General features: G+C 34.1%; 4 protein-coding genes across 7 annotated transcripts in view; 3 read left to right on the top strand and 1 right to left on the bottom strand.

Moving 5' to 3' along the window:
- Positions 1-19,271: 19,271 nt before the first annotated feature.
- LOC144557790 (pentatricopeptide repeat-containing protein At1g80550, mitochondrial-like) lies at positions 19,272-20,705 on the top strand. Its single transcript, XM_078306380.1, has one exon. The coding sequence runs from the start codon at positions 19,335-19,337 to the stop codon at positions 20,664-20,666; it is 1,332 nt and encodes a 443-aa protein (XP_078162506.1). The 5' UTR covers positions 19,272-19,334; the 3' UTR covers positions 20,667-20,705.
- A 1,081-nt stretch (positions 20,706-21,786) lies between these two features.
- On the top strand, positions 21,787-29,244 carry LOC144557788 (Haloacid dehalogenase-like hydrolase (HAD) superfamily protein). Of its 4 annotated transcripts, XR_013512794.1 has the most exons (13): positions 21,787-22,239; positions 22,329-22,422; positions 25,859-25,903; positions 25,978-26,028; positions 26,126-26,200; positions 26,295-26,328; positions 26,430-26,485; positions 26,592-26,651; positions 27,230-27,289; positions 27,785-27,831; positions 27,901-27,977; positions 28,077-28,135; positions 29,105-29,244. XR_013512794.1 is itself a non-coding variant. In XM_078306378.1 (12 exons), exons 1-11 carry the CDS (start codon positions 21,869-21,871, stop codon positions 27,947-27,949), a joined length of 942 nt encoding a protein of 313 aa, XP_078162504.1. In that variant the 5' UTR covers positions 21,787-21,868; the 3' UTR covers positions 27,950-27,965; positions 28,056-28,273. The 4 variants fall into 4 exon arrangements, 3 of the variants coding, with proteins under 3 accessions (XP_078162504.1, XP_078162502.1, XP_078162503.1); XM_078306378.1 differs by lacking the exon at positions 29,105-29,244 and having other exon boundaries at positions 27,901-27,965; positions 28,056-28,273; XM_078306376.1 differs by lacking the exon at positions 29,105-29,244 and having other exon boundaries at positions 28,077-28,273.
- On the bottom strand, positions 28,457-34,748 carry LOC144557789 (uncharacterized). The gene is made up of 6 exons (XM_078306379.1): positions 34,362-34,748; positions 33,727-33,850; positions 30,906-31,023; positions 30,137-30,173; positions 29,075-29,345; positions 28,457-28,788 (listed from the first exon to the last, which is right to left on the bottom strand). Exons 1-6 carry the CDS (start codon positions 34,575-34,577, stop codon positions 28,721-28,723), a joined length of 834 nt encoding a protein of 277 aa, XP_078162505.1. The 5' UTR covers positions 34,578-34,748; the 3' UTR covers positions 28,457-28,720.
- A 33,489-nt stretch (positions 34,749-68,237) lies between these two features.
- Positions 68,238-72,089, top strand: part of TSD2 (S-adenosyl-L-methionine-dependent methyltransferases superfamily protein) — a 7,070-nt gene continuing 3,218 nt past the window's right edge. The window contains exons 1-3 of the mRNA XM_078306874.1: positions 68,238-69,352; positions 70,070-70,199; positions 71,645-71,885. Coding sequence (XP_078163000.1) covers positions 68,724-69,352; positions 70,070-70,199; positions 71,645-71,885 — 1,000 coding nt within the window. The 5' untranslated portion in view covers positions 68,238-68,723. The remainder of the gene's footprint in view (positions 69,353-70,069; positions 70,200-71,644; positions 71,886-72,089) is intronic.

Below are 72,089 nucleotides of genomic sequence, written 5' to 3'. Positions count from 1 at the left end.
ATTTAGTTTTCTTCATAAATTCTGACGAGGTGTTAACATTTTGTAAGGGGATGTTGATGGAAGACAAGATTAGATTAGGCTCGATACCACCAAGCTGCCACAACCGTTGCAACGCTTGCAACCCGTGTACCGCTATACAGGTACCGACTCTACCTGGTCAGGGTGATCAGTTGTTACGCGCATCGTCTAAAGAGATGCCATTTAGTATGTATTCAAATTATAAACCCCTTGGATGGAAATGCCGGTGCCGCGATCAGCTCTTCAATCCCTAAATTAGAAGATGTCGCTTTGGTTTTGGGAGAACGGAAATTTCCCCTTCTTTTTGTTCCATTTTCGCTGTTGATGTCAAGTGTTTTGTTGCGTTTTTGACGAATAGAAATTTTTTGGGAGGAAGCAGTAAAATGCTAGTATGTTAAGCATCGTTCAGTACATTTTTTTGTTTTCCTTGTTTTTTTATTTTAAATTCCTTGCGGGCATTAGAATAGCGATGTAAATTATTTGTTTACTGGTGTTGGTGTATGCTTTTCTACAGAGATTGGGTAGTGTTGCACTTTGAATTTGTGCCTATTCCTTGTTACTGATTAAACCAGATTACCAGAACAATATCAGGGTTCCTTTTTATTTATTTTATCTAGACTAATGCTGATGCTAGCAACCGGTGGTTCATCGTGTAATTCTAGCGAATAGCACGACTTTTGTCGACAAAAGCGACTTGCATATTATACCATACGATACCTTTTTTTTTATGAAATGGAACTTAATTTGTATTTTGTTCTTCTGCTAAAAAGTTGTTAGTGTTTTTGAGCTGCCAAAAAGAGACCAGTATAAATACAACACAAATCTGGAAGAATGTGTTTTGTTAAAAGAGGTAATGGTGATACAAGTTTGGCAGAATTCTATATTTATAGAAATTAATATATAATAATATAGGTATTAGAATTAGTTCAGTGGGATTCAAACACTGTACTCAATTCCCTTATATATATTTTTTTATTTTCTGCAGCCTTAGACGTGTTGTAGTTTATTGAATGAATCTGAATAAAATTTTGGCTTAAAAAAGATGGACTACAATTTTGTTCTTCTACTAAAAAGGAGCTGTTAGTGTTTTTGAGCTGCCAAAAAGAGAACAGTATAAATACAACACAAATCTGGAAGAATATGTTTTGTCAAAAGAGGTATATATGGTAATACAAATTTGGCAGAATTTTATATTTATAGAAATTTATTTTAAATATTATAGACATTAGAATTAGTTCAGTGGGATACTGGGATTCAAACACTGTACTCTATTCCCTTATATTTTTTCGGATCCTCTGCAGCCTAGACGTTGTAACGTCTGTGTTGTGTCGTTTATTCAATGATTCTGAATAAAATTCTGGCTTAAAAAAAATGGACTATAATTTTTTTTGCGACTCCTATATCATCTAAATCTCACTGTACTCATTCTAATATTCTGTATCATTTTATATTTATTTTTTGAGAGAATATATTTATTTTTGATTGCTAGTTTAAGCAAAATATATTCCTCAATAAATCTCGGGCGAGGAGGAATCGGTTATGTTGGGTTTTTCAATTTTCATTTTTTTATATATGTCTTATCGCCTCGGTATTGTGTAAGATATATATGTACACTGAAATGTATGCTTACCATATGTTTACTAAACGAGTCAATGAGCGGTCGCTCTCTGGTACAGTGCATTCAAAGTGGCAGGTATCGTTTGTAATTGGTGGACCTGGTCTCTACAGTTTCGTCGGTTTCTGTCCTGTGCCATATTAATTTGCGCTGTCTATTGGTTTTACTGCTTGCTATAATGCTTTTGGGCCATGATCATGGTTTGCACTTAATTTGCAATGATTTGTCGTAACATCGATATGGTTGGTGGCTTTAAGCATATTTATTGGGAAGTTGTATTGTAACATCAACTTAATCTAGTTCTGGCGTTCTGGCTTTAAGCATATTTATTGGGAAGTTGTATTGTAACATCAACCTAATCTAGTTCGGTAGCTGTTCTCTTTTTAAGGCATAAATTTATTGTACTGCAGGAGCTAATATAGTACGTCTTGTCAATTTTTTTGTATTTGAAATTAAAATCAAACCACATATCCCTCTTTAAGATCAGTCTAGGGCTGGCCTACATTCTATTCTTGTCCTTATTTTGGTGCTGGCCAGGCCTTACTGTTTGAGTTGAATACTTGAATATACTTCTTTGGGAGTTAAAAAATATTTTTTCAGGAAAAAATTAAGAATTGTTATAGACTTACAATGTTCTTCGAGGAAAAAATTGACATTCTTATTGGAACTTGCAAATGAAATTTATTGGAAGGGACTATTCTATTTAATGACAAAGCGTCATCGTTGTGTACTACCTTGTAAATGTAAATGAAAGACGACGCAGGCCTTAAATGTCCAAAATAAATTTAGGGACACTTCGTCCTTGATAAAGTTGGGGAGATCGAATCTCCTGCACTTCGACGACTAAGTTGGGGGAGATCAAATTTGAGATGGACTCATGATCAAATATTTAAATATTGTAAGTGATTTTGGTCTTATCTGACAGTGATTTTAGAGGCAGAAATTTTCTGCACTCCTGAGAGTAGGTGATCTGATTCCAGGTTGGGAGATGAAACTTTTCACCCCCTTGCAGTTGCACGCAGTTGCAGTTTGAAATAACATTTCTTTCAAATTCTAATTTTGTATCACAAAAAGTTATGTCGAGAGATTCAATTGAAAATTAAATTAATTTACCATAAATAATGAGCGTGAAAATTATAACTTTCACTTGTATCACATTTTCAGGACTTAGATATATTTTGTAGCATTTTTTAGCAGAGGATTTTAAGAAATGAAGCATATTTTTATTTGAAAAAATGGTTCCAATGGCATCAATTTTTTAATGGCACGATAAATATTAATGTCACGCGTAGTTTTTTATGAATTTTATTTTATACTAGGTTAAATTAGCAAAAAGTAAATAAATAGTTAGTATGAGAGAATAGAAATTTTATTTTAATGTGTTCATATTTGAGCTGCTTGATATAATGAAAAATAAACTTCAGAAATAATGAAATACCATCTTTGTAAAGAGGTCTTTCATAAAATTTAACAAGATCAATGGTTGGAATTCAGCTTTGAGTTTTGAAATTTTAGATATAAATAAATAATTGAGTTTGTACAATTTTGTCACACTAAAAATTTATGGCATTTTAAATCTCTCATATTACAGTTGGGTCGTTTAAATATTAAATTGATTCTCTAAGATATTCATCCTCAAAAGTCACCCTTCCCCAAGTTATTTAGGTCACCCAAAATAGCTGTCAATAACTACAAGCTTAAAGCTTGAGAAAGAAATGAAATATCTTTGAACTATTCATTTGTATACGAGGAAGGATCAAGTTACAACAATTTTTGAGTTACAACAAGTTACAACAATAATTTTCTACATTTTTAAAGTCTAAATTGTCGATCTAACCCGTTAGATGTGATATCTACAATAAAATGTGCTTGGATACCAAATTTTACATATTTTGGAATTTTTTTACTATTTATTAAGATGGGTACAAAAACTAGTCAAATTCAGATCATTGAATTTTGTACCCATCTTAATAAATAGTAAAAAAATTTCACAAAATGTAAAATTTGGTCTCCAAGCACATTTTATTGTAGAGATCACATCTAACGGGTTGGATCGACGATTTGGACTTTAAAAATGTAGAAAATTGTTGTTGTAACTTGATCCCTCCTCTTTGTATATATAGCATTGTGCCGTAATTTTTATAAATACTCAAAAATAAAATGAAATTACGAAATCTACTCAGTTTCTGAATGGATTTCGAAAAATACCCCTTCCGGTTATTTGATAAATGGAAAGTTGTTCGATGGCTTAGAGCATCTACTGTTAGTTTGTAATAATCTAGAAGTCAATAATACGATAATTTATCATAAAGCTTTGTTCATGAATTGGATGATTAATATTATTTTGTTGCCTTGAGTATTATTGAATTTATGGATCATTTCGAGTTCATGACTGAAATTGTGAAACTCCATAATATAGATAATATATACTCTTAAAAGGTCACTGACCAAGGTAATTAGCAGGAACACTAATTACCGCGATAAGGTTAGTATGTGGATTAAAAGATGGTTAAGTTTTACAAACCACCTGACACGAGATGTCATTTTAATCACATAGATACATGTTCTAGAAACATGGTATTTGACTTGTGTTCGTGTCATTTATGTTTTCATTCAGTGTCACGTTCTACAGTATGAGGTATTTATCGTTCCCACTGAGAAATATGTATGTGTGATTGTTATCCACCGCTGTCCGTAAAAAGCAGTCATAACGGTAGCTTTTCCATATGTATAGCTTAGCTGAGGAAGTGATAGTTTACCAAGAATACTATTTGTCCCTCGTATCTCTATACGAGCTATGGCATCACTGGGCCCCTTGATAGAGTAAGATTATCTGCTAGCGGTATAATTACAAGAGTAATTATATTTGATAATCTGCTCAAGATCAAGAAAAGATTCAGTTAGCAAGGATGACACACATCTACCTTGAAACTAATCTGATAGCTATAAGACAAAAGAACAGACACAAGTAAATTGTTTACTGGATAGTGATATTGTACAGTACAGCATCATCTGTGTAATTGGATGGTCATGATGTGTTGCCAGACGCCACCCATGATTATAGAAGTTAAAACGGTTTTAACTCTATTTACCAACATAACACAGATCCTATTGGGTCACACCATATAGGAGTTAATCGGAGAATCTTATTTTGATTGATTATAAATTAGTTATGATCAATGATAAGATGGTTATAATTAATTATACATGTTATAATTAAATTATAAATGTTATGTAAAAATAACAAGCAAAAACATTGGTTAATTTATAAACGTGTATGACACGTTGTATAAAAGTTAACCGGTTAATTTATAAATGTGCAGGACACATTGTATAAATTACCGAAACAACAACCGCAAGAAAAATATATATAATTATTCAGAATAATTATACGAATATTATTTGTGTTCGGGCCGAGGGCATTCGGATCTTTTCAGATTCGTCTTATCCGCATGACATGTCATCGATCCTATCCAGATGACACGTCATCGATACCGAAACAAACAACCGCAGAAAAATATATATAATTGTTCAGAATAATTATACAAACATTATTTATGTTCGGGCCGAGGGCATTCGGGTCTTTTTAGATTCGTGCTTATCCGCATGACATGTCATCGATCCTATCCAGATGACACGTCATCGATCTTATCCACATGACATGTCATCCTTATCCATTCAATGGCATATCTTGTAAATAGGCATAAGTTGAGGGGTATTTCGGTCTTTTGCGAACCTCCTCAAAAGCCTATAAATAGAGGAGTGCATGTAGAGAGAAAAATCGCTAATTCACTTGTATCGTTTCGTGCAGAATCGAATCGGTATTTTCTCTCTTTCTCGGTTTCTCTCCCAAATAGTGTTTCGGTTGAGAAAATAAAGTTATACGTACTTGACGTATAATCTTGCGGGTTGTTGTGGAGTATATTTACGGGATCGATGAATAGTGTTTTACCGAATTTAGCGGTATGTCAGTTTTGCATATTGATGAAACTGAGCAACCGAAAATTCGTGTTTACGAGTTTTCGTCTTTTTCCCTGTGAATAGTGTTTTTGCAGAATTCCGCGGTTTACGGTATTTCTGGCAGAAGAAATAAACCGCTCTCCGGTTAGTCCTGGTGGATAACCGATAGAGGTATCACACGTGTGATACTCCGAGTCGATTCCTTCCCTGGTGAGGCTCTACTCGCTCGGTCTGCATTCCAACTGTGATTTGGAAACAAGGTATAAATATGTTATATTAATCTATTTAATTTGTAAGTAGATTAAAGTTTTAGAAATCAATCATGGAATAGATCTGTAAAAGGATTAAATTGGGTTTTGATGTCAAATGAATACTGAAGGTGGACCGCCTTGGAAAGTTTCCTGACATACCCCGTTTAATCCTGAGCTTAAGTTGGCTGTAGAAATTTTTGTTCTACGGTCATTCCGCACCTTAAGCCTAAAAACGGTTTCCGGTTAGCACCGCGTGAAACCCAACAGTGGTATCAGAGCGCAAGGCTCTCCCGCTGATTGATTTTCTAAAAGTTATAACTTATGCAAATTAGGTGCATATACCGCATATCAGTTTAATTCTTATATTTGCAGCTTAAGTCCAAAACCGATTAGAAATGAGATTTTCTTGGATCGGTTCTACCGACTAAGAAAGTTAAATTAGATTTAAGCTTTCTTTATGCTCTCTTATGAAATGTAAACTTTTACATTTCTTGGATCGGTTTTCCGACCGAGAAAGATAAAATAGGATTTTATGCTTTCTTTATGTTTTCGTTTTTCAAAACTTTTGATTGCGTTAAAGTTCATCTAAGAATGTGATGAAGCAATAAAGTACCTGAGTAAGAGCTGTTAATCTCCACCCGTAAAAGACAAGGTTAATGACAAGAAAAGTCTTGGCTTTTCGTCTAACCCTCGTTTACGTGTCCTGATAGCTGGCCCAAAGGGGACTTTGTCACGTTACCAAATTGCTTTAACGCTTTTGAAATGGCAAAATTTAGTGTAACTCTTTTGCCTTTTCGAAAACCTTCGGATAAGTAAAGTTCATCGAAGAATATGATGAAGCAATAAAGTACCTGAGTAAGAGCTGTCATTTCCACACAAGAAAGAGATGGTTCTGTCTAGGAAAGATTGAGTCTAAGCGGTCCTCGTGACCCCAATCTTTCCTGGGAGCCCCTTTCACGTGTCCTAATGGCTGGCCCAAACGGAACTTTGTCACGTTACCAAATTGCTTTATGGACCGAAAAGAATATCTGATTTTAAAACATATAAATTGTTTATGTGCTTTAAATGGTATAAATAAGAACTGAGCATAGCTGCAAAATAAAGAATTGGTAACTGATAGATTATATACCCGACTTGGTCTCGTATATAAGTAAATTAGATTTACAGCTTAGAGTAAATTAGATTTACTGCTTTAAAATGAAAATGGGTAAAACTAGATTTACCGTCTTTCCAAGGAACCGTGAAAGAAAACTTTCTTTGAAGAAAAATATGAATGTGAGATCACATTTGACATTGTTTCTTTCTGACTTCCTTTCCACGACTGCTTGCTGAAGCATATGAAAGAGGTCTTTTAGGAAATTGTAAATGGGATCATATTCACTATTATTTCTGTCTGACTTCCTTTCCACGACTGCTTAGTGAAGCATATGAAAGAGGTCTTTGAGGAAGATAGGAATTGGATCACAATTGATATTTTTCTGACAAGCAACTTTCACGTGTCCGTAACGCTGACCAAGGTCAACATTACAAACTGAAAGAAATATACGTGACTCGGTCACATATATAGGTAAATCAGATTTACTGCTATCATATAAAAACGTATAGATTAGATTTACCGTTTTTATAAGAAACCATATAAACTACCTCTACAAGATAGACGGTAGCTAAAGTCAGTTACAAGAACTGACTGCTTAACAAAGCTAAGCGTATCAAAGAGGTACTGATAAGAACATAAACTAATGGAGATCACATTTCGTATTCAAGACTTCCTTTCCACGACTGCTTAATGAAGCATATGAAAGAGGTCGTTATAAAGATACGAATAGAATCACATTTAGTCATTCTTACATATGCTGAGAAAAGAAAGTAATGAGGATCACATTCGATATTCTAGACTTCCTTTCCACGACTGCTTAATGAAGCATATGAAAGAGGTCGCTATAAAGATACGAATAGAATCACATTAATCGTTCTTTCTAACATAAGATAAGAAAAGAAATGAAGATCACATTCAGTATTCAAGACTTCCTTTCCATAATTACTTAATGAAGCATATGAAAGAAGTCGCTATAAAGATACGAATAGAATCACATTAGTCGTTTTTTCTCACATACCCCTTTGGAGATTGCTGGCACTGTTAAGCATAAACACCAACCCATTAAATATTAAGTAGTATGCCCTTCCCACTCTATCCTCCTCAAACCATTGTTCATTGGTTGATGATTAAACTACTCAGTAGACATCGCCTTTTACCTTTGGTGGTCGAGGGTTATGTCCGACATATCAAACCAAATAGAGTGAGGTTACTTACCGATGATTTCCAAAACAGTTTTGGGCTCGGGGCAAAGTCTTCGTTAAATACACGTGATGTTTTAACGAAACCAAGAATCACAAAAAGATGTGATTAGCAAGTTTGCTTACCTAAGATAACTGATAGCCATGATATGCATACACTGCCTTGGTTATTAGTGAAAATATGGATCTTGGTCCTACTGCAAACGGGAATAGAACAAATTTGCAGTGGGAGTTTTATTATTGGAATAAAACATTACATGAACAAAGCTAAAATCTTTACTTTAAATGTTGTAGAAATATGGCTAAAGAAACGTCTTTCTCTTTACGCTCCCTACTCGAAAAGGTAGACATACGTGAGAAAAAGGAATATATCATAAATACACCGGTCCCTGCTGAAATAGTAGAGAGCAGCTCTGTCAGTATTCACACGCTTCGTATGACAAGCGATGATGAGAAACTGTAAAAGCTTAACTGTCCGTTGAGCCACGAGTTGGCCACGGAAGTTATCCTGAACTTATTTCCTCCCAGCTATTCGGAGTTCATTGTGAACTCCCATAAAGCAAGGGTTGGATAAAAGCTTGCAGGAGCTCCAAGGGATGCTGAGGATCACTGATAAAGACATCGACAATAGCTCTCATGTCCTCATGATCCAAGAAGGTGGGAGGAAGATCAAGAAAGCAAAAGGGAAAAATGGCTATTAAGTAAAAAGGCAAAGGGAAGTTGGTTCCAGGAACGAACTCTCCCAAGATAAATGTTTCTGCTAACTCTGACTGCTATTTTAGCAATAGCAAAGGTCACTGGAAGAGAAACTGCCCGGAGTATCTTGGAGATATGAAGTTTGAGAATGTCTCAAAAGTCTCAATCTCAAGTATTTATGTTATTGAAATTAATGTTGCGACCTCTCTTAATGATTGGGTACTGGATACCGGATCATGTGCTCATATTTGCACGAATATGCACGCACTAAGAGAAAGTTACGCAATAAGGAAGTACAACTCCGAGTTGGAAACGGAGCACAAGTTGCAGCCGTTACAGTCGGTAGGATAAAATTGTACTTGCCTAGCGGGTTTATTCTGGAACTAGAAAATGTCTATTTTGTTCCTACCATTTCTAGAAATATCATATCAATCTCGTGTTTAGAGATGAATGGTTTCTCGTTTGTTATAAAGGACAATAGATGTTCTATTTATAAAAATGAGACATATTATGGATCATCTTACTTGTTAAATGATCTTTATATGCTAGAAATGGAAAACCCCGTGTTTAACATCAATAACAAAGGACTCAAAACGTTTCATAAAAGTATTGACTTACATGAGACATAAGTCTGAATCCTTTGACGAGTTCAAGGAATTTAAGACTAAAGTAGAAAATCAATTGAATAAAAGTATTAAGGCATTACGGTAGGACCGTGGAGGCAAATACTTGAGTTATGGTTTTCAAAACGTACTTAAAGGAATGTGAGATAGTCTCACAACTCACACCTCTAGGAACACCGCAATGTTACAGTGTTGCCAAGAAAATGAAACAAACCATGCTGGACATGATTCGTTCCATGATGAGTAGCGCCACCCTTCCCAAAATTATTTTGGGGACACGCACTAGATACTGCCGCACTAACGATAAATATGGTTCCATCCAAGTCAGTTGAAAAGACTCCATACGAGTTATGGTTTGGGAAATCCCAAATATGTCTTATCTTAAAAATGGGGTTGCGAAGTATTTGTCAAACGTCAGACGTCTGACAAACTTGATCCCAAATCTGACAAGTGCTTTTTCGTAGAATATCCTAAGGAAACAAAATGATATTACTTCTATTACCAGTCCGAGAACAAATTAGTTGTTGCTCGTCATGGTATACTTTTGAAGAACGAGTTTCTTGCAAAAGGAAGTAGTGGGAGTAATGTAATACTTGAAGAAATTCAAGATACATCACACAATACAATATCTGAACTAGATCAGATTAACCCACCTCTTGATTTTTTGGCTAATGAGCATCTGGAAGTACCAAGTCCACAAGTAGCTGTGGATGAGGTTCTAGTCCCGAGCTCAAGTACTTCGATGCAAGTTGAAGTAGAACTGGATCCACAGACAGTTGTGGATCAAGTTCGACAGCCTGAAGAACAAGTGCTACGTAGGTCAACGAGAACAGTCCATGCACCCGAGAGGTACTTGGGACTGCACGAGGTCTCAGTTTTTGACACTGAAGATCCTCTGACCTATGCGGAAGCAATGGATAGGCCTGACTCTGATAAATGGCTGGAGGCCATGAGATCCGAAATACAGTCCATGTATGACAACACGGTTTGGAACCTAGTTGTACCACTTGATGGGGTGAAGCCCATAGCTAACAAGTGGGTTTTCAAAGGAAAACAGACATGGATGACAATATGACTATTTACAAAGCACAGCTAGTAGCGAAAAGGTTTTAAACAAATTCTGGGAATTGATGAAACTTTTTCACCCGTGGCTATGTTTAAGTCAATTCGGATACTCCTAGCAATTGCCGCATTTCATGATGATGAAATATGGCAAATGGATGTCAAAACCGCCTTCTTAAAAGGAAATTTAAGAAGAGGATGTGTATATGACACAGCCTACGGGTTTTGAAGATCCAGAGAATGCTGGGAAGGTATGCAAGCTTCTTGAATCCATTTATGGATTGAAGCATGCATCACAGAGTTGGAATCTTCGATTTGGCGAAGAAGTCAAAAAGCTTGACTTCGTCAGATGCGAAAAAGAATCTTATGTGTACAGAAAAACTAGTGGGAGTCCCATCGCCTTTCTTAATCTCATATGTAGATGACATACTCTTAATAGGAAACGATATTCCTCTATTGCAATTAGCCAAGTCTTCATTAAATAAAAGTTTTCTCGATGAAGGACTTGGGCGAGGATGTCTATATACTAGGCATAAAGATCTACCGAGGTAGATCAAAGAGACTTATATGATTAAGTCAAAGCACGTACATTGACAAAATGCTGAATCAGGTCAGCATGCAGGATTCTAAAAGAGGATTCCTGCCAATGAATCATGGTACACAGCTTAGCAAGACTCAGTGTCTTTCGACAACTAATGAGCAAAGAAAAATGAGTAGAGTACCATACGCTTCGGCTATTGGCTCTATCATAAACGCCATGTTGTGCACTCGCCCTGATGTCTCGTACGCTTTGAGTGTGACGAGTAGATATCAGGCTAATCCAGGCATAAAACACTGGAATGTTGTAAAGAATATCATTAAGTTCTTGAGGAGAACTAAGGATATGTTTCTCGTCTACAACGTTATCACCTAATACTAGAGATCATAAACATAATAAGATGTTTATAAATAATTATAAAAGATATAATTAATATAAAGGTGATGTAAAGATATGTAGAGTTGACACAGTCAGCAACACAGCTGATCCACTTACAAAATCTCTTCCTCAAGCCAAGCACGAGATGCTTAATGCTTCTATGAGTTTGGAACACATAGAAGATTGGCTATGTGATTTTCTCAGGATCTGCGAGATCTCAGAGAATATAGAATTTTGTATATAAGTAGGGCCTACGATGATTGGCTCCTAGCTTAAGTGGGAGATTATTAGTTTGTAATAATCTAGAAGTCAATAATACGATAATTTATCATAAAGCTTTGTTCATGAATTGGATGATTAATATTATTTTGTTGCCTTGAGTATTATTGAATTTATGGATCATTTCGAGTTCATGACTGAAATTGTGAAACTCCATAATATAGATAATATATACTCTTAAAAGGTCACTGACCAAGGTAATTAGCAGGAACACTAATTACCACGATAAGGTTAGTATGTGGATTAAAAGATGGTTAAGTTTTACAAACCACCTGACACGAGATGTCATTTTAATCACATAGATACATGTTCTAGAAACATGGTATTTGACAGACCCCGAATGAAACATTAAATAGAATTGTGTTCGTGTCATTTATGTTTTCATTCAGTGTCACGTTCTACAGTATGAGGTATTTATCGTTCCCACTGAGAAATATGTATGTGTGATTGTTATCCACCGCTGTCCGTAAAAAGCAGTCATAACGGTAGCTTTTCCATATGTATAGCTTAGCTGAGGAAGTGATAGTTTACCAAGAATACTATTTGTCCCTCGTATCTCTATACGAGCTATGGCATCACTGGGCCCCTTGATAGAGTAAGATTATCTGCTAGCGGTATAATTACAAGAGTAATTATATTTGATAATCTGCTCAAGATCAAGAAAAGATTCAGTTAGCAAGGATGACACACATCTACCTTGAAACTAATCTGATAGCTATAAGACAAAAGAACAGACACAAGTAAATTGTTTACTGGATAGTGATATTGTACAGTACAGCATCATCTGTGTAATTGGATGGTCATGATGTGTTGCCAGACGCCACCCATGATTATAGAAGTTAAAACGGTTTTAACTCTATTTACCAACATAACACAGATCCTATTGGGTCACACCATATAGGAGTTAATCGGAGAATCTTATTTTGATTGATTATAAATTAGTTATGATCAATGATAAGATGGTTATAATTAATTATACATGTTATAATTAAATTATAAATGTTATGTAAAAATAACAAGCAAAAACATTGGTTAATTTATAAACGTGTATGACACGTTGTATAAAAGTTAACCGGTTAATTTATAAATGTGCAGGACACATTGTATAAATTACCGAAACAACAACCGCAAGAAAAATATATATAATTATTCAGAATAATTATACGAATATTATTTGTGTTCGGGCCGAGAGCATTCGGATCTTTTCAGATTCGTCTTATCCGCATGACATGTCATCGATCCTATCCAGATGACACGTCATCGATACCGAAACAAACAACCGCAGAAAAATATATATAATTGTTCAGAATAATTATACAAACATTATTTATGTTCGGGCCGAGGGCATTCGGGTCTTTTTAGATTCGTGCTTATCCGCATGACATGTCATCGATCCTATCCAGATGACACGTCATCGATCTTATCCACATGACATGTCATCCTTATCCATTCAATGACATATCTTGTAAATAGGCATAAGTAAAGGGGTATTTCGGTCTTTTGCGAACCTCCTCAAAAGCCTATAAATAGAGGAGTGCATGTAGAGAGAAAAATCGCTAATTCACTTGTATCGTTTCGTGCAGAATCGAATCGGTATTTTCTCTCTTTCTCGGTTTCTCTCCCAAATAGTGTTTCGGTTGAGAAAATAAAGTTATACGTACTTGACGTATAATCTTGCGGGTTGTTGTGGAGTATATTTACGGGATCGATGAATAGTGTTTTACCGAATTTAGCGGTATGTCAGTTTTGCATATTGATGAAACTGAGCAACCGAAAATTCGTGTTTACGAGTTTTCATCTTTTTCCCTGTGAATAGTGTTTTTGCAGAATTCCGCGGTTTACGGTATTTCTGGCAGAAGAAATAAACCGCTCTCCGGTTAGTCCTGGTGGATAACCGATAGAGGTATCACACGTGTGATACTCCGAGTCGATTCCTTCCCTGGTGAGGCTCTACTCGCTCGGTCTGCATTCCAACTGTGATTTGGAAACAAGGTATAAATATGTTATATTAATCTATTTAATTTGTAAGTAGATTAAAGTTTTAGAAATCAATCATGGAATAGATCTGTAAAAGGATTAAATTGGGTTTTGATGCCAAAGGAATACTGAAGGTGGACCGCCTTGGAAAGTTTCCTGACATACCCCGTTTAATCCTGAGCTTAAGTTGGCTGTAGAAATTTTTGTTCTACGGTCATTCCGCACCTTAAGCCTAAAAACGGTTTCCGGTTAGCACCGCGTGAAACCCAACATCTACATCCCTAAAACTCAAAAGGATTTCTAAATAACGGTTAACTATATTTTAGAAATTATGGTCTTTAAAGTTTCTGACTCTCACATCCCTGAAATTCATTTTAGAGTTTCTATTAAGCCACGTCAGCAACAAATTAAAAAGGATAAACAATTTGAGTCAATCATTTGGCCAACATAGAGTATTAGAGTTTATAAACAGTTTCTTAATAAGAAACTTTCCTGCATAGTTTCTAAATAAGAAACTCTCCCACATCCCTGAAACTGGATTAGAAACTGCCACGTCAGATTAGAAACTCTAATAGTTTTAGGGATGTAGATGCTCTTAGTCACCGTCTATTAATTTTTTGGAAAATCGATTAATTTTCATAGGGGTTACGGGGAGAACAAAAAAATAGGCCACGTGGTATATTTGTGCCACGTAGGTCTTTGTTCTTTTATTTTTATTATTTGAAGTTTCATTTTTTTATAAGAGGGATCGGATGACATCCTTTTTTGGTGACATCGAATAACATCGTGCATTTTCAAAGTTTTCAAAGTCCAAACAGTCGATTCAAACCGTTCAACATAATGGATATGTTAAAATGTGCCTGCATATAAAATTTTACATTTTTTGGAATTTTTTTACTATTTATTAAGTATTTAACAAAATCTCTATATTCATACCGTTGAATTTTTGTACCCATCTTAATAAATAGTAAAAAAATTCATAAAAATGTAAAATTTGATCTGCAAGCACATTTTAACATATCCATCAAGTTCAACGGTTTGGATCGACTGTTTGGACTTTAAAAATGCACAGTGTCATCCGATCCCTCCTCTTTTTATAAATAGATCCACAAGTTTTATGAATTCCAAAAAAATGATAGTGCTTTAGAAGCAGTGTCAAGGACTCAAGGGGAAGATCATGATAATTTTAATTAAAAGCGGAGATAAAATAATATTCCAATGATTCAGCTAGTTATATTTAAGAGACTTAATTTATAATATACTAGTTTACAGATCAAGTTACAAATTCCAATGGAGATAATCACTTCCACTATTATTGTCATCGGAAAGGTAAAATCATGATTTTTTTATTTAATTTTGACCGTTAAATAAAATAGAGAAGTTTTAGATTCACGTACAAATATTTTCTGAATGATTTAGCAAGTTGGATTTGGTTCATATATCAAAGAATAATTATATTCCTTCCCACACTCCTATCCTCTGGGTAATGATATTAACACAATAATTTTTTTTATTAATACAACAAATTCAAATTTTTTAATGGACAATACTTTAATACTTCAATTCTCTAGAGATACCATATCTTTTTCAAGACAAACTTTCTTTATATTAAAGATCATTGATCATTTATTTTATTTCTATAACTAAACGTCCAATAATCTATAAAGGAAATGTTTCATTTTTCAAATTTGAGAAGTATAACAACAAAAATTTAAGCGATCATTTCTTATAGCAAAAAATAGATAAAAACAAGTTTTCATTTTAGTGACTTTAGTCGACTTAGTAGAATTTGCAACATCAAATGCTTCATTTCTTGCATCACACGATTTTATTTTTCTCACTTCAATTTATTATGCATGAGGTGGTATGTACAAATTTTTCATTGTTGAGTTTAGAAAAAAAAATGATACAAACTACATTCATAATATATTATCATGATTCAGTAAAAAAGATACTAGAAACTCTATTAATTGAAATTACACTTCACATTGACACAAATTATTATCTAACAAAGTTGTTTGATGGAACGATTTTTCCATTTGTAAAGAATAAGTTTTTTAATTTATTATTTTCAATTTTTTGAAATCAAAATGTTTTAGGGTAAGTTTCAGTTATTAAAATAAAACAAATAACAAATAGCCATTAATATGAAGAAATACACGTGTATTTTATTGGTTAACTATCTGTATAAAATTTGATCCTTTTTTATTATCTACTTCCACAATTTCTTACTTTAATAATTGTTTGTCTTTATTTCCTCCCATGCTTAGTTTATTAAAAGAAATTTTTATTTTATGTGATTTTGTATTGGATTTAAATTAATCTAAATATTTTCGTTTATGATATTAATTTATTATTTGTCTTGATTTTGAGAGACAAAACTAAAATTTATTATTAAATTACATGACAACAGAGAATATATACCATATTAAAAAAAAATAGTTTTGAAAAAATTATCTAAACATAAATTAATGCTTCATGGTAATATAAATGAATACGTCAAATGAATACTATAAATAATTATTTTTTTACCACAACGTTAAATTAATGAATTAAAGAGTTCATCCTACTACTTGTCTTAACATTATTTTGAATATAAGCTCCATTGTTGAGTTGAAGAAAGCATAAATTATAATTTTTTCTTGCTATGTTATTAAAGCATAAGATTTGCTTAGCAGTAATAATTTTATGTCTTTATTGCAGCTTTTTAAGTGGTGTGTTATTTTGAATTTGTATATGAAGTTATTAAAAATAGTAATTTGAATTTGTTAAACGAAAAATGATATATCATGTAGTAAAATTTATTTTAATATTTTTCATACCAACTAAATATATTGAAACAAAAAGAACCGAATTATATTTAACGAAAGTTCAAATAATTGATGTACAGTACAACTAGAGATTTATGGGTTAATATTCCTTTTTTGTTGTTATTTCAAATTAGATGCAGATCTAACAATGAAGAATATATAGTAACAAATAAATGGTCCTCGTGCTAGAAGATTACATAATCACGGGATCAAAAATAGTATTTGACAGAAATATATATGGAGGGCAAAATTGTCTATAAAATTTGAAAATTTAAAGTTGTTGTGTTAATATAAAAAATTATTGTGCTAATATCAGCACCCCTGTCCTCTATTCCCACAGTTACAATTTAAGAAGGTTGTATTATAGTCCCCACTAAGTATTTAAATACTTCTAAAATTAGAGGATCCACGTTAAATAAGGAATGTGATAATTATTTAAAGGTTGTACTATGGTCCCCATTAATTAGATGATCCATGTTAAATAAGGAATGTGATAATTATTTAAACACTTCTAAAATTAGAGGTTGTACTATGTTTCTCACTAATTATTTATCCATACAAAAAAATATTTATCATAATAAACGTATATGAGGTGATTATTCAAGTATTTTTTTTTACATAGATATAAATACTCTAGTGTATAGGAATAAATACTTGTAATACTTGATATTAATATTTTCATATGTACAATGATGACAGTTTTTTTTACAGTACCCAACTTAAATACTCATTACCTTTTACTGTAAACCATAACTTTGATTATCTCCATAATGAGATTTATAAACTGGTTGGGTATACTGAACCAAATGAGATTTATAAACTAGTTGGGTATACTGAACCAAATGAGATTTATAAACTAGTTGGGTATATTGAACCAGAAGGAGATTTATAAACTGGTTGAGATTTATTATCTCCTGAACAATATTAATACTTTCATATGTACAATGATGACAATATTTTTTACAGTACCCGACCTAAATACTCATTACCTATAACTGTAAACCATAACTTTGATTATCTCCAGAATGAGATTTATAAACTAGTTGGATATACTGAACAAGAATGAGATTTATAAACTGGTTGAGATTTATTATCTCCTGAATGATAAGATTTATTATCTCTATTATTAATACCTGGAATATTTTTTTATCTTTGCTTTTAATTAAAATTATCATGATCTTCCCCCTGAGTCCTTGACACTGCTTCTAAAGCTCTATCATTTTTTTAGAATTCATAAAACTTGAGGATCTATTTATATAAAATTGAAACTTCAAATAATAAAAATAAAATAACAAAGACCTACATGGCACAAATAAGCCACGCGACCTATTGTTTTGTTCTCCCCGTAACCCCTCCCCTATAAAAATAAAATCGGTTACCAAATAACCAGAAATTCATATCCTTTCCGCTTATCGGATAACCGGAATTTTTTTCAATATCCAGAAATTAAGTCACTGGAAAAAAAGCCAATATCCGGTTATTTAGTAACTGAAATGAGCATTTTTTGAATTCCATTTGAAAAATGGGTAGATCCCGTAATTTTGTATAATTTTTGGGTATCTATAAAAATTTCGGAGCATTTTGTATACAAATTTTTTGTTTGCCCATCTAAATTTTCAAAAGAGTCAATTTCCCCATAAATATACTATAATATTCAATATCCCCACATAAACTTAACTTTCTTTTATCTCCTTTCTTTTGTTTTATCCTTTATTTAATTATTTTAAAAATTGTATTGACCAGTTTACTCTTTTATTAAAATGGAGGTATCCCTTAAATTTCTAACAATGATTGAGTAAGAGCATCTATAATCCAGTAATTATAATTAGTTTTTATACACATAATGTCAAGTTTACCAGCGATTAGAAGGAAAAAATTAATATAAATGCTTAAATAAGAACTTAAGGCTGGCTCATATGTGAATGTATTTTAATCGTGAGGGGGATTTTTTTTTTTTAAAAAAAATCTTCGCCCAGAAATGGAGGTCTCCATTGTGTGATTATCAATAACGAGTAGAACTAGGGTGCTCTTAAGCTCACCAAAGTGTTTGGTGAGCTTAACTCTAAACCTATCAAATCGATTTTAAATGACGAATCCGAACCGTTGAAACTCGCCTACCTTACGTGTGATGCATCTACATGTGAAATTTTTAAACATTTGAATTAGTTTAGTATAAAGTCAATCGGTCAAAATTAGAAGGTTAATAAATTAATTTTAGTGCATTCATTTTTTGAACGTTTTTTGACCGCTTGACTTTATACTAAATTAATTCGAATGTTTAAAAATTTCACATGTAGATGCATCACACGTAAGGTAGGCGGGTTTCAACGGTTCGGATTCGTCATTTGAAATCGATTTGATGGATTTTAGAGTCAAGCTCACCAAACACTTTGGTGAGCTTAAGAGCACCCTAGTTCTACTCATCAATAACTATTATATATTTTGATATTTGTCAATGACCGTCTCAAATTATTAAACTCATTAGTTAAACTTTCTAGAATGCAAGTTCGTTTTAGTAAAAAAGAATACTCATTTCGGTTGAAATACATGTTTGTTTTGAATCCAAATTAGTACTGCCCCAAAAACGATTGCGTATTTTGGGATGAATAGTACTATTCTCTAGCAATCCAACCATAAATTAGCACGAAAATACCACAATCGATGGGTTTATTACTAGGCCCGAAAACTAGTCCCGACCCATTCCAACCCATAACCATAAGCATTGATTAAGTTCAACGAAAAGCCCTTTCCGGCCCATAGAAATTTTACTTCTTTCTCGGTTCCATTTTTTGGTTCGGGTTTCACAAAGAACAGAACTGTCAGACTTCAGTGATGCTCCAGCGCCGTCTCTCTTCCCAACTCCGCCGTCATCTCTCCTCGAGCGCAACCAACTCCGCCACCGCCTCGTCCATTCCCCTCCCACTCGACCCCGATACTGTTCTTCGCACTCTCTCTCTCTACTCCAACGATTGGCGGCGGGCGCTGGAGTTCTTCCACTGGGCCTCCTCCCCTCCGTCGCATTTCCACCATACACCTTCAACCCTCTCTTGCACGATCGACATCCTCGGGAAACACCTCGAATTCGACCAGTCGCGTTCTCTCATCTCCTCCTATGCATCCTCCTTTTCTTCCCCTTTTCTCCTCCTCCCTTCTTTCAGATCGCTCTTCAACCGCCTAGCGGCGGCGCATCTCATTTCAGATTTACTCGACGCTTTCAACCTCGCGTCAAACCTTGGATTGCAAGACCGCACCACTTTTCACCTGATGATAGATGCTTTGTGTGACCACGGGCACGTGTCAGATGCTGAGAACCTATGCCTCAGGTCAGAGTCACCCCCTTTTCCTTCTCTCTTTCCTCCTGATACCAAAACCTACAACATGCTTCTTCGTGGGTGGCTAAAGTTGAGAGCTTTCAGCCGGTGCCGTGAATTCTGGCAAGAGATGGATCAGGCTGGAATTAACAAAGACCTCCACTCCTATTCTATCTATATGAATGCTATCTCCAAAGGAGGGAAACCTTGGAAAGCGATGAAATTATTCAAGGAAATGCAAAAAAAGAAAATTCAACCTGACATTGTTGCATACAATACAGCTATCCATGCGATTGGTCACTGTGAGGGGGTTGATTTTGCAATCCGGTTATACCAAGACATGGTTGAGGCAGGTTTGAAACCCAATTCTGCCACATTAAATACCATTGTCAAACTATTCTGCTTGGACGGGAGATTCAAAGAAGCGTATTGCTTTGTCAGCCGGATGAGAAAGAAGCACGGGTGCGAGCCTGATGTGTTAACGTACCACTGCTTCTTTCAGTACCTGACACGGCCACAGGAAATTCTCAGTCTGTTTGAGCAAATGGTTCAGGCTGGTTGCCGGCCTAGGATGGATACATATGTCATGCTAATCAAGAAATTTGGACGCTGGGGATTTCTCAGGCCTACTTTTGATATATGGAGGGCGATGGAGAAGCATGGTTGCAGTCCTGATGCATTCGCATATAATGCATTTATTGATGCACTGTTGCGGAAAGGGATGGTGGATGTGGCAAGGAAGTATGATAAGGAGATGGTTGGGAAGGGGCTTTCTGCTAAACCTAGACGGGATTTATGGACTAGAGGCCTTGAAGAAGAGGACGAATCCAATCCCGACGGTGTAAATTTTTGAATGAACCAAATCCTCTGTCATAATAGGATAAGTAGAAAATCCAAACTTCAACTCTGATATGTGCAGCTGCTTGAGTGTTCGGCAGGGGCAGATTAAGCCTCCTTAGAGCTCCTTAGCACCCTAAGGAGTCTTAAGCTTGCCGAACAAGTGTTTCTTTATAAAGCTTAGAACTACTTTCTTAGTGCTCCTTTTGCCCTACTTTTTAAGCTTGCCCAAAATTTTAAGCTTTGATTCTACTGGCTTAAGCACTTTTTCAAGCTTAAGGTATTCTTAAGAAAGTGATTCTTCAACTTTATTACTAACACCCTCTCCTTAATGTAGCTTAAATTTTAAGCTGGTGACCCTTGCCGAACACCCTCTCCTTTGAGATTTATCAATGTGTTTTTTTTATTTTTTTTATTTTAAGCTTGCCTATCCGTTGGATACATACCGCTGCATTAAATCTAAATGTATAGAAGATTTTTCACTTTGGATGCAATCGGATGTGTTTCCTTTTTTCTTTTCTTTTTATTGTACCTCCTGAGTTTTACTTTGGCAAATATGAATAACAACTGTTGCTTGTTACTGTAAGTAATGAACGCAAATTCTTATTGATTGCGATAAATCTTGAAAAAAATTAATTTGTTGCATTAGCAGTGTACAATGAGTTCTCTTGCTATATTTCACAGAGGTCTTCGCCTGCAATTGCAATGATACCAGTAGAAGGTTTTACTGAAAATGGATGAAACCAGTACGAATTCTATTTCATTGAGATAGTTGATGAACTTCAATCTCAAAATTTATGCAATCAATTTCTAATTCAAATCAATGATCTTAGGTTTAGGTTTGACGAACTAAGCGTTTACGTTCTAAATTGTTCACTCTGCTGCGATATTTTTAATGAACTCATGAGATCAAAACTAGAATAGATGAAAAGGCTATCATTCTAATTCGCGGCCCGCACAAATTAGCTTGATGCTTATTGGGCCTATTACAGCCGGACATAAGTTAGCAATCTCAGTCCAACTTGATGCTTATTGGGCCTATTACAGCCGGACACAAGTTAGCAATCTCAGCCCAATATTAATATCTCCCGCGTTTCAGAATACCACCGCAATCCGCAAGTTGCCCACTTTCTCAACAGAACCAATTACTTCCCTCCCGTTTCAAAAGCAAACGCTTCTTATTCTCCTCTCCACATAAAACCAAGCTCAGATAATTCAATGGCGACCACTTCTTTTCTCCTCCCCTCTCCGCCTTACTCTGCTGCCTGCTGCCGCCGGGCCAGTCCTCCTGTCGGCGCGATCCATTACTCCTTCTCCTGTCTTCGCCGTATGGCAACCCCCTCCCTCCGGCAATCTCGTCCGAGGGTGGTGTGCGCCGTTGCTTCATCCTCTCCTCTGCACGCCTTAATATTTGACTGTGACGGAGTAATACTAGAGTCGGAGCACCTCCATCGCCAGGCGTACAACGATGCCTTTGCACATTTCAACGTGAAGTGCCCTCCCTTTTCTTCGGAACCTCTCTTATGGGACTCTGATTTCTACGACGTGTTGCAAAATCAGGTTGGAGGTGGAAAACCAAAGATGAGATGGTAATATTCGTCTCATTATGACAATTTAAGCTGCTTTATGCTATCTGACCTTCATCAGGTAAGGTGATTTTAATTATGAGTTTGATTAGGTATTTTGGAGAGAAGGGATGGCCTACTTCTTCCGTCTTTGAGACGCCTCCTTCCACAGCTTCTGATAGAGAGAAATTGGTTGATGTTCTTCAGGTGTGCTATTATTGGTTTGATTTTAATTTTTACAGCCTTTTGCAATAACATTAAGCCTGCTAATGGGCTAACCGTTTGTCCAACCAATAACCGGTTCAATAAATTGTATAACAGAACTGGGCCCTGTTCAAATTGAATGGTAGAAGATAATGTCCGAGCCCTGTTCAAACCAAACTAAATTTTAGAAGCCCGGGTCCTGTTCGTTTTATGTTCGGACAGTGTCCGTTTCATCCAAATGTCCAGCCCGTTCGTTTCATTCCGGGCCCTGTCCAATAAAAACCATTTAATCTTTTTACGGGCTTTTGGATAAATAGGTGTAAATCAACTCCTAAATCTTGTCCGTTTCATTCCAGGCCGCTATTGGTATAGTAGTATAAAATTGTAAGATAAATAATTGAGTTACCGATTAGAATTCTTCGTTTAACCAAAAATTAATTGAATAAAAATTTTGAGTAACCTTTAAATCAAGAATCTTATAAAAGCTACAAAAATTTATAAAAGCTAATTGATTCAAATTAATTCAAGCAATTGATTAACAATTTAACACTAATTAATGTAAAATATGCTAACAAAATCCAAAATAAAACTACTCAACGGTCTTTGATCACAAAAAATTAAAATTCACAAACAAAAATATTGTTGTGATGTCTCTACCAATATAGGAAATTATAAAAGATAATTAAGCAATTGATTAACTTTTCCATGACCATGTCTTTACTAATGTGCATCCTCCCTGCACAACACATTCGAAAAATACATTAGATTAAGCTACTCATACAAACCTAATTAATGCAGTTAAAGAGAGCATTATCTACTGTTACTGATATCCATGATATATATTTTTATCTCAAAAGAAAAAAGATGATGAAGTATATGAATGGCAGCTACATTCATATCTGACTTTCGTTCTTTCTCATTTCCCAACTCTGACCATGATTGAGAGAGAGAAAGAGATAGAGATGAAAAAAGGACCCAATCTGAATAGAAGTTAAGTTCAGAAACTTATTTACCAGATTAGTAGAAGCTGGCACAACACTCTGCATATTAGGAAAAAGGAAATAAAATTGTTATCAAAATTAAAAATTTTATCACTCTATTAATGGAACGCCAGAGCTCTACAACCCCATTTATGTACATGTCTGGTACCAATAAGTGTCTGGTACCAATAAGTTTGTACCAATCCTTACCAGTTACCACTAGTAAATTTTAACACCAATTCAGCTATTAAACATATGCTAATAAGAATAAGTAGCTTAATACTTCCTGTAATTTGATTTATCCAAATTGCTAGATAAAAAAGGGAAAAAAATGCCTACATATCCCATAGTTCTGTTCTAAAATTTTTCACTGCTATTACACCATTTTTGTACAACTGATGTTTCTGTATCAGCTAGTTGGTACCAGAAATAGATAACACTGGTACACAATACTTGTACTTGTACTGAAACCTGAAAGTTTCTCATGCAACTGATGTTTCTGTACTTGTACAACTGATGCTTCTCATATAAATTCTCATACCTTCATAACAATAACCAGCTTCCTAAAAGCATAGTAAATATCAACCTGTATAATAATCCCAAGCGAGAAGCACCAGTTAATGCATTGCCAGTGTTCCCTCCTCCTTCAACCTGTATAATAAATAAAGTTTCAAAACTACTGTTTGACCATCTGTCCCTTTATCCAATTAAGGTTAGTTGGTTAGGTTAACATATATACAAGGCTGGTAATATGCCTAGTGCAATCTTAGTATAAGCACTACTGTTGCCAATTTTTAATCATACTAAAAGTTATCTATTTTCAGCTAGCCATGACAATAGACACTAAATTTAATCAAACGGTAATACAATGTCAAACTCCAAGAAAGCAAAATCCAATGAACCTTAAATACCCCCCATAACCTTAAACAAGTAAACTATGGTACTAAACTCAAGCTGGTACACCGACATGTACCACTAGTGCAAAATCATCCAATAACAATGCTTATCAAAAAGACGCAAAGATTGGGGATACACAAGTAACACAAAGTAAAATTATATGTTGCTCTCTCTCAGAATTATCTACCTTTGTCATTTTTAGACCTGAGGTGGCAAACAAAAAGACACATTAAAAATCAACTAAAATAATAAGATTATTACTTCCAAAAAGTAATTATCACAAAGTAAAATGTAAACCTATCTGAAGCATTTGCTCAAGGATAAACTCCTCTCAGGATGCATCTGCTGTCAGATTGTGAAGCATTTGCTGAACCTGTAATGGTGAATTTAGTCAACACCTGATATCAGATATTGGTGCGACTTCCTCCTAAGAGCATATATATCAATTATTACCAGCATAAGCAAAGAAGTAAAACAACCCACTAATGGCTATCGGGTTTGGATCCAATTAATGAAAAAAAGTGGAAAAAACGAAATACCCAAAAATCATCAAAATAAATTACCAAGAAAGATCTTCCAACTTGCAAGAAATCCTTCCTCAGAGACTCCAGATCATTGGCCTGAAATTTCAATGGCAATACTTGAGGGAAAAGACAGAGACGAGACGAGAAGAGAAGAGAAGAGAACAAATTGAGGGAAATTGAGTGTAACAAACCTCGTAGAAGAAGGGGCACGATGGAGAAGAGGGGCGGCGCGGTGGAGAAGAGGGGCGGCCGGCGCGGTGGAGAAGAGGAGGCGCTGTGACTGAGTTGGTGTTAGGTTCAATTGTTCGTGTTCGAACAGGAATCCATAGGTTTTGAGTTTGAACGGTTAAACGGGTTGTCCAAAGGCCCTTCAAGCTCGGCCCGGTTCAGCTGATCCGAACTGAACTTCGGGCCTTATTGATTTCATCCGGTTAGCAGGCAATTATACTGTTCAAATAATATACCGTTCAACTTCTGTCCAATTAATGTTCGGCCCGTTTGTCCATGGACAATTGTGTCCAATTAGCAGGCCTAAATAACATTCAATATTAGTATACATGCAAAAAACAGCCAACTAATGTACTTGTAAGTTGTAACTAAAACCATGCATATTTTCCATATTTTCCATATTTTATACCAGAACATTTAATTATTAGCTCCTATTAATGAATACATATTGACAATATGGCCCCTGACTTTTACTAAGTTTGTTTTCCATTAGCACAACTTGAACTGAAAGTAAGCAAAAAGAAATCAAGTGTGGGTTCTTTATGTTACAGTAACTTGCTATCCACAGATGTATTGAGTTGATTTAAAAATTAATGTAACTTGGTCATCTTTTACCTTAACACTTTTCTGAATGGCTAGGTACTGCAAATAATACCAAAATGAGCATGTCAATTGTAAATATAATAGAAGATGGGAGAAAATATGGTGGAATAAATTAGCCAAAAAACCCATAATTTACTTGGTTCTTTAAGTAGCTCTATAAGTTAGGATGATACTAAATAAACTTCCATCTTTCTTACAATATTGCAGGACTGGAAAACAGAAAGGTACAAAGAGATCATTAAATCTGGAACTGTGAGTGCCACCCTTTTGAAAACATATTGGAGATGTTCATGTATTGGATATTTCTAAATCACCTTCTATTGCAGGTCGAGCCGAGACCCGGTGTTTTAAGACTCATGGATGAAGTCAAGGGTGCGGTAATATTACTTACTGCCATAAGCTTCTTCAGGTACTTTAGTTCTTAGTGCAATTTGATTTCATTTAAAAGTGATTACTTTACTTCTTTTTATTCAGAGAATAAAGCTTGCTGTTTGTTCTGCGGCAACAAAAAGTTCAGTTATACTCTGCCTTGAAAACCTTATAGGACTTGTAAGTTGTAAACACATTTTAATTTCTTATGATTAAATATAGGGTAATTTTTTAATTTTTTAGTGCAGTTTTTTTTACTTTGTGCAAATTACAGGATCGCTTCCAAGGCCTTGATTGTTTTCTTGCTGGTAATTGCTTATCAATCTGCCTCCCTGCCTACAAAAAACTCATAACAAGACCAAGTAAATAACTAAAGATAAAGCTTTACCTAAAATTTTCTCTTCTACAGGAGATGACGTGAAAGAAAAGAAACCTGACCCGTCAATATACATCACTGCTGCAAAGGTATTAAATAATAAACAATAACTAAATGTTATTATAACTTGAACAATTTTTGTATGTGTCATTTCTTCATCAACCACAGCATACTTGCTAATTTTTTCCCTTTCAGAAATTAGGTGTAGATTCGAAGAATTGCCTTGTGGTGGAGGATAGTGTTATTGGTCTACAGGTACATCTTCTAAACTAGGTATTTTGGCTGGTCATTGTGGTTGCCCAAGATTGTAGTTCTACGAAACCTAACTTCTCTTGGATGATACATAATCTTCATTGGCTGAAGTCCTTCAGAATAATCCAGAAAAATTGCACCTATACCTTTATAAGAAGAGGGTTCAAATGCCTCCATTTCATGTGCCTCCATCATACCTCTATTTTTAAATTTTTTAATGAGAAAAATTATAGAACTTATATGCCAAAGTAAAACTGTTATATGTGATATATATTATTTTCTTTGCATACCCATAAAAAATAATTACGTTTTGGTACTCGATAACAATGAAATCAAAGTTGAAATATCATATTTATTTTACATGTGCATAGAGAAAATGATATATATTATATCTGACGGTTTTATTTTGACATTTAAGTTTTAGATTTGATGTTATTAAAATAAAAAATGGAGGCATTTGAACCCTTCATTATACAAAAGAAACCAACAAAAGTTCAAAATGTTATCGAAAGTGTAAAAGTATCTGTGAAGCTCAAAGTAAATTGTAATCCTAATAATATTGACAAACATTAAATTACCAGGCTGCTACAGGGGCTGGCATGTCTTGCATAATAACATACACTTCTTCAACTGCTAACCAGGTGAACATGCTTAATATCTGGGATTATAGTTTTGGAGTAGAACTAGGGTGTTCTTAAGGGACTTGGTGAACTCCAGTCTAAAACCCATCAAATCGGCTTCGAATTACGAATCCGAACCGTTGAGACCTGCTCATTTTACGAGTGATGCATTTACATGTGAAAATTTTAAACATTCGAATTAATTTAGTAAAAAGTCAAGCTGTCAAAATGAGAAGCTTAATAAATTAATTTTGATGCATTCATTTTTTGAAAAAAATTTTTACCACTTGACTTTATAATAAATTAATTCAAAGTTTTAAATTTTCACATGTAGACGCATTACTCGTAAGGTAGGCGGGTTTCAACGGTTCGGATTCGTCATTTGAAGCCGATTTGACTGGTTTTAGAGTTGAGTTCACCAAGGGACTTGGTGAACTTAAGAACACCCTAGTTCTACTCAAAGTTTTGTGCTATGGTAGAACTAAAATAACATCCGCTTGTTTACTTTCCTTTTAGGATTTTGGCGATGCAATTGCAAAATACCCTGACCTTAGTGGAGTAAGGTAAGTCTAATCTTCTATACTTTTTCTTCCTTTCCTACTTAAGCTAACGAGAATTCATTGCATTTGTAGGCTCAAGGACTTGAAGATACTGTTACAAAATACCCTAGTTGCTAGCTAGATAGACAGAACCAACAGTAATGTTATTAGTCTTTGTTTTAATCGATGCAGTAATTGTTCACATATCATAAGTATTCCTACCAATAATTGGATGTACCTGCTTGCAGATCAACCTATTTCAATGCAAGAGAAACCTATTTCAATGAAAGAGAGACCTCTTGCCATTGTGGATACCACAAAAGAAACTGTAAGCTCTATTTTTCAGTTTTCTTTCTTTTCTTTGTATTTATTTCCTAAGCATACTATTCATTTTTGCTAAAATTGTGTATTTGTAAAATATTTTTGAACTTTACAAAATGGAAAAGATGATATTGTGATTACAAAAGGCTTCTAATTTCGTTTTGGTGCAATTGATGACTGGAATTGGAGTTAAATTGATAGTTAGTGCATAGTTAGGCACTGAACTGGAGAAACTACAAGTTTATAGCAATGACATTAAAAGCTTCATAATTGTAAGATAGGAAGGGCAAAGAAAATTTTAAATGTCAAAGAAGTTCCGAAAAGAAACAATAAAAGAAAAGGAAAAAATATTTTCATAAAAAATAAAAGGAAATAAAATAAAAAGGTAAAATTTTAGACAATGATTTAACACTTTTGGAACTGGTATGTTACATGGTCCACTTTAGTTGGCTTGTACTGAGAGATGGACCATTTTGAAAAATTAAGAACAAATTCTGTCAACCCCATGTGCCTCTGTATCTGTTAAATTGACATGTTGCACATTACAAGAGGAGTCGAATAGGTGGGATTTACAAAATTCAAATAGCTTTTCTCAAGTCTCTGCACCTTCAGCACTCGGTTCCTTTTCTTGCAATGACTCAGCTGCTTGTGACTCTGAGGCTGCAAAATATAAGAAAAACGAAACAAAAGAGATTGAATAAACATAATTTCAAGGATTGAATCAAGAACAAATTTCTTTTCTGTGTTTCAAGTCCTAAGTAGGCCTTTACCATGACAAGCTGTCATTACTGACTGCTTACAGTCATTCTAAAAAGGCGTCAACTTTATTACTAGTATAATATTGGTCAACATAAGGTATATATATCCTAAAGGTATTTAACTTGTACGGGGATCCGCCATATATAAAACTACAGCGAAGGCATATTTAATTAGCTCAATAAAATACCGGGAGGGGTAACTGGTGCCCTTGGATTAGGGGGTGTCTGGAGCTGAAGGCTATGCAGAGATGAAGGGACAGGAGTTATGAAAGATGGGTCAATCAGAGCTGTCGGCTGTTGGATGTACGGTGATTGCGCACCCAATTGGGGAGATTGTAGGCCAGCTCTTGGATTTGTTGTAAACCCAATCTGATGATAATTGTATGGCTGCGGTGTGCCAGGCGATGGTGAGGTCTGCCCATACTGATAATACTGCGGACTCATCTGACTGTACAGAGCCTGTTTTTGCACAAGGACACAAATTAAAATCCAAGAAAGCTTAAAATATGTGCGGTGCTGGACAAAGATCAAATTTCGGTGTTAGTTCAGCCGGATAAATACCAAATAAACACATACAAAGCAAAATAAATTAAAGTAACATATCTCTTTTTTCTGATCATCCCAGTTTGTCACGGATACATATTAAAAAAATTGGAATTCTGATAGGTGATTATATTATAATTTATTAGTATTAAACTTGTAATGCCAGACTTTTTTTTTAATTTGACAATCTTAAAAAATAAAACCTAAGGATTTAAATAAAAAATTACAGGTTTGATTTATAATCATCCACGTATCATATTTATGAAAAAATGATGTGGTTTGATATAAATTTCATCATACATTTAGTGATTTAAATTTTTTAATAATTTCATGCATCATCAAACATACTTAGATTAAAGGAAATTTTAGTTATGAGCTGTCTATATTTCCAATAAATGAGAGGGAGGGGCCCTCTCTGGAAGCACAAAGAATTAAAGATACCATAAGGTGCCCTAACGGGTCCGGTCTGCCTTCCTGGATTGGCCTACACCTGTAAATGCCTTTTATTAACGGATCTACTGTCCATGTGACCAAGCGGGGCCCGGTATTTCATGAGCTGGCCCGCTACGACCTGGTGCCTAATTACCACCTTATCACCGACATAATTATCCCCTTTCAGTCACTGTGCAAATCTCTATTTTTTATAGTACAGGTGTAATCAGTTGTAGATAAGTCTTAGATTTATTTGATAAGAAAGAGACCCTTACTTGTTGGTAAGCATAATCAGCGTGGTAGGTGGGGTACCTGCAAAAGTGTACCAAGGTAAAAATAAGAGATGAGATGAACTGATTGATCATGTTACTGTAACTAGTTGCATGCCAGCGACAATTAATTGTCCAGTTTAAATTAAGCTAGAAAGGTGGGAGCCCCACTGCCCCAGGCTCAGCATCGATTGAATTATTTTTTTCTATTTCCTTGTTTCAGAAAGATAAAGCAAAAGAGTAGCATAGAAGAAATCAATCTATGCCTTGACAGCTGATCGCCTGCAGTCAATTATTATGGGTCCACATGTGGCCACCGTGTTATGGTCACCGTATCCACACGGCTGTCGCTGCATGCAGTCAGATGCCATTTTGACTGTATACGATCTAAGGTCTAAGGACCATGCGTAATCTTGCATTATCTTTCAGAAATGCGCATGCTTATGCATTTTCACTGGTAATCATTCACAAAAATGTTGCATGCAAAACCCATTTTGGTTTATATCAAATATACCATTGTAATTGTTATATTATCAAATAACATAACCTTTGTATTCTATTTTTCAACACACTGAGCTATATATATATATATATATATATATATATATATATAAATTAACTCAGTCTATTTCTCACAGGGTTGAACATTTTTTCTTCCAGCCTTCATATTAATGTGTTATTAGAGTCATGAAGGTAGCATTCCAAACTAGTTGCCCTAATAATTAGTGACAGGTGTTTGTGCAATACATAAAGAGAAACATCAAACAGAACTAACCCGTAATAACCGGGATACATTGCTGGAGAAGAAGGTTGCATTTGGGCTGGCAATCTCCCGTAAACTGGTCTGATGTTCTGCTGTGGGCTGTAATACAGGCCCATTCCTTGACCTCTGCCTGCGCATTACAAGAGAATAAAAAAAATAAAGGCGCCACTCAAAACCATCAAACATCACGAGAATAAAAGATATAAAAAAATAAAGCCATCATAGGTACGACTATACGAGGGATTATTCATCTCTATCTCCTCCATCGCTCGCATATTAGTCAGCCATGACTGAACTTTCTGACATCATGTCTGCCAGATTCTTTGGAGTGTGTAAAAAGCTATGGTTTGATGCAGTCTATATGTCACTAGCCTACATGAATTTAATAGATATTTGACCTTCGGAGCAGCCATTATGGATCAGTTATTTTCACACAAGACTGCTTATTTAATATTAAAAAAACATGCACTGTCAATTTGTTGGCAAAAAGAAACACCGAATTTTTTTGGAAATGTATCACTTAGTTAAGGGTAAAAATGTTTTCATATCAAAACATCAAATTAATTAGACTTTTAAACTATAGAGATCAATGTAAATAAATACTAAATTATATATAATTTTCATGCTGTGTGTGAAAATAAATATATCCAAACTATTTTACTTTAAACTATATAAATAATCATGAACAAGTTCATTTTTTTTTTTAAATGATTAGGAGTCAATTGATTTTCACGTATTAAATGTGCATCCGGGTGGGACATAATAGGGTACATTACAAATACTAGCCAGTTTCACAGAAAATCAAGTTACATCTGGATAAGTCAGATCCAATTAGTTGACAGCGCAAGTGATAGTTAACAGCTATAGTTAGTACCGCACTTCTTGTTACAATGATTACATGGATTTACCAAAATTTAATCCAATAGGTTAAATGCAAATGAAACGGTTAGATATTGATAAAATCTGAAGTTCTGAACTGTCCGGTTTAAGCAGACAGTTACCTGCCCTTGCTGTAAGTGCAGCAATAACTATCGTCAAAAAAAAAAAAAAAAAAAAGTGCAGCAATAACAGCACACGTGACATATAGTCCAAGACTATCTTTGGTTATTTTTCCTCAAAAAAAAAAACTTTGGTTATTTGATTTAAAAATTCAATAAGAAAAGATGTGTGTGTGTGTGGGGGGGGGGGGGGGGGGGGGGGGTAATTACTCCAATTTTGTGACAATAAATATACTTCATTTTTTAAACAATCATGATAGAACAGTTAAATTTTGAGTGCAAAATTAACATAACACCCATAAATATTTACAGTATAATATTAAACATATTTATGATTGTATATTTTAATTTGTATAAATTTAGTATTTTATAAAATGCAGGCACTTGAATTACATATTTTAATACATGAAATGTTTGCATATTACTTTTATTTTTATAGAAAAAATATTGTTTTATAAGTAATTAAATTGATATATAAAACTGTTTTTATTTATACATAAATATATCAAATGATATGAAATAAAATGTTATTATCAATTTAAAATTAATATTGAAAGTAGTAAACATTAATTTTCATGATCATATTTAATTTAACTAAATTTATCAAGAGCATTATAGTTATTTTATATTAAAAATAAGCTGATGCAGATATGCTAAATTAGCAGTTTAGGAGTTAATGGTTGCAGATTAGAAAGTTCAAAAGTACATTAATTTGTCATTAATAAATATTTAAATTCCTGTTTATCACAAACTCAGAATTTAAAAACTCCGTCGCCTTACCCCCCAAAAAAAATATATAATAAAAATACGACCTACATTTCTTATGTCTTCCTAAGACCCAACAATTTTGTAATGATTGCAGATAACACCCAACCAATAGAAACTTGCGATGAAAAATGTTTTATGATTTGCCGATCAAATTGATTTTCCGACCACAAACTTAGAAAGGGTTTTTATATTTTACTCCCAAATTGAATAGATAAACCCTAAACCAAAAGGTCTTTTAGATTCTAATCCATGATTTAATAAATCACCAAACATAATAACTATTAATTGGTCCCCATGTTGACAATTTTTTCCAGCCACAAGTTCTATATATCAAGGTCTTTTATTTCTACGCTCAAACATACTAAATAACTGGGTATTTTATATTCTAAGCCCTACTTAATATAATAAAATAAAGCCTTCCTTATTTAGACACTGGTCAATTTTTTTTTGCATAAACTAGCTAGTTGATATGTAGGTTGATAATATGAACAATGAGGGTATAGTCAGTTCAAATTGACTTAAGCTTGTCATGTCATCACCTAGGAATAGTTGCAACTGACAAAAAAAAAAAGGGCAATTGTTGAAAGGTGTAAATTTTTAAAGATAAAAAAATCCTGGGCATTATTTTCAAATGATTAAATCTGCTGAGTATAACTGGCAGAAAACCTACCTGTTATCGTAGTTATATATGTACTTATAATAGTTAATATTACTTGTAAAGTTGCCACCCTTGCATATGACAAGAATCCTACCTAATTAATTAAGGGATAGCATTTCGGGTAGACATGCACCACACTTAGGCCAGGCTGGTATAGTCAAACTGATCCCAAATATAAACCTTGTTTTTCTGAGCTGGCATTGAACCGTTCTTTCAGCATTAATTAACGGGTCTCTCTAATTCTTTCTCTACCCGTTCCATGTAATTTCTTTCTATGAACTCTTTGCTTGAAATCACGCACATAGTATTATAATACATGACAAACAGACTCAATGTATACTACCTCACCCTTATTTTCAATGCTGTGTCAATTTGATGAGATATCTCATTAGGGTTTTTTTCACCATACCTCGAGCGGTGAAGGGATGTGGTCGGCCAAGAGATGCAATGTTGCAATTGGATCGTCGACCGCCTATTATTGGGTTTGGATCAGCGACTGCCCTTCGTGCCGATTCAGGCTCTCGGAAAGTTACCTGATAGGACCAGTATTTATTAGAGTTACTATGGCGTAAAACATCGCGATAATTTGTCCAAAAAGCGGGATGACGATAACGAAAATATCGATTGTATCGATGAAAAATATCTTTCTAATGAATTTCAAGAAAGGAAAGCAAAATAAAGGTAAGTGGAATTGGTCATGATCAAGCTGCTAGTTGATCATATAGATCAAGAATTCAAGATCAAGTTTGGAGAGAGAATAATTAGAAAAGTAGTTCTACCCCTAAAAGAACATATGACGGTGATAAAACACAAAAAACACATAAAATATTTTGGCATAATCAACAATCTAGAAAAACAAGTGATATAAACAGTATTTTTGTAAAATAACAACTCAATATTCCGATCGAAAGAAGATTATTCATCGCACACGCAACATCGATCATAATGATCAAAGTAAAACTTTTAACAAAAACAAAAGCAGGGAGACATCTTCAAAACGATCATTGTTCCGTAACAAAAATAGAAAAATAAGAAAATGCTTACAAATCCATAGCCTTTAGACCTTCCCGTAATCCGATCGGTGATCACAACAGCTTCGAGAATTTCGCCGAATTGTGTGAAAAAGGCATGAAGTTCTTCACTGCTTGTTTCCCATGGCAACCCCCCAACAAAAATCTTCGTCTGGCTGGTGTCTCCGAACCTCGACCGGAATTGCGGGGAAAAGTTAGATGACGATGCCACCGATGAAGATGCAGCCATGATAAAGTTGCCCTTTCCCTCTCCCCCAAGAAAGAAGGGAGAGAGAGAGAGCGAAAGGAGGGAGAGAGGGATCAAAGACGAGAGAGAAAGAGAAGAGGGATCTAAGGAGAAGGAAATTAAGAACAGGTAATAGTGTGCAATTGTGCGCTGGATAGAGGGGTTTCTTTCTCTCTCTTCTTTCGTTGATTTCTCTCTCTTAATTGTCTCTCTGTCTCTCTAAGGTGTGTCTTTCTGTCCTTGCTGTCTCCTCCGTCAGACGGATCAAGGGGCGTCAGATGTGGATCGGACTTACTGGCATTCGTTTGATTTGGATTCAAATAACCAAGTTTGGTATGGATGTAAAAGCATCCGTTTAACCAACCAACTGCTTAATTAAGATGTCTTCTGTTTAATTAACTAACAGAAGTACATAACCTTAAATTTATTTACCGAGGGGATAAATCAACACTAGGCTTATTGATTAATGACAACATTTACTTGTATATTATTTTACCACACTATTTAATTCAAGATTTGGATAAAAAAATATTGAATTTTGTGAATCATGTTTCTATATATTTTTTAACATAATTCACACTTCTCTTAATCATTTACAGAGAACTCACGCAATTTGACATGCTATTATATATTGATGAATGAGTGGGTGGGCAAATTAATTTTCCCTCTCAAAGAGTCTAATTATTTTCTTATAAAGGAAATAAATCATGACTTGGTAAAAGTATCATAATAAAATTATAAATAGAGGAACAAGTAGGTATGCATGTTGGGATTTAATTATGTCTAAACTAAAATTAAGAATATGAGAATTAATGTAGTCAAACTAACGACCTGGTAATTAGGAACGTAATCGAATTCAGGGAATAAGTCGTATACTGGACAAGGAAAAAAAAAAATACTGTTTTCAAATAAGTTCTCCATAATTAGAAATTAAAATAAACAAAGAAGATGATTTTTAATTTTTTATATATGAATCTTATGGTAACTTCTAAGCCAGTAATACCATTTTTTTTTCTTGTTATACATTCTCAACCTTCCTTTGATTGATATATAATCTAATATCAGGTATTCGTTATATATACAACTGTTTTATTTAACAACTACAATATGTGGCACATTAAATGCAGCTAATTAAATTTACCAAGTTGCAGACTTCTGTTTTGAATTTCGCTCATTAATCCTTTTTTTTTTCCTTATACGTTAACTCGTAATCTCTGTTTATCTTTTTAATGAAATGTTCGTACGCGTTTCGTGTACCATATATCTTAAAGAAAGAATTCTCGTATATATAGTATGTTCCACTTGTGAATAAGTTACTTGAATAGGTATTTGTTTAATATAACTTGTCTGGGTATTATCATCCAATTGTGAATTGTTTTTAGCTTTACCTTCAAGATAACCTTTGTTTATATATATATATTGCTCTTAAGCGGAGTATATCAATAAGTTATATGTTTCCTCCTTTCATGGTGACGTAATTAAATCAGCAAGTGACAAATTTACGAATAACATCAAAAAAAATAAGAAGAAGAAGAAGAAAAGTAAAAAAAAAAAAAAAGAGAACAGAGAAAAATAGTAATATTGATGAGAGAATAATTACAAGAAAGATTATTAGCATAAACCATCCTATAATGCCAACAGAAGCGTAGAGAAGGGAACTCTTAGCGCCCCATCAGAACGCAATTTCTTGCACGCAATATAAGCAGACCGAATCTCCCTGTGGGGCTAACCGGAGGGTGTGGAGAGCACTCAAATTTTTGATGCAATCAAGCTGTGTAATTCTTGTGTAATTTTTGATGCAATCAATTTTTTGTGTAATTCTTTTCATGCAATCAAGCTGCAAACAAATAAGTTCACTTCTACAAAATATTTTGCATTTATCAGCTATGTGCGCGTCATATACTTAAAACTTGTATGTATAATATAAATTTCTAACTATTATAGGATCTCAATGAAAAATGTCATGTCACATCACATAATTCTTGTGCTGGCCTCAGGAAATCTGCTTCCACAGATCTACTGCTGAGATAAAAATGAGAGACAAGTAGTACGGTAACGGATGAGTTACCTATGGTAACAATCAAACAGTATTTATATTCATTTGTTTTTATTGTCCAATATGAATTCAGAATACGAGTAGAGTTAAAATGCATAATTGTTTTTGTGCTTCACACGTTTTTAAAGTATGAATAGTTGATCCGAACCGTTCAATATAATATTTTCGGAGTGAGTCTATGGTACTATGCATATCACGGGTTGTTACCATGCTACGGCTCTATATTTGAGTTTTCAAATTCTAACGGTCGATCCGAATCGTTCATCTTGTTCTCCATATTAATATGTGTTTGGAGACCAAATTTTATATTTTTTGAAATTTTTTTACTATTTTTTTAGATATTTAGAAAATCACTTGATCTGAAAATTCTGGACCATCCAAAAACAGTGATTTTCAATAAATCTAAAAAAATAGTAAAAACATTTCAAAAAATGTAAAATTTGGTCTCCAAACATACATTAATATGGAGAACAAGATGAACGGTTCGGATCGACCGTTAGGATTTAAAAACTCGAATATAGAGCCGTAGCACGGTAACAAATCGTAATATGCATAGTACCATAGTACCATAGACTCACTCATATTTTCGTATTAAAAGATGCTTATAGAACAATATATATATATTTTTATAAAAGTGGGTTATAAGTCCACCAATTTCATTTATTCAACCAAACTATACATCAGAGGAATCCAGTCATCCAGATACCGAACCACTGGTATCAAACCAGTGTTCATGCATAGAGCAAATGTTATACATTTTGAAAACTTTTTTACTATTTTTTAGTTACGTACAAAATTATTATTTTCAGAAAATTTTAAACTATTTAAAACAATAATTTTGTATCTATTTAAAAAAAGAGTAAAAAGATTTCACAAAATATAAAATTTGTTCTCCAAATACATTGTAATATGAAAATCATATTCAGATCAACTGTTTCAATTTTGAAAACGAGAAAAAAGATGTGAAACATAATTGAAGCACAAAACTAATAGTGTATTTTAACCCTACAAATATATTCCAAATATTAATATAAAATCATCACATATTTTACAAAAAAAATACACATTACATGTACATCGTAAAAATTAACAACAAAATATTTATCTAGCAAATTTTGTTAAATAAAAAATACATAATAAATAATAAAATTAATCACTAATTATTAGCATAAATGAATATATATTGATAGAGAGAGAGTTGGGCTATTGTACTTCATGAAGTAAATGGCATGGTTTACTTCATGTCTATATTTTATGATTTTAAAGTTTAAATAGTCGATCCGAACCGTTCAACATAATCTCCATATTAAATTGTGCTTGAAGACCAAATTTTACAATTTTTGCAATTTTTTTACTATTTGTTTCAGTTTATTTTTTAAATAACTGATTTTTAATGGTCCATGATTTTTTGAAAAACAATGATTTTAAAAATTCCAAAATAATAGTAAAAAAAATTAGTCTCCAATCACTCTTAATGTGAAGATCATATTGAATGTTTTGGATCAACTTTTCAATTTTGTTCACACAAAAGTATGCACAAAGTTTCAGTACAGCAAGCTGTACTTTTTAACCTTGACTAACACTTGATTTAGACTGCAAGTGCACAATCCTATCGTTTGTATTGTCAGGTATCGATCCAAGGAACGGTTCAAGTATCAACCAGATTCTACTTAAAGTAGCTAAAAATTAGAAGTTGGAGAAGTTGGTTTGACTAATTATGTTTCCTAAGTTCAATTGCAATAATTGAATGACATAAAGTAAAGTTTGGTTTTAAATCAATAATAAAAGGCGTTTCCAAGGTTTCAGACTCATCTAAGTTCTGTCTCTCAATCCCTGATACTGGTCGTACAGCTTCCTGTATAGGTCGTATCAGGATGTCCGGGTCGTACAGCTTCCTGCCCGACCCGTACTGACTTCGAGTTAATGCACCAGATACAGTTTCTTTGTGTTGTTTCTTTCTGTAGGGTTTTACTGACCAGACCTAATGTTCCTAAACCTCAACCGTCGTATGTTGGTTCATTAACTTGGTATGAAATTGCAATATCTGCCCTCGTCGGGTTCTAGACCTCAACTGTCGTATATTGGTCCGAATTACCTAGTTGCTTGTTTGGTATACTAAAGCCTAAAAGTAACCTCTTATCCGTCGATAAGAGAAAATGTTCACCTTTCGGGTCACTAATCCTACCTCATGTACTTAGTTTGATCGAGAGATTATAAAGGTTGTAATGCGCTACAGACGTGGCCATTCATCTATTGGCAAACCAATATGATGTGAATTATGCAATACAAGTAATAAATCCTAAATTGCACTCAATTTGGTTGCAAGTGTACAACCTTATCGAATAGTACTTAGGGATCGTCTCCACAGGGACAAGTCGGAATTTCAAGTCTAACCTAATCAATTTAATTTAGTAAAAGAAAATAAAAGGAATTTGTTTGTTTTTAGGATGGTTTGGTTGTGATTAAATTGAATTAAACTAAAGTCTTAAAGCTAAATTCGGTTTATAACAAGTATGAGAAAGTAGGGTTTCTTAGGGTTCCTATCCACTAGTGTTATGACTAATTAGTTTATTAAATTTGTTCTTTTAGTTATGAAGGCACAGTTGGGTGTTGTAGGTACAAAGGGATATCTCTATATTAATACCATCTTTAAATTAGAATAAACGTCACCTCTCGGTACTTGACTACCTTAATCTAAAGTCATTAAGTTTTTACTGTCCCGATAAATCTAGAAAACTATCTTTCACCTCTCGGTACTTGGCACAATTCTCTAAACTATTAGGTAAAGTCCATATAAGACAAGCGTCACCTCTCGGTACTTAGCCTATCAAATACCCTATTCCTTATGGTCTGGACCTAATATTCAATTTCTCAATTGCAAATACCAAATCCTAGGATTTCATGTGATTTCGATTAAGTCCTCACAATCAATTAAAATAAAGAATAAATCATAAAGAAGAACAAGAATATATAAAATAAAACCAACTAAATCATAACAAAAGTTTCAAGTACAACCCTAATCAACCCTAGAAAAGCCCTTAGCTAGCCATGGCTAAGGCACAAATGAAATCAAAAGAATAAAAGAGTTCCAAAAGAAAGAAAACAATAAAACCGGTTGATCGATTTTGCTCTATCCTTCCTTCTTCTCTCCTCTAGCTTTTCCTTGCTTTTCCTTGTTGAGACCCTAGAAATTCTGCCTAAAAAACGTCACTAATCTGTTCTACAAGTCCCCTTTTTATAGCCCCCTCTAAAACCTAAAAATAGATCTCCAAAAATAGCAAATTCGGGCTCTGAACCGCCTTATTGCGGGCCGCAATAACTGTGCTGGAATGAAAGGGGAGGTCATTACGGGCCGCAATAACTTTATTGCGGGCCGCAATGTACTGTAGCAGTTAACAGACTGCGTAGAAAAATTATGAAGAGGTCCTTGCGGGCCGCAATAAAAGTCTTTGCGGGCCGCAATACACTCCTTTTATATTCTCAGGTTGTAGATCTTCTCGTTAGCTTTCCAAAAAGTGGTCACAAGCCTAAATCGGAGTTACGAGTCAAAAGTTATGGGCGTTTTAAGGTCAGACTCTATTTTTGGCCGACTGCTACAGTGCGTTGCGGGCCGCAATGGGTTCGGATTTTTTTTTCTGACCAGCGTGCGGCTGCATCGAGATCCGTGTTTTCGCACGAATTTTGATGCATGGCTTATTATATCTTTTTAAAATTGGCGCGCATCCAGAAATCTATCTAAGTACTTAGTTCGGCCGTATCGCAATCTGTGCGTCCGCACTAATCATTTTTCTTTATTTTTCTTCATTTCCTACAAATTAAAACCGAGGAAACGCAGTAACTTGATTCTTTTGTACATTTCTAACCTAATTAAACATAATTTAAACTAATTTAACCAAAACTTGGCTTAATTTACATACCTAACCCTAGGTTTAAATAGATACAATCTTTGCTTATCACAATAATAATCAAATAATTTCTGCTAAGCAATCAAAATCAGACACAATCAAGCAAACACAAATTTCAACACAAAAATTTCAATATCCAAAATGCAAAACAAAACATTCGATTACATCTTAACCCTAGAACCAAAGAAATCTACTCAAACATGGTTCTAAAGCAAATAAAACATATGAGATAAAGAAAAGTCATGATAAAACCCAAAGAAGAAGAACATCCACAACGAAAAATCGCGTCTTTTGTTTCTCAACTTCATCTCCAAGCAATAGCCGCCAATCCAAACCCTACAAAATGCTTCTTTGCTCCAGAATTAGCTCTCAGGTGCAAGAAATCACGTATATATCCATCTTTGGCCGGCCTTCCTTCATTAGACCTTGTTTCCATATTCTAGATCTGTTTTCGGATTTGTCTGGTACGACCCGGACAGGATTTTGTCCGGGTTGGACAGGATGTTGTACGGGTCGGACAGGATTTCCAAAAATGCCTGTGTCTTTTGCTCAGATTGTAGATCTTTTCACAAGCTTTCTGAAAAGTGGTCGTACACTCAAAACGGAGTTACGAGTCAAAAGTGGTGACTGTTTTAAGTTTGGATGCTGAGATTTCAGCAGAATGTTGTCTGGTCCGGACATAATGTTTAGAAAACATATTTTCTTCCCATTTTCACCCGTTTCCTGCAAGATAAAAATAAAAGTGCAGCAGTACCATATTTTATAGATATTTAATGGAATAAACATGGTTTCACTGTTTTGGACACAGGTTTTGGCACAGAATTCGGTCGGAAATATAGATATAATAGCGTGATATCAAATTCCCCCAAGCTGAAATCTTGTTTGTCCTCAAGCAAAAATCCCAAGTTAGGTATCGGGCTGGACTTTGGTTTACCTGAATGCAGATTAAATTCTAAATGTGAAGAATTTACGTGAGTTTGCTATAGTTAAGAATCCCGAGAATCCTTTTGGGTATAATTTAGGCTTTCATTGATCAATTTTGATTCACCCCACGAATTGACTAATCAAACTTCAAATTATGAAATGTTTCAATATTTGCAAAGCTAATTACTCGAATTGATCAATATTTAATTATTTTGCTGAAACTATGCCCTCATTTGTGGTGATTTTTTCCTTTTTGCCCCCCCCCCCCAAGCCTGGAACAAGCTTAGATTAGAAAGTCACGGACTTCGTGTGTTGGTGTATGCAAAAGTTCTTTTCTTTTCTAAGTTTGGGAGACGAGCTCAAAGGCGCCCAATAGGACTTATTGCCAGTACTCTTATTTTCTCCATCTTTTCATTTATTTCATCACTTTTTTTTTATTTTTTTTTATTTGCACACATCATGAATACACACATCCAATGGTATTCCTTCATACCAATGGATATCCCAATCTTTCTTTATTTAAAATCTCATTTCCCTATTAAAAAGGCACAGTTCATTTTCAAAATGGCTTTTCGATACAATTCAAGTTTTCATCTTTTCAAGTTCTCAAAACATCCCTTCCTAATCAGTTCTTTGATCAATTATGGAGTTAGTTGTAATTTCTCAAGGTCATTCCAAACACAACCAAACTTTTCACAAAAGTCCCTAAATCAAGCAATCACACAAATTTATCACCTAAAAATACAAATTTTGAAAAATAAGCATGACCTAAATGTAGATATAGTTTTCTTCTATTCCACTCCCCCCCCCCCCCCCCCCCCCAAGCTTGAATAAAGCATTGTCCTCAATGCTTGAATTCACACAAGAAAATGAAAATAGAAGAAAATATGGAAACTAACCAGACATGGAGTGAGGGAAGAGGCAGGGGCGCTTCACCGATTGGTGGAAGGTGGATCAGGCGGCAATGGGGGAAGCACTCACTTCTGTGGTACACGGACCACACAATCAAACCCTTGCATCAGGAGAATCCACAAGATTTCTTTTGAGTCCATGATCGAGTACCCGATCGTGCCTGTGTGAGCTTTCAATTTCTCCAAGAGTGTGGCAGTCCGATCGGGTTTGAGATCTGCACTTATGATCATAAGACATGATTTATTTGGGATTAGGAACTCATACTTGAGGTTGGATGGAAGAGGCTTGAGCTCAGGAGTCGGATGCTCTGCCTTGGTACGGCCCGTGTCGAATTTGTCCGACCCGTGTAAGGTCCTCGGATCAGCCTCGTCCGACCCGCACCCTTTGTTCTCCAGGTCCTCAGGTTGTGGCACGCAACTCGCGTGAGATTCATGCGGCCCACGTCCAGGTTCTCCCAGGTCAACAGTTGTCACATCTGCTCTATAAACTGATTCCAACTCGCTTGTTTCAACCTGCAACTCAGATAAATAATTAGGGTAATTTTTAACTGAGCTCCCGTATCCCTCGCAAATTTGTCCCTTAGCCAATTGATCCTCCACGTTGACTGCGGAACATGTTTCTGGTTCAACTAGCCTCTGAGGGAAAGGAACAGGTGGCTGATAAGGTGGTGGTTTCTCGGCCCCCATCCTTATCTGATTCTCAACCTCTTTTAAAAGGTCTAACATAAGCAAAGTGTCCCCCTTCCTTCTCTGGTTCTCAGGCTCTCTCTGTACGGCCCGTGTGGAGTCTACACAGTCCGGGTACTCGGTCTCTTCAACAGGTGGTTTTAGCACGGTCCATGTTGGGTCAGTACGGTCCGTGCAAGGTGGTGTGGAGTCAGGTGAGGTTACTGGTTGAGCTGGTTCTGCATGGTCAGGATTTGGTACGACCCATACCAGGCATGGAGGGTCCTTCATAGTTGGTCCCACTTCGCAGTGTAACAGCCTTGGCCTCTCCTCGGGGGTTGACCTCTGGTTGGCTGGGGAGCTTACCAGGTTGTGATTGGTTCGGTGCGCTTTGGTGGCCCAACTGTTCTAACATCAACTTTTTTTGAGCAGCCAGTTGATTCATTTGCTCAAACATCATCTGGTTCATCTTTTCTTGCTCATGTATGAAATTACTCACAGCGGGATCAATGTGCGGCTCGGGTGGATCGGATTGGAATGGGTAGTTGTTTGAGTTTTCGAATGGTGCATTGTTGTAGAAATTGCGATTGTAGTTGCTGAGATAGTTGACCTGTTCGGGTTCCTCATCCCATTCCGCCAGTGGGCAATACTCGTAAGAGTGCCTCCTATCCCCACACATGACACATGGCGGTAGTTGATCATTACTGACTGTCTTCACGCTCATTTTGATTAAAGTCTCTTGCATGGCCTCCTCCAGCTCAGCAGCTCTAGCAAATAGAGCTATGATCTGATCAACCTCGGATCGGCCGCCTCCTCCAGCTCGAGAACTGTCGCGGCCAAACCACTGTTGGTTTGTCGCCATGTTGTACATTAGATCCATGGCATCTTGTTCATGTAGAGAGAGAAAAATAAAAGAAAAGATACAAATTAAAATCTAGATTAATGTTCACACAAAAGTATGCACAAAGTTTCAGTACAGCAAGCTGTACCTTTTAACCTTGAATACACCTTCGGTTCAGACTGCAAGTGCACAGTCCTATCGAGTAGTATATTGTCGGGTATCGATCCACAGGGACGGTTGAAACTTAACTGGACTTTACTTAAATTAAATAAACTCTAGAAGTTGCAAATGTGATTTTGGTGTTTTAAAAAGATAAATAATGATATTCAAAACAATAAATATTTTTGGGGTTTTGTTTAATAAGAATAAAAAGGTGTTTCCAGGGTTCATATTTCATTTCTGTTCAGCCCCGAGGCATACGGCCCGTATGGATTCCCATACGGCCCGTAGGGGACCCCGAGTTAATGTTGCAGCTACTGTTTTCTGCGTTGGTGCTAATGTTTAGGGTTTCTATCGACCAGATCTAGATACCTAACCTCAACTTTCGCATTTTGGCCTAGTACCCGATTACCGGACTCAAATACTTCCCTCTTAGATGCGTTAAACCTCAACTTTCGCATTTTGGCCTAATTTATCTAAGTCACTTGTCGGTTTACTAAAAGTATCCAAGGACTTTCGCCTCGAGGAAAGTTTCACCTTTCGGGTACTCCTTGGTTTCACCCTACTTCATATACTTTATTCGGTTGGATTAAATGTCATAGACTTTGCTCCTAACACTTAGATGTGCGCATTCATCTAACGGGATGACTAATCGATTCAAGCAACCACAAATAAAGCAATCAAAATACTACACAACAAGGTAAAAACAAAGCATTCAACACAAAATCCAAGTAGCATGCAAACAAAACCAAACTAGAAACTACATCTTAGCCCTAGAAACTAAAAGAAAAGAAAACAAATAAAACAAGTAAAGATAATGATAAGGAAGCTCATGGCAAAGCTCGAGGAACGAAGAAGATCCGTCGCAAAACTCTCGTTTTCCTCCTCTCTACTTGCTCTCCAAGCCAAGCCCTCGCTCCCCCTAGGGAAGGTTGTTCAGGTTCAACCACGAAATCCCCTTTTTATGGTGTGGAATATCTCATTTAATACCTCAGATTACGCCCCCAGAGGCTTCCTTTTCGGCCTCCTTAAATTATGCTCATTTCAGATTCCAGCTGGATTTTTCGAATTAGCGTCGTACGGGCCGTAGGGGACCCCGTACGGCCCGTAGGGCTGTGCTTTGTCTTGGAGACTTTGTGCCTCTGTTGTGGAAATCTTCTGTGGTTGGGCAGATCTTGTACGGGTCGTAGGGAATGTCATACGGGCCGTATGAAAAGTAGTCAGATCCAGTTTTTCGCCATTTTTCCTGCAAAATACCAAACAAAGCATAGCAGTACCACATTTCACCGAAATACAAGTACAAAGTCCACTTTTATAGGCTTTAAAACACAGGTTTTAGTGTAAATTAGGGCTGTAATTTAGATATAATATGGAGATATCAATTAACTAAGATAAGCAAAAATCCAGAAAATAAATGATGCCGTCCCCAGCAATGGCGCCAAAAACTTGTTCACACAAAAGTATGCACAAAGTTTCAGTACAACAAGTTATACTTTTTAACCTTGACTAACTCTTAATTTAGACTGCAAGTGCACAATCCTATCGTTTGTATTGTCAGGTATCGATCCAAGGGAAGGTTCAGGTATCAACCAAATTTTACTTAAAGTAGCTAAAAACTAGAAGTTGGAGAAGTTAGTTTGAGTAATTATGTTTCCTAAGTTCAATTGCAATAATTGAATGACAGAAAGTAAAGCTTGGTTTTAAATCAATAATAAAAGGCGTTTCCAGGGTTTCAGACTCATCTAAGTTCTGTCTCTCAGTCCCTGATACTGGTCGTACAGCTTCCTGTACGGGTTGTATCAGGTTGTCCGGGTCGTACAGCTTCCTGTCCGACCCATACTGACTTCGAGTTAATGCACCAGATACAGTTTCTTTGTGTTGTTCCTTTGTATAGGGTTTTATTGACCAGACCTAATGTTCCTAAACCTCAACCGTCGTATGTTGGTTCATTAACTTGGTATGGAATTGCAATATCCCTCCTCGGGTTCTAGACCTCAACTGTCGTATATTGGTCCGAATTACCTAGTTGCTTGTTTGGTATACTAAAGCCTAAAGGTAACCTCTTATCCGTCGATAAGAGAAAATGTTCACCTTTCGGCTACTACTTGGTTTCACCTTTCGGGTCACTAATCCTACCTCATGTACTTAGTTTGATCGAGAGATTATAAAGGTTGTAATGTGCTACAGACGTGGTCATTCATCTATTGGCAAACCAATAATAATCAAACAATTTCTGCTAAGCAATTAAAATCAGACACAATCAAGCAAACACAAATTTTAACACAAAAATTCCAATATCCAAAATGCAAAATAAAATATTCGATTACATCTTAACCCTAGAAACAAAGAAATCTACTCAAACATGGTTCTAAAGCAAATAAAATAGGTGAGATAAAGAAAAGTCATGATAAAACCCAAAGAAGAAGAAGATCCACAATGAAAAATCGCATCTTTTGCTTCTCAACTTCGTCTCCAAGCAATAGCCGCCAATCCAAACCCTAGAAAATGCTTCTTTGCTCCAGAATTAGCTCTCAGGTGCAAGAAATCATGTATATATCCATCTTTGGCCGACCTTCCTTCATTAGACCTTGTTTCCAAATTCTGGATCTGTTTTCGGATTTGTCTGGTACGACCCGGACAGGATTTTTTTCGGGTCGGACAGGATGTTGTACGGGTCAGACAGGATTTCCGAAAATGCTTGTGTCTTTTGCTCATATTGTAGATCTTCTCGCAAGCTTTCCGAAAAGTGATCGTACACTCAAAACGGAGTTACGAGTCAAAAGTTGTGACTGTTTTAAGTTTGGATGTTGAGATTTCAGCAGAATGTTGTCCGGCTCGGACAGAATGTTCAGAAAATAGATTTTCTTTCCATTTTCGCTCGTTTCCTGCAAGATAAGAATAAAAGTGCAACAGTACCATATTTTATAGATATTTAATGGAATAAACATGGTTTCACTATTTTGGACACAGGTTTTGGTACAGAATTCGGTCGAAAATATAGATATAATAGCGTGATATCAAATTTTCAGAATTGAAAATATGGATGTGAAGTAAAACATGTCATTTTCTTCGTGAAGTACAATAGCCCAAATAGTCCATTTGTAGTGGTCTACCAATTTGTTTATCGTTTTCAAAGTTCAAACAGTCGATTTGAAGTGCTCAACACATTCTCCATATTAAAATGCGCTTGGGGACCACATTTACATTTTATTTTTTATTTTTTACTATTATTTTGTGAATTTTTAACAATCACTGTTTTAAAAATATATATATTATTCAAAACATGATTTCAAAAATTCTTAAAAAATAGTAAAAATTTCCAAAAAAAATGTAAAGTTTGGTCTCCAAGAACATTTAAATATGGATAAAGCACTTCATATCGACTATTTGAACTTTGAAACCGCAAAAACGAGTAAAATCAATGTATCATGGGATGAAAGATGAACCATATATCATGAAGAATGTCCATAGAATATGGAAGTTGAAAGTTCCTTTGATAATAAAATTTTTTGGTTGGTTGACTTATTATGAAAAAATCCTAATGGCTGAAAACTTACAGAAGAAAGGATGGAATTTACCAAGTATGTGTGTATTATGTAGAAGACCAGGCGAAACCATCAAACATCTGTTTTCCGAATGCATAGTTTCCTTGGAGGTATACAACACACTTACAGGTAAATTTCAGTTACAAGGCAGGAATTGGCAAAGAGAATTACATGAGGAAGGTGCGCATAGATGGATTGTACAGAAAAAAGGAGATTCAAAGACAAAAGAAATCTTGTTATTGGCCATGTTCATTTGTTGGAGAGAAAGATGCTATAGAATTTTTAGAGATCAATCTAAAAATGTTCAACAATTGGCAATGGAGGTTCAAGAGCAGTGGAATTATGCACACTAACACATGAGATGATTCAAGTAAGTGCGAGAGCTATGAAATTTCTTACTGGCACAAGGATTGATACCAATAAGAGTGACAAGAGATGGATGGTGCAGCTGGACCAGAGAAGACAAGAGGGAAAATTTTACAATGGATGGCATTGTAACTTGGTAAAATGGAGAAGAAAGTTACACGATGATGGTACGCAACAATGGATGATATCGTATTTTCAAAAGAGCAGTGCAAAGTGGCATAAGAAGAGATGGCGAAAGTTCAATAACAGGGCATCTCCTCACTGACAAGAAGAGTTTTATAATTTTTGCATTTTAAACCCTGCTTTTGACAGATTTCTATTTTCCTTTTTTTTCAGTCTCTCTCTTTTCATATTCAACTAGGTTGAATAACATTAAATTTCTGTAATTGGTTTCATGTTGAAACCTTTTATGATTAATAAAACAAATATGCACTAGATCCTTATTTTTTCTCAAAAAAAAAAAATCTCAACTATCATTTTAATATCAGCCAACCTATATATATAATGGCTAAGCTCAAAACGTTTTTTCCTGGCATTCGGAACAAACGACTCGGTTTTTTTATTTTCAAAGTCCAAACAGTCGACCCAAACTGTTAGATGTTCAATCTATATTCAAATGTACTTGAAGACAAAATTTTATATTTTTTGTAATTTTTTACTATTTATTAAGATGGTTTGAAAATCTTTGTTTTTATTAAAATTCTGCGCCATGGAAAAACAACGATTTTCAAACCATCTTAATAAATAGTAAAGAAATTCCAAAAAAATATAAATTTTGGTCTCCAAGCACATTTTAATATAGATTGAACATTTAACATTTTGGACTTTGAAAATCGTAAAACTGAGTAGTTTGTTTCGGAGGTTAGAAAAAAACGTTTTGAGCTTGCCATTCTCTCTCTCTCTTTGTGTTTATATATATATATAAGGAAATTATATAAATCTTAATAAAAAATGAAATATGAGCGTTGAGTAATTAGATTTAAAACTTGTTGGATTTGTAATAAAGATCAATTTTTTAATTTAAAAAAAAAAGATATATGAATTTTTGATATGGATATCCGAATTTAAAAAAAAAATACCAGCATTACGATAATTATTTATCCGTATCCGTATATATTTCCAAATTTAAAATTGTATCATTATGTGTGTATCTATACGTGGAATATATCTACATCTATATCCATTATATATTTAGATGTACTCAAATATATATATGAACAGATAATATTTTATTTGTGTACACCTCTTTAGCCAAGTCTTCCAACTATAAATATTCACAAAAAGATTACAATTAAATTTGGAATATATGCGACCTTGAAAACATAAAATATTTTCTTAACAACTAGCAAATGCTGATTCTCCGCATAATATTTTCTCGAGATTTTATTGCGCTGACATTTTGTTAATATTTTGGCTTCACATGCTTCCTAATGGGCCGTTTTTTTTTCCTACCACCCTCAAAAATCAGAATTAAATGAATACCATCCGAAAAATTGGAATTCAGATTACGCCACGTTCGCATCGTGGATCTGCGAACGGGTTGACCCGTCCGCAGATCCACGGTGCGAACGGGTCGGTGCGCAGATCCACAGTGCGAACGGGTCACTCGAGCGGGTCATGACGCGAGCGGGTCAAAGCGAGCGTGTCAGTGCACAGATCCACGGGTCGGTGCGCAGATCCACGGTGCGAACGGGTCACACGAGCGGGTCAGTCCGCAGATCCATTTCGCGAACGGGTTGGCGATCCGTCCGCAGATCCACGGTGTGAACGTGGCGGAATCTGAAATCTGATTATTCGCGTGGTATTCATTTAATTCTGATTTTTGAGAGTGGTAGGAAAAAAAAAAACGGCATAATGGGATGCGGAAATTATTAAATGTGTGCGTTCTGCTGTTAGATTTTTAGGTTTGGGAATTGTGATAAAGTTTGCTATAAACCTGGCAGGTCTAGATTCCATGCACATTATCTTCTTTATTATTATTTTGTCTCTTTTTAGGATCCGTATATAATTAAGTATGAAAATCACAATGAGGGCAAATGTTGGGTGCTTTGCCAGAATAGTATAATAGAGGGTTTAGAATAATATATATTTTTTTTCTTTCTAGTTTGAAACATTTATTAGTACGATAGATACATTTACATTGTGCCGAATATTTTTTAGACTTATATTTATGTCGAGTGTTGTGCCCGTGTAGGCATGCATGCATGTTGTTGGAGGCGAATACAGGAATACAGGGGAGCTATTGTTAGTGATTATACGAACTGAGAATTAAAAGCAATTCATGAAACTTACCAAGTAAAACTCAATTCTAAATGATAAATTGGAAAACACCAACTAAAAATCTTTGCTCCGGTTATTAGGTTCCAAGAAATTTCAAACAGACCAGGCAATAGAGTTTTTAAAGAGCACTTTCAAATCCATCTATCTTCACAACAAGATTCTGCTTGATAGTGTCAGTATCCTTGATGATCCTTTCATTGGTAATAACGATATCTTTGGAATAACAAAATTATTATTATCCAACAATAGTCATTTTAATACAGTAGTATCGTATCTTAGTTATTTATAAATTTATACATCCGAGAAAGCTCATTATACGATTTCTCATGACACAGTTTTTAAAAAAAAAAAAAATACTTATTTGCACCCAAATTAATTTGTTAAAATCTGACACAAAATGAATAGACATATGCTTATTCCTCTCAGAGAAATTTGAAATTTATCAGGAACGCATATTTAATCTTCGTATTCAATCTAGGTGGGCTACAGATTAAGAGCACGGAACCCGTCCGATGCCCTTTGGATCAGATCTTGTCCAAAGGACTCCTCAATCATTTGATTTAATTTAAGTAATTGGATAATAATAGACAACTGCCCTTTAACGTTTCCTAAATCAAACAAGGTAATTATTTGTTTTCTATTTGGATTTTGGATACTAAGCTGAAAACCAAACAAACGGAGGATTCCATTACCTCTTAAATGCTATTTTCTTATTACATAAAAATATCAATGATTTTCTACCAATCTAACAAGAAAATCTAAATAATATAAAATTTAGTTTACATGTAATCTTCATATGGAGATCTTTCTAATAGTTTGAATCGACTATTTAACTTTTTTAAAAATATATATGAATTTGTAGTCCAGATCGATCCATAATATGTAGAGTAAAACTAGGGTGTTCTTAAGTTCACCAAGCTCCTTGGTGAACTCAAGTCTAAAACCCGTCAAATCGGCTTTAAATGACGAATCTGAACTGTTGAAATCTGCCTAACTTACAAGTGATACATCTACATGTGAAAATTTTAAACATTCAAATTAATTTAGTATAAAGTCAAGCGGTAAAAAAAAATTCAAAAAATAAATGCATTAAAATTAATTTATTAACATTCTAATTTTGACCTAATTCATCTTCTTTTTAATAATTAATTAAGATGTCACACAGTTGGACAATCTTCTCAGCATATTTTCAAAATAAAATAAAAACTCTTCGAAATTAAAAGACAACTTTATCTTCCTTAAAAAAAGTGGTAAGCAGTAATTAAGCAGCAGCTGATAGGAGAGCATCATCTAATTGTTGCATGTATGATGATTAGTGATTTGCTATTTAGATGTTTGGTTGTCAATTTTGGCTTTGATATAACAACGACACCACTTGATTGATTATCGTGGTCCTTTTCGTTTTATCTTGAATTGGGGACTCTTTTTTTAAATTTTACTCAGAAAATAAAATATATTGGAAAAGAAATTTAATTTTTAAAGTAAAATAAATAACATAAAATAATATGTAACGTTAAAAAATATATAAATTTTAATAAATGATGACATAAATAATTAAATTAGGTATATTTCATCCATAGATCAATTATTAAAAAAAAAGTTTGATAACATGATAATAAAATATGCTTTAGAGACTTTAAAATCCAACCACTTTATGGAGTACTATCAATATGATGTAATTGATGTTTTATTTACGGCTCTTGCTTCTCCTATAGTAATTCAATGTAAAAAGAGGTGGCATTCTCTCTTCTCGGTAACTTTTCATCAATTTTCTTTTTGAAGGTTGGTGGCTTTAAAATTCTCATCAATTTTCTACTTTCTGTGATATTTTATAACGCTATTTGTGTAACTAATTGTGCTCCGGGTGGTAAAGTGTGTCTCAAACTCTCAATCTATTAGATTCTAATTGAGTCGAAACAAACTTCTTTGCAACAAACAATTCGTTGCACAAAATCAAAGGTGTACGAGAACCAATCGTTCAAGTAAGAAAAACTCACTTTGCTTTCTTCAGTTCGGCGCCATTTATAAGAAATGTTCTGTTCCCTGCATGAAAAATTGAAGAATTGCATCCACACTCGTACCCTCTTAAGCTTTCTTGTGTCTTGATTTTAATAAATGGAAAATTAACAGCAAAAGTCCCAATAATATACGCATTCATGTAAAAGTAAAACTTTTAACATATTTATTGTTAATGTTTTTTTTTTATATTTCTTACAGATATTTAAATAGTGGCTATTATTATAGGGGTATTTATCAGTTCGGTTTGATTAAAACAGAAATAATATGGGCAAACAAAATTTTTATTCATTTAAAAAAAAATACAACCGTACTGACCAAAATAAATTTATCAACTCAATTAAAATCGAACCGAACAGACCAAACTAAATTTTGATTGAACGAAATAAGAAGATTAATCATAAAAATAAACATTAATTTTTTTATTTTTTTAACATAGATTTAAATTTTGTTTTGTTTGATATAATAGGTTTTAAACTTAAGTAATATACATTATGTCGTAATATTTTAACTTTTTTAAATATTTCATTCGAATGGGTTGGATTTAAAAAATTTAGTTGATTAAGTTTAACTAGTTAAAAAAAAAACTATTAAATCAGTTTTAAAAATAAATCGAACTGATGCTTCTAACCGAAAAAGCTGAATTGTTTACAACAAACATTTTTGGTTCAATTTAAAACTGATTAAACCGGACCCAATGAATATCCCTAATTATCAATTATCAATAGATAAGACGTTAATGGTATTCTAATGGACGTGTATATATAACAACACTCAAATCCCCGCTGAAGTTGACATTTTTGTTTTCTAGTGGACAAACACAACAATATATCAAGGGTGGAAATGGATCGGATATTATATTTATTCCGATTTGTGTTTGAATGTTTTTAGATTCAGGTATTCAGATATAGATAGTTTGCAAATTTGAATATAAAATATGATTTATGCGGTTATGGATACAGTTTCAGTTTTAGAAGTAAATACAGATACTTGTGTCTGTATTTTTTATATTTTTCGAATATTCGTTTATCCGGATACAGATACAACTAATTTCATATATTTTTTTTTATCTATTTATTATAGAATTATATATGTATGGAGAGAAACTTTTTTGTTCCTATCTTTTTATAAAAAACATGATTATGTTAATGATTAATTTTTGTTACTGAGATATTGTAAGGACATAATCAGTTTACTATGAAAAAATTATGTTGTTTACCATAATAAAGGAATATCAAATTATATCCAGAATTTATTTATTTTTATTTTCTGACTAGAAAAATAATTAACTGAATGATATGTTAATTTTGTTACAATATTTAAATTATGTATTCGTTTGTTTTAGAATGATATATGTTTAGAGATGAATGTATTTTTCTTGTTGATATTTTTAAATTAAAAATGTGATTGTGTTGGGGATTTTTTTTAACGAAATATATATTATGTTAAGATATAATATGTTTAATATGAGAAGAATTATTTTGTTCATCATGATGATCGAATATTCAACTTATATCCATATTTTATTTATTTTAATTTTTTCTCACAAAAATAAAATTTTGGTAAAAAAATATGTTAATCATATTACAATATTTATTGAGTGAGTCTATGGTACTATGCATATCACGGGTTGTTACCGTGCTATGGCTCTATATTCGAGTTTTCAAATCCTAATGGTCGATCCGAACCGTTCATCTTGTTCTCCATATTAATATGTGTTTGGAGACCAAATTTTACATTTTTTGAAATTGTTTTACTATTTTTTTAGATATTTAGAAAATCACTTGATCTGAAAATTCTGGACCATCCAAAAACAGTGATTTTCAATAAATCTAAAAAAATAGTAAAAAAATTTCAAAAAATGTAAAATTTGGTCTCCAAACACATATTTAATATGGAGAACAAGATGAACGGTTCGGATCGACCGTTAGGATTTGAAAACTCGAATATAGAGCCGTAGCACAGTGCCAAATCGTAATATGCATAGTACCATAGACTCACTCATATTTATTTGTACCTGTTTAATATTCAATTTGTATTCATATCCAAAAAAATAAAAACAGATGCACATATAATTTTATCACTATCGGATCTTTATCTGATCCGTTTACACTTTACACCCTAACTACGATCCTCATTTAATTCCTTTTCACCTCTTTTCTCTGGCGAGTCCGCAGCGGATCCAACTGTTGACATGATTCTGTACGCTACGCCTCGTATCTTTATCCTTTTCTTCTTTTTCAGTTTCCTTTTCTTCTCCTGTGAGATTTGAGATGCCCTGCCTCAAAATCTTTCTGGGCTTTCTCATTAGTGCGAGACTGCGAGTGCATTACAGCATTATGATTTACGAGCATCATTTTTAATTTCTTAGAATATGCGACTATCATTTTCGATGGGATGGTTGACACCGACACGACTTCAACTGATCCTCTCCTTTCCTAAACTTTATTTGCTGGATCCGTTTGCTTCCAACATAAACAAAAAAAAAACCTCAGTATAATAAATCAATCCATTTTGTGCTGGAAATGGAAAGAAATTGTATTTTTTTTGCTATTCTTTTTTGTTAGGATTTTTTTTTCAATCAACAATTGAAAATCGGGACAAAAAAATTAACATACTTATTAACATGAAAATATTTTTAACAACATTTTTCTTCGTTTTACAATATTTTAACAAAATTTCCACAATTTTTGGCATTTTCATATTTTTTTTCAATGAAGAATCAATATTGAAAAAAAAATTAAAAGGTAATTATCATGTCGCGAATCATCATTACTAATGGCAGTATCATAGCATGAATAATATAGTGTCTTTGTTTTATTCATAATTTTTAACATGTCATGCCAAATCAAGTAAAAAGTATTTTTTTTATAACGTCAAATCATGTCCCTGATTCACGGCATATTTATCATGTCACATCAAGACATATCACGTATTTATAACGCTATCAAGGAGATATAGTAACATATGAACACGTCTTTTATTTCCTCTGAATGGCCTTCTTCTATTTTTTCACTATATCTTTAGTGATTTATATTACTTATTGACACTTTTAGTATTTACTTGTAGTTTCAATATCATTATAAACATGGTAGAATTGTTATTTTTCTATTAATATTTTAGTCCATTATATATAAATTTTACAAAAACCTTACTCCCAAAACACTAATGGGTAGAATGAGAAGTGCATCATATGTTTTAACCCAGTACAAATTTCAAAAAGAATCTTCTATAATTTAAACAGGCATCGAAATGATTTTACTCACCCAAGACCCAACACTTAAAAATATTGATTCCTATTGACGTAGTGTAATTGCTTGGAAATAGCAGCAGCTGTAAATTGTAGCCTCCAGTACAAACACTGATGGAGAGTATCAATCGTCAGTTGTTAGGCAAATCTGTCTTGATCGTCGCGTACTTTTTAAGAAGACGGCGATTGAAATTTGCAGTTTAATACCTGGAAAATTATAATACTTTATAAACTGTGAAACATCAGCCGATGAGAGCAGTTGGTTCAAATATTTTCTTACAATTCTATGATATTGATACATGCGTGGTAGGTAAAATCTACTTCATGAAGAGATAAATTGACATGTCCTATAATCTGGATGTGATTATCCCCATGTAAATTAACATAATTTTATATTGTTCAAGGATAAAGAATTGGCGTATTTGAATGTGGAAGGAAAGCCCTGTATCCACTGCCGCTCAAGGAAAGGGAATTTTAAATTTGAAGCTGCACGGAATGTAACATTAATTGGACGGCTCTTATGCAATGTTATCAGAATCAAACCGGTAAAGCTTCGGTTCAATGGTTTACTGGTTGGACCACTGAGTTGACCGATTCAACTACTGGTTTTTTAAAATAGCTCGATTTTTTTATTGAGCAGCTAAACTCTTATCTTATGAAATATTAATTGCAGTAATATTCTGTGCATATGGTATGGTTTAATTTGAATAAAATTCATTACATAAATAACTCAATTGATAATATTTATATATTTGTTTTTCAATTCCAATTTGATGCACACAGCTTTTTTATATTTTATTATATTATTATATAAATCATCAAAAAAATAATTTTCTTAAAACTTTTTCAATTCAGATTGATGCAGACCAGTATATCAGTGAACATATAATACTTGTTCACACAATATTCAAAGCCCATACAATATTTATTGGTGCTTGCAAAGATTTAAAGTAAATTCCATATCTCTATGATCCACTTTAATAATACAGTAAAAGTATTTAAAAAAAAAAAAAAAACTATGATAGAATTAAATTGTAAATCTTGTTTTCCCCCCCAAAAAAAAAAATGTTACATACATGATAAAAATAAACATGTTGAGAATATACATATATTTCTTTTTCAACTAAAAAAGGAACTTGATAGATTAAAAAAAAAAACCCTTTTGCAAAATATCAAAATCAATCACTGCTCATGATAATATTTTAACATTTAATATTGTGTTGTGTAACATACTAACATCTTTTAAAATATTAAATTAATAGGCCACTTGGTTTCTCAATCCTCGAGAATCGAGTCCAACTAAAAGATTTTAAAAGCTACAGCAAACACCTTTTATATAAATGGGTCCACATTGTCAGAAGCTCCTCTTTCCCTTATCCTTTTCAATGGAGCTCCCCTTTGTTTTTTCACAGTAATTTAGCTCTAAATAAAAAATTTAAATGAATGTGTTTTGAACTGGGTTTTTTTCCGAATAGTTTAGCGATTTCTCAGTTAAACCAGTTTTGACCGGTTTAAATGCACAAACGATTCTTTAAATGAACCAAACCGGACAAGTCACCGGTTCCAGTTTTTTCTGGTCCGGTCCGATTCTGATAACACTGCTCTTATGCACGATAGCTAGCTATACATAGATAATTCGAAATCTGTAAAAAGAGCAATATCTACGGAAACAAAGTTGCTACATATCTTTTTGGATAGAAAGGTATAAAAGAGATATGAAAGGGGATGACAAAAATAATCTTGTAAATTAATATTGTTTGTTTGGCTACTCTATTAATTCACTTCTTTTGACATCTCAAAATTTATATTTTTTTTAAAGTAAAGGTTAAAAGTCAAATCACTCAACTATTTAATATTTACAAAAAAATATTTTTTATATATTTCGAACATACAACCTTTCACATGAGAGACAGACTGGTTCTCAAAATTTATATTTTATTACTCTAAAGATAGAAATTAATTAGCAAAAAATATGTGACAAATTAGAAAATAGAAAAATATAATAATATCCTTTATTTATTACTTCTATTATTTTATTACATTTTCTCTTTATGTCCTTCTCCCAGTCAAGCAGACATATCACAATGTCAAAGGAAATATCAGGATTATATATATAATCTGGATGTTATCAGGACTTCTCATATAGTACCACAAACAACTATTACAAATTGTATTAGAACTCATCATCAATTTGTTAATTATGTTCAAATGTATCTATTTTTTTTTTTTTACCTGCATCATGCCCCATTTTTTAAAGGAAGCAGCTAACAGTCCCCCAACTCCAGTCCTCCAAAAATCTCCGGAGATTTTCAACTAATTCTGTAAACATCAGTACTAAATCCTGTAAATATCAATACTAAATCATGTAAACATCAATACTAAATCATGTAAACTAATTCAACAAATCCTGTAAACATAAAAACGCGTGAAAGCTGTTAAAAACGCGTGACAGCTGTTGAAAACGCGTGACAGCTGTTGGGGACCACCTTCTGTGAACATACACATAATATCCTGTAAACATACACATATTATCCTATAAACTTACACATATAATTCTGTAAACATTACATAGTATACTTGAAATTATAGCAGTTGAAATTATGGCTAATATCCTGTAAACATACACATATTATCCTATAAACATGCACATATAATTCTGTAAACATACATAGTGTACTTGAAATTATAGCAGTTGAAATTATGGCTAATATCCTGTAAACATACACATATTATCCTATAAACATACACATATAATTCTGTAAACATACATAGTGTACTTGAAATTATAGCAGTTGAAATTATGGCTAATATCCTGTAAACATACACATATTATCCTATAAACATACACATATAATTCTGTAAACATACATAGTGTACTTGAAATTATAGCAGTTGAAATTATGGCAGTTGTGGCAGTTAAAAACGCGTCAGAACTAAGCTAAAAAGGGAAGGCTTTTATACACGGGGATTTTTGGAGGACTGTAGCCCGGGGGACATTACCTTTTCTATTTTTTAAAAACTTTCATAACTCAAAATTTAAAACTTAGAAGTCAAAATAAAACCATTGAATAGCTCTACATTATTTTATTTATCTATGTGTAAAAAATTATACCATTTCAACTTTGGGTTGGTTGTCATCAAAAGCATGTAAAAATATACTAATATAGATAATTTCTAGACATTGATTTTTCCACTTATTGATTCATATAAAGACAAAATTGGAATGTGATTTTTTTTATGAGTACATAGAGAAAATAACATAGATCACATCTAACGATTTTATTTTGATTTTATGTTTTAAATTTTGAGTTATTAACGTTTTAAAAATAGAGGTATGATGGAGGCACAAAAAATGAAGGTATTTCAACCCTCCTCATTATCAAATATGGATCTTACGATACTGATTACTAAGTAACATATTCACCACTAGCAGTATGTGCTGCATAGTGTTACTATGTCCTAGGCAGGGGGCAGATCCACGGAGGTATGTGGAGACAATAGGGATTAATTGATCTCTATTTTTTTTTTTCAAAAACTAGTAATAAAGTTGTCACACCCCGCGGCCACGGGTCGTAACAGTCCCCCGCCGTAAGCATACAACGCCGTGTATGCTTACAAGGCAATTACCAATTCAACAAAACACAACAAGCAATTGAAACAAGTTTCTAAATAGATGATCAGAGTACACAGTCTGGACAGTAAATAATACAATATAAGTATCTCATCCGGATACCAACCATGAGGCCTACCCTAAAACTATACACCAAAATATCTAGGGTCCTGAGATGGTAAGCTACTATGGCCTACTACTCGCGTGCCTCTCCGGAATCAGTCGCACCAGTACCTGTAAAATAACCGGGAGGGTGGGGGTGAGAATAAATTCTCAGTGCGAATTTGCCACATTTGAATTATTGGACTTGCAATCAAACTCCATATTAAAAAAATGAAACCCAAACAATAACAATGCAAACAGATATATAAAACATAAATAACAGAATGCCACTACTCGACAACAATTTCCAAGATGAATTTCAAACACAACATATATTTTGGCTTAACTCAATTCAATAGGGCTTGTAGCAATTACAGATGTTCTTTCGAGCTGAACCATTATCAAACCCACATCTGTAGGGTTACTGACACCTACAGATATCCAACCGCTGGACCATTTATCTGACACCCATCTGTAATCACTTGGCTTAACCGTTTATTAAGGTCTGGTTCGAATCACATAAAGAAAATCCTTTTTAGAATCGTTTCCAATATTCGTCATATTCAATCGACCGTTCAAATGCATTAACACGTAGGAGAATGCCACAGAGCCATAGACGTTACACATGTCACCCACGATTTCCAATCACATCTCATAACATAATCACCCTCCCTCGTCCCAACCGGTACTGGAAATATCGAGGGCCGTTCACCTAAGGCCATTAGGATCCTGGGAATCCAACTCAGCATACAGCCCGACTTGGCAAATTCATTGGATCCAAGTGCTTAACTTCGTAAATCCATTCACATATATATCAAATCAAATCGTGGTGACTTTGAATCAAATCAGATCATAATAGATCGACACAACCTACAACCATACCAGCATGCAAATCACTCAAGTCACATCAATTCGAGTTTAATTTGATTGGGCTATGCAAATGCTTTACACAATTCAATAATGCAATCAATGATATTCAACATGACAAACGAATACACAGTTTAATTCCTGAAAATAAAGTATCAAACAAGTCCAAGAATCCCGCACCTGAATACGACGAGCGTACCGCTTAATTTATGGTTCAGGCGCCTCGAAATGCCTCGCAACGTATTGCTCGACCGAGCCTACACCTATATTACACGTATACTAGGTTTAACATTGGTTCACGATCGAGAGGTTTACTCGAGTTACTTCTAGGGCTCATACCTTCTTTAATCAATTTCTATGCTTTTCGTATCAATTCGTTCGGTTCATTATTTCTTACCAAAATCCTCTAAAACCGCACACAATCTCATCTAGGTCCTCTGGACCATACAAACTCTCCATTTGGTAACAATTTAGGTACCAGTTCTCTATTTTGGTTCTCGTACCAGTTCGATTTACCGTTTGGTTAAACCCTAATTTGGTCAAATCTCAAATCAGTCGTTAAATGTTCTAAAAATTCACGATCAGGAGGCAACCCTACCGATTACAAGTCTAATTGGTTGGGTTAAGCAAATCAAATCACGATTATGCCAACTTTCAATTTTGGCACGAAACCCTAGAAATCAGATTTCACAAATCGGAAGAAATCGGGAAAAAGATTGACAAACAAACTAGTAAGGAGTGTAGAGGAACTAGTCCTCGAGCAATTCGAACACAAATCTCGGGTTTAAAACGAGAATTTGAGAAATCGAGAAAATTTGAGGTTTCGAAAGAAAGAAGGAGAGAAAGAAATACCAAATAGGAGGGTTCGGAGAGATCCTCGGCTGCTTTCTCGGTTCCAAACTCAATTTCTCGCAACAACCGGAAGTCTGAAAGAAACGGAAACTCACGCGCTCTTTTTCTTCTCTCTTGGACGAAATCACTTGAAAAATGGTGAAAATATGAAGTGGGAGAGAGAGAGAAATCGGATTTGAGTTTTAGGGTTAAATTACCCTGAATGCGGATGCACCCATCCGCACTGCGGGTGGCTTGACCCGCACTCGAGACTTGGAAATTTTCAATAGAAATTCAGGAAAAATCTGAGCGTAGTGCGGATGAACTCCACCCGCACTGCGGGTCAACCTCATCCGCACCCAGTACTTGGCCGATTTCAGGAAATTTAACACAAAAATTCATGAGTGCGGCTGCACCCATCCGCACTGCGGATCCCTCACCCGCACTCAACACTTAGTCAATTTTAGATAGAATTCCAGAAAAAGTCTGAGCCAAATGCGGATGCCTTCCACCCGCAGTGCGGGTCCATCCATCCGCACTCAGTCCTTAGAAAATTCAGACCAACACAGAATTGCATGAGTGCGGATGCACCCACCCGCACTGCGGGTCAATCCCATCCGCACTCAGCCTATAAAGTTTCAAAATCTCAAAATTTCGACGCGGTTTCGATTCACACTTAACTTACTTATTTAGGGGAACCTTAATTAAGGCTTAAACTTCTATTTTGTTAACATGATTTATCGATTCTTTCTTTTAAATCATTTGAATTTAATTGTAAAAATTTCGTAACGTAACAAAAGTACAATTTTCTTTATATAAATTGTAGTAAAAATGCTACAGCTACCCCAAATTGACCTCCATTTTTTTATGAAAAATTTATATGAATGACTCCCATAATTTTTGGGTCAATTGATTTGGAGACTTCTAGCATTTTAAAATATTTTTTAATTAAAAAATTGCTCACATGTAACATTGTGTGTCTTTCTTTCAAATCCCACCGAAGACAACTCACATATGACATTAAAAAAAAAGAGAAAAGGTTTTTGTTCACTGGGTTTTGTCCACTATTTGTCCACAACACTATCCATTCCCGATTTAACTGTCTTCAACTGTCTCCCCGCTATCCAATTTATAACAACCTATTTAAACATCGACAGACGACGGGACCTATCTTTTTTCTTCCATAAACCCTCTTCTCCAAAAAAGCTGGAAAAGAAAAAACGAAAATCGAATGGCCACTCTACCTTCTCCGGCTCCGATCAACCTCCCCACGGCAAGATCCTCCGCCACCAAGCCCTCCTCTCTTCTCTCTTTTGTCCGTATGAATCATCGCTCTGACTAGATCTGCTAACTCAGAGGGACAATCATCTGTGGACAATGAAAACTAGGAGGAGTCGCAGGTCAGAGCGGGTCTCATTTCATGTATTACATCTTATTAAATCCAAAAGCTTATGGTAAATATCTAGTTGTATACGAAATCATAATCTATATGATTTTTTTTTGTATTTTTCTTTTGTCATTTATTTTTCGTTCAATTTACGATTTCGTTTTTGAGATTACTGACTCGATCTCGTTGTTTGAACATGATCGCCATGGAAGAGTGTTATTCAAACAGAGTGTTATTCAAATTTCTCTGCTCAGGTTTAATTAGATCAATCGTGCAGATCTAAACGGCCTCCTCTCCTATAGTCCATTTTATACATAATCGCAATGGAACCTTCAATCGTGGAGCGCAATCGAATAGAAGTTATTTTTGTTGAAGAGCATGGCAAAATTCAAATCTAGTAAGTTATTTATGTTGAATTTGTTGTTTTCGTTGTATACAGTAACAGATCTAGCATTTCAAATGAAATATGGAGGAAAGAGATGATAGAGAGGCGATATGGAGTATTGATCTGTTCATTTTACTGTATTGCCCCGTTAATTTTACAGTATTCATCTTGTGAAAATCTGGAGGAAATAGATGATAGAGAGACGATATGGAGTATTAATCTGTTAATTTTACAGTATTGTCTTGTTAATTTTACAGTATTCATTTTATCATTTTACAGTATTCATCTTGTAAAAATCTGGAAGAAAGAGATGATAGAGAGGCGATATGGAGTATTGATCTGTTAATTTTATAGTATTGCCCCGTTAATTTTACAGTATTCATCTTGTCATTTTACAATATTCATCTTGTCATTTTACAATATTCATCTTGTGGAAATCTGGAGGAAAGAGATGATAGAAAGGCGATATGGAGTATTGATTTTTTAATTTTACAGTATTTATCTTGTAATTTTACAGTATTCATCTTGTAATTTTACAGTATCCATCTTGTGAAAATCTGAAAGAAAGAAATGATAGAGAGGCTTCTTATTCATCCGAACAATATTCAATTGAAAATTCTACTGCATACAAGATTCAATTTTACAGTTCTGCTGATTCAATTTTACAGTATACAAGATTCAATTGTAAATTTTATTGTGTAGAAGATTCAATTTTACAGTATACAAGATTCAATTTTACAGTATACAAGATTCAATTGAAAATTTTACTGTATACAAGATTCAATTTTACAGTATACAAGATTCAATTTTACAGTATACAAGATTCAACCCAGTGCGGACGCTAATAACTAACTCTAACTGCCAATAACTTCCTATAACTGTAATTTCCGAAAGTACAGTTTGAAAGTACATTTATTTTGTCCTGTTGTGCAAGTTGCTATATTTTTCTAAATATCATGGGACCACTTCAAATAGTTGCTGGATGTTTTGTGATTAACTGATATATTTTATGTGATATATTGTATAATTATACAGCATGTAGAAATAATTTTACAGTATTCGCACAAGTCAAAACTGTGGACAAATGGTGGACAATTAGACGCTTCCAAAAAAAAATTATATGTAGTTGACATTTTAACCCCACTCATTAAATTTCTCCCTCCATCTCCGATCCTAAACCCACTATTACATGCTATACAGTGGCCCCACTTTCTTTTTGCATGTTAATCTGAGACTTGTAGTGCATTAACCAGGGAGAAGTTGCTCAAATGTTGTCACCAACAAAGGCGGTAACGCTTCTGCTTTAAACTAAAGTTGTGAATCCTAAAAAAATGATCAGGAATTGATTTATTCGGGAAAAAGAGACCCTTCAATATTGATCCAGCCCATTAGCCCAGTCCTGAAATATAAATTACTGGGTCTGAAGTTTTGGGAACAGTGAAAATACCTACTATGGTATAAAGAAACCGCACCATTTAATGACGCTGGCCCAAAAAATATGGCAGTTCGGCTGTGTAACTGTGCTCAAGTAATATATTTTTTAAATACTTGAAACCCTAGTATCTAAGCTAGCTACTGCCTATTAGACCATTTTTTAAGGTAGAAGAAATATACTAGGATTTTCTCCAGTTTGTAATCATCTGTGGAGGGAGATATGGCATTAATTCTGCAATCCCTGTTGTTATTCCAAAAAAAAATTAGTTACCATTGTAATAATTCGAAATTAAACAATTACGGTTCAAAACTCTAAATTTGGGATGCGCACCAATTTTTTCAGTGCGTCAGCTGGTGATGCGCACCAAATTGATGTTTTTTTTTTGTATGCACCAACTTTTATTTTATTTTAGTTATGTTCTATTGTTTGAAATTTTTGGACTAATTTTTTGTCTATTCTATTCTATTTTGTTATGTGGTGTTTAGAATTATATGTACACATCAAATTTAACAGTAAGATTGTAGAAAATATAACGCACTTGTTTAATAAATATTTTTTTTACTAAATGTGGACTAAAAATTATCATAACAAATTATACACACAATCTGAGTAGCGTTTTATACTAAGTAAGTTGGTGCGCAAATGACTACAAATTATACACACAATCTTATTAACGTTTTATACTACAAATTATACGCAAAACATAACAAAATTAAAAAAAAATTGATGCGCTTCCTGAGAGTGCGTACCAAAAAAATAAAAAAAAACAAAAGAAAAAAAATATTAATTTGGTGCGCATCCCAAATTGGTGCATCGAAAAATTTAGTGCGCATTCCCATGTTCGTGACTGGTAAAAATTAAATTTTAAGATATAGGTGGTGGTTGTTTAATTTTAATTAAATGGGGGTGGTAATTAAAAGAAATTCGGGTTGTTATTGGAGGGTTAGTACAAAAAATAAATAATAAATGCACGCTAGTTCTGACAATAATTTTGTCATTTTCAGGCCGTGTAACCTGTGCTGAAAAGGAGTCAAAATTAGGAGCATTCCCTTCAGATATACCAACAACATCGTTAAAACAAAAGGCAAAGTGGAATCAAGTGAGGCAAGTATGGCCTCAACAACCCACAACTCACCATCATAAATTTATTAAAAATAAATATTTATATTGATTTTACTATATGATCATGACATGGGTAAAAATGTGAATTTTTATTCATATTTGTAAGCATTAATTTTAAGCCAGTTATTAATCAAACTGTGATTTTTAAAATTTTATGAAAGAACAAGAGTAAAAAAATTCCAGTCATATGTTAAGAACAATTCAACAATTCGGGTAATACACGTTTGTTTCTTTGTGAAGATAAATCAACTTACAAAATTTTGAGTTGAAGGTTTTAGGATAAGTGGGAGCAAGAACAATATAAATATTGTTATATATTTGTATCTATTTTAAGTTCCATTCGTGCCCTTAATGGTGACCCTTCGAAGAAAATATTTCCGAAGTAAAACATAGGGGCGGAACTAGAAAATTTTGATAGAGGGGACTGAAAATTAAAATACATAATGTGGTGAGTGGAATTTGAACTCAAGACCTCTCATCTACAAGATAAAACTATAACCATTAGACTAGAAATAAACATTTGCTTATTATTGAGGGGGCTAGATTTTATAGAATGTTCTGAAAAAAATTAAATTAAATTAAATTTCAATATATATAACTAAAATTTTAAAATCATAGGGGCTTACACTAAGATCCCCCGATAAACCACCTATGAATTAACTCAGAGTAAAACACCTATGAAATTTTTTTCAGTTCTATTCGACTGCCACTGTGTTTGTGGGAAAATAATATTTTCAGAGTAAAGCACCTACCCCATGTTTGGTTGTGGCCTAAAGCTAAGGAGGCCTAAATTGATTATTCCAACTTAGGCCGGTCTAAATTATTCATGTTTGGTTGAGGCCTAAAGTTAAATCTTAGCTTAAATTATTCTTTGTTTGGTTAGAGTTGTTGGAGGACTAAAGTTTTGAAAGCCTAAATTAGTTAATTATTTATAATAAGATACTAATTATATAATATTAATATATTAATAATAACTGTAATATATTATATATTATTATAAAATTTATTTAATATACTAATAATATAAAATATTAATTATAAATTAATAATAATTATTAATAATAAAATGCTAATTATATAATTATAAGGTAATAATAATTATTAATAAAAAGATGCTAATTATATAATCTTATTAAAATAATTATCTAATATATTAACAATATAAAATATTAATTATATAATTATATATTAATAATAATTATTAATAATAAGATACCAATTATATAAAATTAATATATCAATAACAACTATAATATATTTTAATATTATTATAATAATGATTTACTATATTAACAATATGAATTATTAATTATATAATTATAAATTAATAATAATTATTAATAATAAGATACTAATTATATAATATTAATATATTAACAATATAGGATATTAATTATATAATTATATATTAATAATTATTATTAATAATAAGATACTAATTACATAATATTGATATATTAATAATAACTATAAAACATTATAATACTATTATAATAATTATTTAATATATTAACAATATAACATATTAATTATATAGTTATATATCGTTAATAAGATACTAATTACACAATATTAATATATTAATAATAACTATAATATATTACAGTATTATATAATAATTATTTAATATATTAGCAATATAACATAATAATTGTATAATTATTTATTAATAATAATTATCAATAAAAGGATATTAATTATATAATATTATTATAATAATTATTTAAAATATTAATTATATAATTATATACTAATAATAATTATTAATAATAATATACTACAAAATAAAATATTATTATAATCATTCAAATTAGGCCAGGAGGTGGAATAAAAATTAAACCTCCATATGAGGTGGTTTAATTTAGGCCGGTCTAAAGATTGGCTTAAGTCATCTTAGTCTGGCTCAATTAAGACACGTTTGGTGGAATAACGAGGCCTAAACTCCTTATTCCACAACCAAACATGGTGCTATGGATTTGCACTCTAAGGGCCTGTTCGGCCTCTAATTGGGAATGGGCATGGGCACAGGAATTGAACTGAAAAATACTGTTTCTGTGGAAAAAATAAAAATCAGTTGAACTGAATTTTTTTTTTCCCACGAAAATAGTAATGCGGACGAACAGGGCCTAAGTGAATTTTTTCTTTCCATGTGCACAGTATTTCGCCCATTCAAATTGGATCCGAACCCAAGTCTATTTCCGTTCCCGCCTAACAGCCGAACATGTCCTAAGAGTGCGTATCCCCCGAGATATCTCATATTTTGCGTGACCGACGTGTCCGGTTCCTATTAGGGGATAGCGCAAGGACAATTTTGCTTGAGCTTTGAGATTCGTGTATGTATTTGAACTGTTGAAATTTTCCAAAAAGTCACGCAAATACGAGATATCTTAGAGGATGCGAATTCGAAATCTACGACCCCAATACAGCAAGTGTACAGTCTGTTATATGAATGACTGCACCGAAGTTGCCATACAAAACAACGGCGACATGACTACCTCCCCCAATTCCGGCGAATTCGATGGCGAAATGATCAATCGAATCTGTATCTTATCGAAGCAAAACATAAATTCTCTCGCCAATCCCGCTGAATAAAAACTCATTTTATGCCGCAAGCATTCGACGCGAATATCTTAGATAGGCCGAGCATAATAGGCCGGTGCATATTATTAAATGAAATGCAAACCATCTGGGGCCTGTTCCGACTTATAATGGGCTGTGGTGGTCGGATATCGCTGAAGTTGCGTCTGAATTGGGAGCCCAGTAACCCGCCACACGAAAGATGTTCTGTTTAGGTTTCAGTGTATCTGAGATAACAGAGGACGTCAATGGCAGTACCTGGCCCAGTTCCGTAGATCTACTCCCACGGGAAAATAGTAAATTAGTAATTTCTCTATTTCATCGTATTTTCTTTTATATATTTACCTATGCCGTAGAGTCGTAGACATGACCTGGTATATAAATAACTGTCACGCTCTCTTCTTCGTTAAAAAAGAAAAGAAAAAGTAATTAATAACAGCACACTCTTAGTTCACACTAGTAGAGTTCCAGTGGGTAGCGAACTCTCCTTTTAATTATTGCACCGCGTCGGATCCATTTGTAACCGGAGGCGAAGTGTGCTCGGGAGAGACTCGAATAACACAGTCAGATCTCGCCTCTTTGTTTTAATCTCTGTCGGCAGTGTTTTCAGGTAATGAGAGAAATATCAAGCGAAAGGAAGCTGTAAGACGGAAGTGGTCATTTTTGTTGGTTTCTCTCCTTTTCAGTCGAATTCATATCTGTGCCATCTTCGCTTCAGTTGATTTGTTCTTCCCAATTCCAACCTTTTACATTGATTCGTGCTTTGGTGAGCTCCACCAAAAGCAATCTGTTTTACCAATTTCTTCATCAGACAGCTAATAGTACAATTCAGCTGCCAGTAATTACTCAAATCTCTTTTCTATTTTCCTAATAGTGGCTAAAGACTGATCCTTGATCAATCCTCTTCCAAACCAATGTCAAGACCCCTGTACCGTGGCTTTTCTGGAGGTGGCCGATCCAGCAGTGGCAGCTTAAGTAGTAGTGGGCTTGGCCCGTTTGACCCGGTGGACGAGAAAGGCAAAGTTCAAGACAATGGATTCGGGCACGAGCTATCAAGCATTGCTGGGATCAGAAAAATGCGCAAAGATTTCGCCATTTTTCTTTTCAAGCTGGGCATTGCTGTAATTATGATAATAGCCCTTGCCAGTTCTCTCTCCTGGGCTATCTCCATCTCTACCTCTTCGAAGGTAACCACCTACCATGGCTACCGTCGGCTACAAGAGCAGCTTATTGCAGATCTGTTGGATTTCGGCGAGCCTTCTCTAGGCATTTCAAAATCCAAGGAAGTAGAATTTTGTGCGCCTCAGTCAGAAAATTACGTCCCTTGTTATTATAACATATCAGAGAGTGCTGATTTGATTGATACAGAGGTAAATTTTCAACAAGAAAGAGCATGCTCGAGAGACTCTGCAGTTAATTGTTTGATTCTACCACCCCGCAATTATAGGATCCCGCTGAGGTGGCCGAGCGGGAAGGATTTTATCTGGAAGGAGAATGTGAAGATCACCGGGCAAGAGTTTTCATCTGGTAGCTTAACTAAGAGGCAAGTAAATAGCATAGAAATTTGTTTGCAATTCCTAATTAACATTTAACTGTATTTTCAATATACATTTAATCCTTACCTGCATGTAGTAGTTGCCGCAAGAGTAGCCAATTGTTAAATTAATGGTCAAACCAATAGAAAAATTGCATTACTACATTTGTAATTTCAAGTTGAATCAGTCAAGCTACTCAAAGCCTTGTAAGGTTTATGCAAACATTAAAACGAAGGGCCCATTATTCTAAAACTGCTGCTGATTTGACATTCTTTCTTTTCTTTGTTTTTAGTTACGAAGAGTGTTAGAGTGCTATCGGTTTCCATTTAAAACATTTTAAGAAACTTATAGCTCATTTAGGAAAAACAAAAAAAGTATAAACCTAACTAACAAGGTATCTGTACCTAACATTCATCCAGATTAGTCCTGCTATTAGTTTTCAAAATTAATAATTAATACCACTTACTTATGGACCCAGAAGTCCTAAAGCTAATTGGATTACATTGCTCCCTAAGGAAAATAGGAGGGGCCAATTTGTCTAACTTATATTTGAATAATCTTATTTCATACTATCGAGCTAACGGCTGAATTATCCACATAACCTTGAAATTGTCTCGACCAGGTTGTGACATGAGAAATCTTGGGTGTTTCTTTTGTTCAAATACTGCAATTTTGGTGTAGCTTGCACATATTGGGTTGTTGTGTAAACAGGTTTTGTTTTGTAGGATGATGGTTGAAGAAGAGCAGATCTCTTTTCGCTCAGATTCACTAATGGTTGATGGTGTAGAGGATTACTCACATCAGATTGCAGAGATGATTGGGCTGAGAAATGAGTCTAATTTTAACGAGGCTGGGGTTAGTAAAATTGTTTGTTTAACTTACTACATATGTTAATTCCTAAATTTCTTGCATTTTTTACATTAGTTTCTGGGAAAGAATGAGGCGTACTTGCTAATTTTCTTTAGTTTGTGAGAATTTTGCAATAATTCCAGGTTTGGTTTGGTAAATTGAGACTGAGAATGGAAATTGAGAGAGGAATAAAGAAAGAGAGAAAAGGATAGGAAAGAGAATGGATAGGATAGATTTGTTTTAAAAATTACTTCGCATAATCATTTTTACATGATTAGAGCATATATAGGTGATCAACTCTTTACCGGTCGAAGAAAGAAACTACAAACACTAATTTAATTTAAATTACTGTGGATAATCATTTATACATGATTAGCTACATATACAGGCCAAGAAAGAAAGTACAAACAGTAACTTAATTAAATCGGTAAAAATGACTGAAAGGCTGTGATTGGCCAACTCAAGCAATGTGGATCCCAATCCTAATGAATTATTGTCTCCTCTCTTTGCACGTCATATCGCGTCCTAGTCAATCAGTGGAATGTACGAGTCTATGTTGTCGTCTTCGATTCCTCTTAATTCTTCAGCAGTAACTAGGCCCATCTTGTTTGGGGCAAGACTTAGCCCACCCTTCTTCTTAATGTTTAATATTCCTCAAGTTGCAGGTGTAAACAGAATGTTCTGTTCAATTCATGTCTTTATCTGCATAATTATCTGTAAACAAATTAATTTATTTGTATATATGTGGATATGGATACAAATAATAATTAGGTGATGTAAAAATGATGGATAGGGATGTAAATAATTTATGTTCCCTTAAAAAGATGCAGATATCCAAATTATCCTAATTTCCATCTGCCTACTTGAACTCCTATTTTTTTTCTGTGGAGTTGAACAACTTCTCATGTTGTATATACTTGTTATCAATTATGAATATTAAATATTATATGAAGGTTTTTTAACAATTTTGTATTATTTAATCTGTAAATTATTAATAATCTGCTAATATCGATATCCAATCCATATCCTCTTACTGAAATTTGGATACAGTTATGGTTTTAGCATTTCTGCTACTCGTGTGTTCCATGTACTTTCTGTGTATGCCCCTAATTGGAGCTCAGTTTAGCCTATTATATTATCACAACTCAAATGTTCATATTGCATGGACACATGAATATCATACTTGTGCTTTACCAGTACTGGACATGACCTGTTTGGTACCAGCCTTTTATATCCACTAAATGTTTTTAATTGGTTTTGGCTAGATTATGAATCCTTGTCTATTTTTAAACCCAACATCATTAATGAACCAAAATTTTATATTTCAATCAGTTACAAGTCGATACTGCTACCATAACAGCACTGAGCATTACTAAAATCCCTCGTATAAATGAAATTAAAGTCCTGAAAGTTTTGAATTTTGGATGATTTATGTTGTTCCTTTGGCTCAGGTACGCACTGTGCTTGACATAGGTTGTGGATTTGGCAGCTTTGGAGCCCATTTGTTTTCGAGACAGGTGCTGACAATGTGCATCGCAGATTATGAGGGATCAGGGAGCCAAGTGCAACTAACCCTAGAGAGAGGCATGCCTGCCATGATCAGCTCTTTCACCAAAACCCAGCTTCCTTACCCATACCTTTCATTTGACATGATCCACTGTGCTAGATGTGAGGTCCAATGGGACAAAAATGGTAATTGAAATTAGGAGAAGGATTATCATTATACTAAAAAGGGTGTTTTGGAGTTTCAAGAATGTAGGAGAAAAGAGGAATGTAGGATACTGTTTGTGTTTCACTGGGGGCAGCATGTGGTATAGTTTGCAGTTATGCATGACAAGCTGCTGCTTTTTTGTAGGGACACACTGTTATTAATGCTTAAGAAGTGGATTAAAACCT

Source organism: Carex rostrata, chromosome 8, assembly GCF_964058835.1.
Source record: "Carex rostrata chromosome 8, lpCarRost1.2, whole genome shotgun sequence".
Lineage (NCBI taxonomy): Eukaryota > Viridiplantae > Streptophyta > Magnoliopsida > Poales > Cyperaceae > Carex > Carex rostrata.
The sequence above is the reverse complement of the archived record's forward strand: the minus strand, read 5'-3'. Positions and strand labels throughout refer to the sequence as shown.

What these genes read in the sequence shown, in the direction of transcription:
- LOC144557788 (XM_078306378.1), top strand. Translation starts at nt 21,869, where the DNA reads ATGGCGACCACTTCTTTTCTCCTCCCCTCTCCGCCTTACTCTGCTGCC. An exon ending in AGATCATTAAATCTGGAACT is followed by an intron (nt 25,904 to 25,977) that starts GTGAGTGCCACC and finishes CTTCTATTGCAG; the next exon opens with GTCGAGCCGAGACCCGGTGT. An exon ending in TGGATGAAGTCAAGGGTGCG is followed by an intron (nt 26,029 to 26,125) that starts GTAATATTACTT and finishes CTTTTTATTCAG; the next exon opens with AGAATAAAGCTTGCTGTTTG.
- LOC144557790 (XM_078306380.1), top strand. Translation starts at nt 19,335, where the DNA reads ATGCTCCAGCGCCGTCTCTCTTCCCAACTCCGCCGTCATCTCTCCTCG.
- LOC144557789 (XM_078306379.1), bottom strand. Translation starts at nt 34,577, where the DNA reads ATGGCTGCATCTTCATCGGTGGCATCGTCATCTAACTTTTCCCCGCAA. An exon ending in GGTCTAAAGGCTATGGATTT is followed by an intron (nt 33,851 to 34,361) that starts GTAAGCATTTTC and finishes TGGTCCTATCAG; the next exon opens with GTAACTTTCCGAGAGCCTGA. An exon ending in ACATCCCTTCACCGCTCGAG is followed by an intron (nt 31,024 to 33,726) that starts GTATGGTGAAAA and finishes TGTAATGCGCAG; the next exon opens with GCAGAGGTCAAGGAATGGGC.